This window comes from Nicotiana tomentosiformis, chromosome 12 (genome assembly GCF_000390325.3).
Source record: "Nicotiana tomentosiformis chromosome 12, ASM39032v3, whole genome shotgun sequence".
Lineage (NCBI taxonomy): Eukaryota > Viridiplantae > Streptophyta > Magnoliopsida > Solanales > Solanaceae > Nicotiana > Nicotiana tomentosiformis.
Window position 1 is genome coordinate 5,191,080 of NC_090823.1, and position 72,089 is coordinate 5,263,168.

The window sequence follows — 72,089 nt, forward strand, 5'->3', positions numbered from 1 at the left end:
GGATCCAGAGATGCTCGAACATTGCCTCAACATGTGGTTCCGACTGAAGATGCAGACGTATTGAGAGATCACCCAGTAAATCATGTGGGGGTGCAACGGACCTTGGCATCTGGTTGATTTATACGAGCTGTAAAGGTTAATATTGTGGATAATCGTACGTGGTGAACTATGACTTTGCGTCGAGTGGGGGAGTCCACTATCAATGGATGGATTGCGGGGTTATGTGTTATATATATTTTCGCCTGAAGTGTATATATGTGGTACTGAAAGGTTCCTCAAAAATTTACACATGTTTAAGGTCTGAGATTTTGTAAAGGATATAGTTGGGACTTACGGTATGTTTGCCTCCTTAATAATCCTATACTTCAATACCAAAGGAGTTATAAAAACAACTTTAAATTTATAGAAGATCTACTCAGCATGGACGTCACGGTTGTAGACTTTGGGATGCTTTAGAGGAATTACAGTGGTTGACGAGGTTCTGGACTATGTGGTTCGTGCCAAGATTTGTCTGTATAGAGATCTACTTATGTGTTCGTTGTGTATAAATAGTGGTAAGGGTTACCCCAAAGAAGAATCGAAGAGTATGTTAAGAAATGAGTCAGCTCAACAGTTTTGAGTCAGCATAACAAAAAAATAAATTGGCCTTGGGAGAGATAATTTTCCATCGGTGTTCGTGGCAAGCCTATGAAGAGGGCAGACCAGCCAATGCAACACCGCCCGCTTGGATCAGTTCTCAGAAATTATTTTGAAAGAGTTTGTTTCCCGGACTCTCCGTAATGCGTGGCGTATAAGGTTTGAACGGTTGCGTCAGGTCACCATGACAGTGGCAGAATATGCCAACAGATTCAATAAGTTAGCCCATCATACTCCTACTTTGGTTCCTACATCCATAGAACGAGTCCATAGACTCATTAAAGGACTCAATTATGATCCTAAAGTTTTATACGACTTGGGAGCTACAGGTTGATATTTCATTCCCGCTAGTGGTAGAAACTGCCAAGATATTAGAACGTGTTCGGGGTGAGGAAAGAGAAAGCTAAGAAGACCAAGAGGTCTCGAGGTTCTGAAGGATTCAGTGGATTCTACTCTGCAAGTATAAATTGTTATGGAGGGGGCTCGGGCAGTCGGCCAGCCCAGTCCGCACATCGGATTACTCGGGGTGCTTCAGTAAGTTCTTTTAATGTACCACCGACACGAGTTTCCTACAATGGTTATTCCAGTTATCTGGCACAGACTCAGTATGAGCAGCCAAACCAGCAAAGGGGTTGTTATGAATGGGTGATACTAGGAACATCATGAGAACATTGTCCCAGACTTGGGTGAGACATATTTCATCAAAGCACTCAGGCTACGTGCCATTTTGCAGTTACTACACCACCTACACGGCCAGTTAGGGGTAGAGGCCGTCCTAGAGGTGGAGGCCAGCCGTTGATATATATTTAATTTTTGGTATAGTTGAGGTCGCTACATCACATGGTGTCGTTACAAGTACGACCTCGATTTAATATAAAGGAATAATTTCTTAACTTGATTCGGTTCTCAGTATCGAGACGAGTCATCTTATTTTGCTCCACTTATGAGTGAGCTTCGTAATTCTATAATCTACTAATGTGTTTACTCCTGTTGGGAGATTCTATGGAGATAACTACGCATATCATACTGTGTTGGTCACTAATAAGAGTTGTGAGGCTAAATGTGGCTTTATGGTACTCATTTTGGGAAGTTTTGATGTAATTTCCGGATAATTAATTACAAATTGCGGATTACATGCCCTACCGGTGTGGGGTTCATTATGTGTTGTGATTTTGTGTAACCGAAATTATTTAAAAGGAAAAAATGGAAATTTTCGATTGGCACAATATGCATATTACTTGTGATTCAGAACTGAGGACGAGATCCTCGCATTTTAATATAAATTGATATGTTTAAAGCGGACTACGAGCTGCGGTGGAAGTTATATAAGGACGAGATCCTTGTGAGGAAAATTCTTGTGTTTAAGTTCTACCTTGTGAAATTAATTTTGCACTATAGGAATAATAGGGAGTCATGCCTGTTAGGCTTATTTGAAAATTCTTGTATGAAATTCTCTGTGCATACTTGCCAAATTCGTGTTGTAATTATTGAGTTTTAGCCTACGAGGTAGGTGCCCGCCCAGGTGGCGTAAAATGTGACTCATTAATTCGAGTAAATAATTATGAGGTCTCCATGCCTTGCATCTCATTATCAGTATTGTGAATGTTTGAAACGACATTTTTTGTTAACATGAAGTTAATTGACGATTATGTAATTGATTATGAATAACTATTAATACCAGATTGACCCAAAAGGGTGCCCTATTTAGATGGTCAGACGAGTGTGAGTTGAGCTTTCAGAAGCTCAAGACCGCTTTGACTACAACGCCAATGTTGGTATTACCCACAAGTTCAAGATCTTATACAGTGTATTGTAATGCATCTCGCGTTGGGCTTAGTACAATATTGATGCAAGATGGCAGGGTGATTGCATATGCGTCACGACAATTGAACTTTCACGAGAAGAATTATCATGTTCATGACTTAGAGGCAGCCATTATTCATGCGCTGAAAATTTGGAGGCACTACCTTTACGGTGTCTCGTGTGAGGTATTTACGGATCATCGTAGCCTACAGTATCTGTTCAAACAAAAATATCTCAATTTGAGGCAAAGAAGATGGTTGGAGTTGTTGAAAGACTATGATATCACCATTTTGTATCACCCCGGAAAGGCCAATGTGGTGGTCGATGCTTTGAGTAGAAAGGTTGTGAGTATGGGCAGCCTTGCGTATATTCCGGTTGGTGAGAGACCATTAGCTGCAGATGTTCAGACTTTGGCCAATAAGTTCGTGAGGTTAGATGTTTCAGAATCCAGTCGGGTTCTAGCCTACACAGTCGCTCGATCTTCTTTATATGAGCGCATCAGAGAGCGGCAGTATGATGATCCCCATTTGCTTGTCCTTAAGGACACGGTGGTGACAAGCAGGTTGATGTGGGAGATGATGGAGTTCTGCAGATGCAGGGTCGTATTTGTGTTCCTGATGTGGATAGGCTTCGTGAATTAATTTTTGAAGAGGCCCACAGTTCCTGGCATTCTATTCATCCGGGTGTCGCCAAAATGTATCAAGATTTGCAGCAACATTATTGGTGGAGGAGAATGCAAAAGGATATAGTTGCATATGTAGATCTGATTTGTCAGCAAGTTAAGTACGAGCATCAAAAACCTGGTGGTTTGCTTCAGAAGTTAGAAATTCTTGAGTGGAAGTGGGAGCATATCACTATGGATTTTGTTGTTGGGCTTCCACGAACTCAGAGAAAATTTGACGCAGTTTGGGTCATTGTGGACAGGTTGACCAAGTCAGCACATTTCATTCCAGTGGAAGTTACCTATTCTTCAGAGCGGTTAGCTGAAATTTACATTCGTGAGATTGTCCGCCTTCACGGTGTGCCTGTATCTATTATTTCATATCGAGGTACGTAGTTTACCTCACACTTCTGGAGGACTGTATAACGTGAGTTAGGCACGCGGGTTGAGTTGAGTACAACATTTCATCCACAGACAGACGGATAGCCAGAGCGCACTATTCAGATATTGGAAGATATGCTTTGTGTTTGTGTTATAGACTTTGGAGGTTCTTGGGATCAGTTTTTTTCACTTGCGGAGTTTGCTTATAATAATAACTACCAGTTGAGCATTCAGATGGCTCCATATGAAGCATTGTACGGAAGGCGATGTCAATCGCCAGTTGGCTGGTTTGAACCGGGAGAGGCTCGGTTGTTGGGTACCGATTTGGTACAGGATGCCTTGGATAAGGTCAAAATTATTCAGGATCGACTTCGCACAACTCAGGCTAGGCAAAAGAGTTATGTCGACCGTAAAGTTCGAGATATTGCATTCATGGTTGGAGAAAGAGTATTGCTACGGATTTCACCTATGAAATGTGTAATGAGGTTCGGAAATAAGGGCAAGTTGAGCCCTAGGTATATAGGACCCTTCGAAATTCTTGAAAGCCTGGGGGAAGTAGCCTACATGCTTGCATTACCACCTAGTTTATCAGCGGTTCATCTGGTGTTCCATGTGTCTATGCTCCAAAAATATCATGGTGATTCGTCCCATGTGTTATATTTCAGCTCAGTCCAATTGGACAAGGATTTGACCTATGAGGAGGAGTCGGTAGCTATTCTAGCCCGACAGGTCTGACAGCTGAGGTCTAAGAGTTATCCTTCAGTTCGGGTGCAATGGAGAGGTCAGCCAGTAGAGGCATCAACCTAGGAGTCAGAGTCGTACATGCGGAGTAAATATCCACACCTTTTCACCATCTTAGGTACTTTTTCTAACTCCGTTCGAGGACGAACATTTGCTTTAGAGGTGGAGAATGTGATGACCCAAAAGGTCATCTTTAAATTTAATAATTAATTCTATGTTCTAAGACCTCGAAAAGCACTATTTATCATTCCTCGACTTCCGTGCGCAGTCCGTATAATTTTCGGAAAGTGTTCATATGAAAAATTGATTAAAATGTGAAATAGAGCTTTAAAACTACTCTGAATTGATTTTGGTCAACCTTTTGAGCAAACGAACCTGGATCAGTATTTTGACAGTTCTGGTAGGTCCGTATCATGATTTGGGACTTGGGCATATGCCCGGAATTTAATTTGGAGGTCCCTAGCTCAAGTTATGGCCATTTAACGGAAACTAGAAATTTAAAGGCTAAAGATTTCCAAAGTTGACCACGGATGTGACTTCTTGATATCGGGGTCGGATTCTAATTACAAAAATTGGAATAGCTCTGTTATGTCATTTATGACTTGTGTGCAAAATTTTAAATCATTCCGGATTGATTTGATGTGTTTCGGCAAAAGATATAAAATTTAAAAGTTCAAAGTTCATAGATTTTGATTTGAGATGTGATTCGTCGTTTTGATGTTGTTTGATGTGATTTGAGGCCTCGAGTAGGTCCGTGTTATATTATGGAACTTGTTGGTATATTTCAACGAGATCCCGAGTGGCTCGGTGAGTTTCGGGGTGAGTTTTGAGCGATGTCCGGGCATTTCGGCACTCTAATGTTGTTCTGGAACTTTTGGAAAGGTGCGGACCGCAGAGGAAAAGTTTGGACCGCACAATTTTGAGTGCGGCCACACTTCAGAGGAAAAGTGAGGCCCGCAGAGGACAAGCGCGGACTGCACAAATTTGTGTGCGGCCGCATTTCAAGGGTTCTGCAGGTTCGATAGTCCGACTTCGGAGGCTTATATCGTTTAATCCACAACGAATTTGGAGATGATTCAAAAACAAAAGTTGTAGCCCTTTGAATCTAGTTTCCAGAAAGGTTTAGCACGAATCATTTGGACATTTGTACAAAAAGTTATGGGCATTTTAGTGAAGTTTAGTATTGGAAAAGCTGTGAAGTGCGGCCGCATAATTTTTGTGTGACCGCAAAAGCTAGGATGTGCGACCGCACTTGAAATTCTGCGGACCGCACATTGTGAGGTCAGATTGGGTACTATATAACTGAGGGTTTAGGTATTATTTCACATTTTGGACTTTGGGAACTCGGTTTGTAAAGATTTTTCGTGAGTTTTCAAGAAATTTATTGGGGGTAAGTGTTTTTTATCCTATATTGATTATATTTCATGATTCCATACTCATTTACATCATGAATCCGTGAATTTATGGAAGAAAAATCAGATTTTTAAAAAATATTCCAAAAATATAAAATTAACATTTGAAGGTCAATATAATGTCGGAATTCGATAATTTTTGTATGGTTAAACTCGTATCGAAACGGGTGTTCCGATTTTGTGAATTTTTTCGGGATTTGAGACGTGGGTCCCACTGTTGATTTTTTAAAATATATTTCGTATTTTAATTCAAAAAATTAGTAAATTCATATGGAATTAATTCCTACGATTTGTATTGAGTATATTGAATTTTTTATGACTAGATTTGAGGATTTCGGACACGAATCCGTGAGGCAAGGGTTTATTGGATTCTTGAAATTTGGTAGCAAAGCGAGGTAAGTGTCGTGGTTAACCTTGACTTGAGGGAATAGAACCCTTAAATTATTTGTTATATGAAATGCATGCAAAAGACGTATAGGCGAGGTGACGAGTGTCTATACATCGTCAAATTAATTGTTTACATAATTACTTGAAAAATCATAAATCGTTTTAAATCATGACTTAATTATTATATTAATTATTTCTCTCGTGTTCTTTGTTCAATATCATGCCTTGAATCCATGTTATAATTGCTACATGCTTATTTGATTTATGTGACTTAATTGCCACTTGACGTTTAGCATATTAATTATTAAAATGCCTATTACATCCTTAATTTCTATAATTAATTGCTACTTGTCATCACTTATTTCTAATAAATTATAATTATTGTATGCTTGTTGTCTTATAATTTCATATTAATTGTTGCATTTATTGGAGTAATTTATTTTATAAGAATTGGTAAATGAATATAATGGAGGAGCGGGTTGCACGCCGCAACGGAAATAAAAATGAATATATTGGAGGAACGGGTTGCACGCCGTAACAGAATTGATTGAAATGAATATATTGGAGGAGCGGGTTGCACGCCACAACAGAATTAATTGAAATGAATATATTGGAGGAACGGGTTTCACGCCGCAACATAATTGATTGAAATTGAATATATTGGAAGAATGTGTTGCACGCCGCAACAGAATTGATTGAAATGAATATATTGGAGGAACAGGTTGCACGCCGCAATAGAATTGATTGAAATGAATATGTTGGAGGAGCGGGTTGCACGCCGCAACAGAATTGATTGAAAAGATATATTGGGATCGGGTTGCACGCCGCAACAGAATTGAATATGAATATATTGTGGGATCGGGTTGCACGCCGCAACGAAAACTGATTGAAATAATAATTGGTTATTACTGCCGAGTTGGCTTCAACTGTTGAAAAGAGATACTTATTTTATTTCTATTATTGTTGTTATTATTGTTATTGCGTACAGGTTAATGTATGTGACCTGCCTTAGCCTTGTCACTACTTCATCGATGTTAGGCTCGGCACTTACCAGTACATGGGGTCGGTTGTAATGATACTATAATCTGCACTTCTTGTGCAGATTTCGGAGTTGGTCTCAGCGGCGTACTATAGATTTGCCCTGATACAGCTACCAGTGGAGACTTGAGGTATAACTGCACATCGTTTGCAGTTCTGAAGTCCCCTTCTATCTTATTTCAGTTGTGTATTATATTTCAAACATCTTGAACTTTATTCTGACCTTTATTTGTATTATTCTAGAAGCTCGTGCACTTGTGACTCCAGTTCTGGGATGGTATTTAGATATCGCGTTTATTATGGATTATTCACTTTATTTCAGACTTTATTTCCGTATTTATTTCTTTGTTATTAATTAATTTAAAATTGTGTTAAAATGACTAATTATATTCTAACGTTGGCTTGCCTAGCAAGTGAAATGTTAGGCGCTATCACGGTCCCGAAGGTGGGAATTTTGGATCGTGACACTTCGCTCTGTTATTTCAGCCTGATTTGAACATATTGATACTTATACAAAATTTTAGGAGAAAAAGTTAAAATTTAAAGAGAAATCAGCATCGTCGCTCTGTTTTTCAGGCTTGCGATCTTCAAATCTGGTTGGCGATCTTCAAATTTTCAACAACGATTTTGTGATGCTGGCGGAAATCTTAATTTTTGTGCGCTAATTTTTGTGCAATTCTGCCAAATTTGAGCAGCTTTTTCCGTTTTTATAGGAAGGGCATTAGCGAGCGTGGGTAGTTATTTTGAGATACTCGCTTGTTTATTAAATGGGTAGGGGATTATAATTATTTAATAGGTAGAATTCTTTTATGGGTAGAGCAGTGTAAATATTTTAACTTTTATAGGTACTTTTGTCTTTTCCCCAAAAATTATCTAACAAATGTGTAGATTTTAGATGAACTCTTTGTTTAGATATATACCTATCTATCTATATTATTATAAAAGTACAAATGTTGGTATGCTAAATATTGAACGACAAAAATATCTCTGAAATATTGACCGACTTTTATACCTTTCAAAATTGAATTATTTCTTCAAAAAAATCTATATGAGTTTGAAACCAACTAATACTAGAAAAGTTTAGAACCATAAAATAACGTGAATAAGTCATAGTACCTAAAATATAGGAGTTTGTTACCAATTAATAATAGAACTTCTAAAAGCCACCTGTCATTGGAAAGAAAAGAAGAAAAAATTGGCCATAACATAACGTAATATTTCAATGCCATTCTAACTTCTTGTTTAAACGCATGAAAGAATACCTAGAAGAAACAAAAAAAATTAGAGTAAGTTTAAACGTGTAGAACATATAATTAGCAACATGTCTTGTTTCGACTTCGAAATCAGAGGTAGTCTTTAATTAGAATTTTATTTTCTATTGTTTATACCAAAATAGTCTATAAATTTATGTAGGATTAAAAAAGTATGGGTAAATTATTATTAGTTTCTTTTTTCCCAAAGACGTGTCCTTTCAATTCAAATATTGACCGACTTTTATACCCTTCAAAATTGAATTATTTCTTCAAAAAAATATAATATGGGATATAACTTTTGATTGGGCAGGTATGATGATCTTTTAATATATACACTAATTTGCAACTCAGAAATACTAAATCTCAATTGATTACTACTCACAATAAATTATTTTCAAAAATAGATATACTAAATTACATCTCAAAGTTCTCCGTGAAGATTGATTTGGACATACTAAACAATTAAAAAATTTAGACATAAAAATGTGAAATAATTGAAATAGAATAACGTCCAACTGAAAAAAGTTATATGAAACACAGTAATGACTAAATGACTTTTAACTTTAGTTTCTCCATTGTCAGACAATATATCTTTATGTTGAGACATATAATAGACTTCATATACCGTAAGGCTTAACTAAAGTTAAACATAACTTCACATAAAATAGTAAATAATAGTGCATTCTTTAAGTTATTTTACAACTTTAAACACATAACTTTGCGATTCCAGAATATTTTGTTTCAATTTGTCATCCCATATTATGTCAAAACATTATTCATGACTTGGGTTTGTATAATATAATATATTGTATTTTTTTATTTATTTTAAGGAACTATTTTCGTATTGTGTACAAATTTAATAGTATATGCAATTGAAAGTTTATTATTGTCGGTATGCATTTATCGTGCAACTCACAAAGAGACTAGTAGTATATATTTAAGTGACATGGTTATGTTAACATATACACTATCAATACATAGAAATTGAACAAAGAAAGTGTTTCTAGATTCTTTCACTGTATTAATGCTTTTATGCAACAAATATAGCCACTTTTTGTGATAGAATGGAATGTGATGTTAATGGTTGAAAATTCGACTTCTTCCTATACTTTTTTTGCTCGCATTTCACCGTCTAATTATTTATTGCCATATATAATTGGCATCATTATACCGAAGGGGACATATAAAAAAAATGTAATCATACAATTCTTGCTAAATTCATTATTGCTTAGCACACTTCTTTTCCCATTCCTAGCTATACAAAGAAGTCCGACAAAAAACAATACCGATATGGCACTTCATATTAACAACAATTGTTGTGTTTAACCCTCCAATATATGAAGTTCATTCGTTCGATTACATCGAATTCGCATTAGGCTATTAAGGGATAAAGTTTTTCCTACCGAGAAGTTCTTCGTTACTAAAGTTTAAACTCGAAAACTCTGGTTAAGTGGAAGGGCGGATTTAGGGGCGAAAAGGTGTTCATCTGAACCCCCTTCGTCGGAAAATTACACTGTTTATATAGGGTTAATTTTCGTATTTATGTATATATATAATATCTTGAACATCCTTGAAACAAGCCAAAAGTGTGGCCCAGTGGTCAAGGGGGTTCAGATTTTGTACAAGGTCGTGGGTTCCATTCCTGTTAAATGCAATTTTACCCTTTTCACATCAGTGTTTTTCAATTTTAAAACCAAGTAAAACGACGTCGTTTTCCCTTTTAATTATATTTTCCCCCAAAAACGTTACCAGTGTTATAAATATATTATATTATAGATGTTCATTTAGTACTCTGTTATAAATAAAATTCCTGAAAAAGCTTATCCATATGAGACTCCGCTATAAATATGTTTATCTATTTAGTACTCTATTGGAAATAAGCCTCGTGAAGAAGTTTATCCTTTCGGTACTCCGTGATGGATAAATATTACCCATGGTAAAAGATTATCTATATCTGGCACAACAGCTTAGAGTAGCAGCTTACACAACAGCTTGCAGTAGCAGCTTACACAGCAACTTCCTTTCTTCTATAAATAGAGGAGTTTTCAGTTCATTATGTACAGAAATTTAAAATTTGAATAATATATCAGTTTCTCTCTATACTTGTCTTTACTTTACAGTCTTTATTTTATAACACGAGATTCTGCCATCTCGAGAAAATACTTTGAAAGTATCAGAGGTACGAACTTTCTTTTTCTAAATAATGTTAAATCTTTCTAAACTTGAGTTTGTAGCCCTGGATATATCAGGAAAAAGCTACATGTCTTGGGTGCTTGATGCCGAAATTCATCTTGATGTGATGGGTCTGGCAAACACCATCAAAGATAAAAATCAGGCATCAAACCAAGAACGTGCCGAAGCAATGATATTCCTACGCCATCACTTTGATGAGGGCCTGAAAATGGAATATCTTACTGTTAAAGATCCAGTCATACTGTGGAATAATTTGAAAGATAGATATGACCACCTGAAGATGGTTGTTCTTCCACAGGCACGTTATGATTGGACTCATCTAAGGCTACACGATTTTAAATCTATCAGTGAGTATAATTCTGTTATGTTCAAAATTATTTCCCAATTGAAATTATGTGGTGATAATATTACTAATCATGATATGTTGGAGAAAACTTTCACCACTTTTCATGCCTCGAATATGCTCATGTAGCAGCAATATCGAGAGATGGGATTCAAAAAGTATTCTAAACTTATCTCACATTTTCTTGTAGCCGAGCAACATAATGGGCTATTAATGAAAAACCATGAAAGTCGACCTACTGGTTCTTGTCCATTCCCTGAAGTGAATGAGACGAACTTCCACCAAGCTAAGCTTGAAAGAGGACGTGTCCCCAGTCGTGGTCATGTCCGTGGTCGGGGAGAAAACTCTAATCGTGGTAATAACAATGCACCAAATAACCCTCCTCACCACCAGCAGTGAAAAATGAAGGAACAAAAGCATGAAGCGGTACTAGCAGCAAAGCCAGAAAATGCATGTTATAGATATGGAGGAAAAGGGCACTGGTCACGTACATGTCGTACGCCAAAGCACCTGGTTGAGCTGTATCAAGCCTCCCTGAAGAAGACAGAGAAAAATGTTAAAACAAATTTTATTTCTAAAGATAATTTAGACTTTATGCATTTGGATGTAGCTGATTATTTTGCACTCCCAGAAGGAGAAACAAGTCATGTGATCGGTAGTGAATCTGTAGAAATGTAAATATTTTATTTTTTGTTGTTTGTATTAGATAGTATGGTTATGTAATTGTTGTACATAAATAAAAGTTATGCTTTGAAAATGATGTTTACTATCATATTTATTTTGTTTATGTCATTTTGAAGAATATGGATAATCCTCAAATTGTGTTTGGATTAAAGACCAATCATGAAGATATTTGTGTAATTGATAGTGGAACAACTCATGCCATATTCAAAGATCAGAAATACTTTTCTTATTTGCATAAGGAAAAAGCAAATGTTTCAACAATTTCTGCTAATATAAGTTTGATTGAAGGCTCCGTAAGAGCTACTGTATTTCTGTCTAAGGGAACAAAACTTATTATCGACAATGCATTATTCTTCTCCAAGTCCCGAAGAAATTTGTTGAGTTTTATAGATATCCGCCGAAATGGGTATCATGTTGAGACAATAGATGAAATGAACGTGGAATATCTTTGTATTACAAAGAATATTTCTGGCAAGAAATGCATTGTAGAAAAGTTACCAACTTTATCTTTGGGCTTATACTATTCAAAGATTAGTACAGTTAAAACACACTCTATCGTAAACCAGAAAGTTACTAATTCAAATACTTGTGTGCTTTGGCATGGCCGTTTGGGTCATCCTGGATCAATAATGATGAGATGAATTACTGAAAATTTGAGTGGGCATCCATTTAAGAACCTGAAGATGCTTACAAATGATGAATTTTCTTGTGATGCTTGTTATCAAGGCAAAATGATCACTAGACCATCACCAATGAAGGTTGGCATTGAGTCCCCTGCCTTTTTAGAACGTATACATGGGGATATATGTGAACCTATTCACCCACCAAGTGGGTTGTTTAGATATTTTATGGTCCTAATAGATGCATCTTCAAGATGGTCTCATGTGCGCCTACTATCATCTCGCAACTTGGCGTTTGCAAAGTTATTAGCCCAAATAATTCGATTAAGGGCACAATTCCCAGATTATCCTATAAAGGTTATTCGCCTTGATAGTGCTGGAGAATTCTCATCTCAAGCTTTTGATGATTACTGTCTATCAGTTGGGATAAAAGTTGAACATCCTGTAGCTTATGTTCATACTCAAAATGGCCTTGCAGAGTCATTTATTAAACGACTGCAATTGATAGCAAGACCACTACTTATGAAAACAAAATTGCACACTACTGTTTGGGGCCATGTTATTTTGCACGCAGCATCACTTATCCGTCTCAGACCAACACATTATAATAAATATTCTCCGTCGCAATTAGTTTTTGGTCATGAACCAAATATTGCCCATCTACAAATTTTTGGATGTGTTGTATATGTGCCAATAGCACCACCACATCGCAGTAAGATGGGCCCCCAAAGAAGGTTAGAAATATATATTGGGTTTGAATCACCCTCTATTTTTCGCTATCTTGAACCATTGACGGGAGATTTATGTACTGCTCGATTTGCAAATTGTCGATTTAATGAAACAAATTTCCCACAATTAGGGGAGAGAAAAAGGAAATCAAAAGAGAAATTGTGTGAAAAGTTTCATCATTATCTCACGTTGATCCACGTACCCCTATATGTAATCAGGAGGTCCAAAAGATCATCTATTTACAGAATATAGCAAATCAAATGCCAGATGCATTTACTAATTTGAAAAGGATAACTAAGTCGCATATCCCTGTAGAGAATGTGCCTATCTGAATTGATGTCCCAGCAGGACCATCTACTAGCATGAGAGATAGTGAACCTAAAGCACGTCTGAAGCGTCGTAGACCTTTGGGTTCTAAGGATCGAAATCCTAGAAAAAGAAAATCGACAAATGATCAAAATGATATTATGAAGGGATCTCCTGAAGAGACCCAAGATCTGATTAGTTCTGAGATCCCTGAAGAAATCAATGAACCTGAGACTCAAGTGAGTGAGGAACTTTTAATAAGTTCTACTGGTGATGGGATTAATTTAAATCGATTTGAAATAGTGGTGGATAATATTTTTGCATATAATGTTGCACTTAACATTATGCAAGATAGTGAAAATCTTGAACCCCGATCTGTCGAAGAATATCGACAAAGATCTGATTGGCCAAAATGGCAAGAGTCAATTCAATCGGAATTGAAGTCACTTGCTAAAAGAGAGGTCTTTGGACCAGTAGTCCAAACACTTGCTGGTATAAAGCCAATTGGTCATAAATGGGTTTTTGTGCGAAATATATTCACCAGTTATGGATGCCATAACATTTCGATATCTCATCAGTTTAGCCTTACGTGAAAGGCTTGAAATACATCTAATGGATGTGGTTACAGCTTATCTGTACGGGTCACTTGATAATGAAATTTACATAAAAATCCCTGAAGGATTTAAAATGCCTGAAGCATATTCAAAATCCCGGAAAATGTACTCAATCAGATTACAAAGATCTTTGTACGGTTTAAAGCAATCTGGGCGCATGCGGTATAATTGCCTCAGTGAATATTTGCTGAAAGAGGGTTACATAAATGATATTATTTGTCCATGTATTTTTATAAAGAAAATGGCTTCAGAATTTATTATACTTGTTGTGTATGTTGATGACATAAATCTTGTTGGAACTTCAGAAGAGCTCCAAAAGGCAATTGAATATCTTAAGAAAGAATTTGAGATGAAAAATCTTGGAAAGACAAAACTTTGTCTTGGTCTGCAAATTGAACAACGGGATCTTTATCCATCAATCTGCCTATACATAAAGGGTCTTAAAACGCTTTTACATAGACAAAGCGCACCCATTGAGTGCAGCAATGGTTGTTCGATCACTTGATGTGAATAAAGATTTGTTCCGGCCTCCAGAAGAGGATGAGGAACTCCTTGGTCCCGAAGTACCCTATCTTAGTGCAATTGGTGCACTAATGTATCTTGCTAATACTACAAGGCCTGACATAGCATTTTCTGTTAATTTACTAGTAAGATATAGTTCTTCTCCTACACGAAGACATTGGAATGGGATTAAGCATATATTGTGATATTTAAAGGGAACTCTTGATATGGGTTTGTTTTATGCTAACAAAGATAGTGCAGATCTTGTTGGTTATGCAGATGCAGGTTATTTATCTGATCCCCATAAAGCTAGATCTCAAACCGGGTACGTTTTTACATGTGGAGGTACTATCATATCATGGCGCTCCACAAAGCAATCTATTGTTGTTACTTCTTCAAATCATGCTGAAATAATAGCTATTCATGAAGCAAGTAGGGAATGTGTATGGTTGAGATCAATAATTCATTTTATTCGAGAAAAATATGGTTTGGAATGTGAGAAAAGACCCATAATTTTATACGAAGACAATGTTGCATGCATAGCCCAATTGAAGGGAGGATTTATAAAAAGAGATAGAACGAAGCACATTTCACCAAAATTATTCTACACACACGATCTTCAGAAAAATGGTGACATTGATGTGCAACAAATCCGTTTAAGTGGCAATCCGGAAGATTTATTCACTAATGTTTTACCAACTTCAACTTTTGAGAAGATAGTATACAAGATTGGAATGCGGAGATTTAAATATTTGAAACAAGGTTTTCATCAGGGGGAGTAAAATACGCGATGTACTCTTTTTTCCTTACTAAGGTTTTTTCCCACATGGTTTTTCTTATAAGGTTTTTAATGAGGCAGCTAGCAATGCGTATTACTAAATATGTGTACTCTTTTTCCTTCACTAGGATTTTTTTTTCACGGGGTTTTTTTCTAGTAAGGTTTTAATGAGGCACATTATCTTTTAATGAATATTCAAGGGGGAGTGTTATAAATATATTATATTATGGATGTTCATTTAGTACTCCGCTATAAATAAGCTTCCTGAAGAAACTTATCCATATGAGACTCCGTCATAAATATGTTTATCTATTTAGTACTCTATTGGAAATAGGCCTCGTGAAGAAGCTTATCCTTTCGGTACTCCGTTATGGATAAATATTACCCATGGTAGAAGATTATCTATATCTGGCACAACAGCTTAGAGTAGCAGCTTCATTTCTTCTATAAATAGAGGAGTTTTCAGTTCATTATGTACAGAAGTTTGAAGTTTGAATAATATATCAGTTTCTCTCTATACTTGTCTTTACTTTACTGTCTTTATTTTATAACAACCAGCTAGGATTTGAGTTAAAAATCCCTAACTCTCTCTCTCTCTCTCTCTCTTTGTTGCCTCACTCATTTGCTACTCTCTCTCTCTCTCTCTCTTCGCCACTGCTCACGCTGCCTCAAGCCCCCAACCACTATTCTTCTCTTTGCTACCTCGACGGTCGCCAGTGTTAGCCCCAGGTAAGTTCCTTTCTCTTTTATCGCCTTTTCAGAATTTTATTAGTCTTTTATTAAAGAATATTATTTTTTAATTTAGGTTAATGACTCTTGTTTGTTGTTTGTTAATTTTTGATTCTGTAGAATTTAGTATTGTAGTCCGTAGATTATTGAGTTTTCTAGTGCATTTGCTTTGATAAACTTATGAAAAATAATTGTTGATTTTCTTTTTTGGAATTGAGATTCTTTTTTGTGTTTAATATTCAGAATGTGGGTATATTCAATTGCTTTTTAAGCACCAATAAGTAGGTTGTTCAACACTTCAGGAATAAAGTCATTGTTTTAGCTCCAAAATAAATTTTAATTTATCTTTAGGTTCTTAATTAACTCAATATGTATTGACTTAAACTCAATCTTAATAGTACTGTAGCAGGGGTGGATTTAGGGAGGCGGAAAGGAGTTCGTCGGAAAATTGCACTGTTAAAATTTTTGAACCCCCTTCGCAAATGTTCTGGCTCCGCCACTGTTAAGTGGTGGAGGAATTCCAACTATCTTGCGAGGCCTCTTGGCGGTAATCAGATACCATTATATTCACTCCGGCACCAATGGCTGAAACTTAACATAAGTATATATTTTATATGCATAGTTGAATGTAAATTAAGCCAATGAATGCAAGTACATATGCTATATAGAGAGATCTAGTTTTTGTGCAATGAGTTCAAATGAATCCAGTATTTTCTATATAGAGCATAGAATATATATGTAAAAAACAATATTAATTCAGAATGCATAACTTCAAAAAGTATAATTATTCAGTAATAAAAACTTAAATGTTGAATCTATCAAATTTAAATTCTAAATCCGCTTTTATTTGTCTTATTCCTACTCATTTGTTCCATTTGGTTTGTGGGTTGATCTTCTTCTTTTTTTTCAATCCAATTATTATGTTGGATAGCACAAGAAAATCGTTGTAGTATTGGTTGCATCTCCTTGTTATAAATCGCATCTATAAATGGAGAAAGAATAGTATAAAGCAAAGTTTCTTTTTGTTTTCCTTTGTTTATTTTTTTTTTATTTTGCACCGGGTGTCCGAGTCTCTTTTGAGCCCCGACTAATCCCGGGGATGCACAGGCCCTCGGCAAAGAGTTTCCCGCAAGTGCACCACGGTTAATTCAGGTTTTACTTGGTCCGATGGCCCTCAAAAATTGTTTGCACCCAGTGGATTTCGAACTTGAGACCTTGAAAGGGAGCAAACCCCAAGGCTCAAGTCAATTGACACCGGGCCAACCCTTTGTTTATAAAAAAAGGGAAAGAATGATAGGATAAAAAGAGACAAAGTTAAAAGAACCAAAGGGAAGTTCAAATACCAAGTCATCAACCAAAACTTGACACTTTTTTCTTGGCGTGAAATATGTGGGAAAACTAATGAAAGAAATGAGACATGTGACAATTAGTATTACTAATATAGCATCCGCGTGGATGCGCGAAAAATATAAATCGTGTTGTATAATTTAATTTATTTGATCATATTATATCATATTGCTTGAATTAAATTTTAATTTCCTTTTTTAAGTAAAACATACCCAATAAGAAAATCTTATAAAATTAGAAAAAGATTCATATGATCATCGAATAACTTTTCAGTTTCTCACTTTTTTTTAATTACATAATCTACTATATTCAGTATTATTTCATTTGCTATTATGGCACTTTATTAGCTTATTACTTGTGCTATCCAATATATATATATATATATATATATATATATATATATATATTTATTTATTTATTTTCCTTACTACTAACAACACAATAGGCCACTTGGCTTAATGTAGAGGTTTTTTCCTCTCTTTTTAATAATAATAGGAGTACTATTTTTTTCCAATTGTTATTTTTTTTCAATACAAGTAACATTAGTATTATTCTTGTATATTCTTATTCTTAGAATTCTTTCATTCCATGTTGTTTCTTGTGCTTTAGTTATCATATTGCTTCGTTGTGATCATGCTTTCCATGAGACGCTGGGTCTATCAGAAACATTCTCTATAACTTTACAAGAGGTATCAGGTAACTCTATCCACCAAGACTTGGATAGATGGGAAGAAATCACATAATATTTGCCTCCGCTTGGATTTGAACCTGAGACGTCATGGTTCTCACTCACTTCATTGACCACTAGGCCACACCCTTGGATGCTATATCATTCTTTTTTTAATGGACTAATAAAGAAAGTATGTCATATAAATTGAAGCGGAGGGAGTATATGTTTTAAAATTATGTTACTAATCAAAATGACCAGTAGAATTAGCATTTTTATTGATATTGGTATCTTAATTACTCAAATTAACAAAGTGCCAGTACAAATGCCAAAAGAATGGGACCCCTTTGGCAATTCCAAAACCCAAGTTCTCGTAATTTTTAATTTAAATGTTCATCTCAGACTTTTACTTTCTTATTTTGTTAAAGAACTTGAGTAATTCAAGCCAAGGAAAAGTACTACTAACCAGTGCAGATTCTCTCCCTTGAACATGTATGCTTCAGAGTAACCCTCCTTTTGCTTGAATAGAACTTCATAATCTACTTTATCCAGCAGGAAATGGTACATTGTCCATTGCATGACAAATTTAAAGAGGTTAACCAATAGAGATTATTGATACAAGTTTAAAATTCAAATTCAATGAGACCTATCTATCAAGAAACTACAATCATGTGATGAAACTTAAGAAATCAAATTTAACCAGCAAAAAATTTAAGGAATTTCCTACTGGCACCAACTTTGTGAGAACGGGGTCAGTTTAAGCACTGCTACAGTTGACAATAAATGGTTTGACAAACTTGATAAATTCTGATGTTCTCATCCCCAGTTTAAGATCAATATCACCACCTCCTAACCAGAAGAAGTCAGGGTTGAGCTTTGTGATTGCTTCATCCAAAATCACCTGGTAAAATTAGTATGAGTTACAATGCAAGTAGTACCACAATGAACATGATAGTAGCACTGTCTAGGAAAAAAATATCTAGGCAGCCTTGCGAGAAAAATTTCTAAAAGCAGCAGCGAGAGTGAATACCGGGACATCTGTTTTCATGCCAATACACGTAACTCCATTGTGTTCGTAACCAGTCAGCTTCACTGATATCTCCTCGGGAGCAAGCCTCACTGCAAAAAGCAACCAATAGATAATACTACTATTATTCTACATGAAGCGGACAACTTAATCTGACACCAGATATGGGCAGAACTCATAAACTTGGAGCATATGTCTGTACATCAACAACCAAAAGATAGAGTAATAATAAGCAACAAGGCACATAAATCATGTCTCTCAACCTCATAAGTCATAACTTCAGTTCTTTGCTGGATGTTCTCTGAGCGGATAATTTGTTCCAGTTTTCTTAGTCTTGTATCCGGTGGCTGAATCATTTCATTGTGATTATAAATAATCTACTTTACAGTTGCTGAGAGAGCATTACTGGGATGAGATAACAGAATTTCATGCTAGTTTATCTAAGCTGGTTAAAGTAAAATGATCATATAAAGAAGCGCACCAGAACTTTCCATTAAGAGATCCTTTAAGCATATCATCCAAACATTAGAATAACAATTTATTCCTGAATTTCATGCTTCCACGAAAGAATCAGTCAACAAGCTGTAATTTGTGAGAGACAATTATGCTGCCCGGCAATTCCTACTTCCATCACTTGGGCTACCCAATATGCTGAAGTCCATAGTAAAACCGTATAACAAGACAACATATATGACAAAAATATTGCTAAAGTCATCACTCACGAAACAAGCACACGAAGTCTGACACACGTACACTTGGCAGTGGCCAACTCTCTTTTCATTTTTTACCATTAAATACACAGAAGTGGACATTCAAATAAAGGATCTCAATTCTGGAAATATTTCTCAATCTTTTCTCTTAAGCTGTAAGGTTAAAGTGGAATTGCAAAAGCTTCTAAAGTATGTGACTGGTCCGAGGAAGACAAAAAGATTACTTCTTTATACTCAATACGACATAAACATATACTTTAATCAACAAATTTATGCAATATAAACATGCACATTCATTTATGGCTATTGATTGCTTCTTTATACTCAATAAGACAAACATATACTTTAATCAACAAACTTATGCAATATATGCAGATTCATTTGTGGTTTTTGATTTTGTTTATATATACATCAAAAGCTGACTAACTAGAGGAGAATGGATATAGTGGATTCCCATAGCCGACCTCAATTAATTTGGGCTTGAGGCAGAGTTGACTCACGGGTTGATACATCAAAAGCTTGCACAGCTAATATCCACCTTTCAGCGAAATTTTTTCTCACTATAATCAAATTAATTACTTCGAATTCGACATTTTCAGACATGGTGAAGATTCTCAAAGCTGCATATTTCTCTATTTAATTCTCATGCTGATCACTTTAACTGCTAGACCTGATGAAAGTATTGAGTAACTTAGAGATGGAACTTACTGTTGAATTTCTTTTTGGCTATCTTGCCATCGTTGAGAGTGTACAGAAAATTCTTCACAGTCTCAGCATTGAATCGAGCAGTATACTGCAATCAAGAATATATAAGAAGCACATTATGTTAGTGGTAGATACTGTTTCTAGCACCCCAAAACCCAAATCAAGTGGTATAATAGTTACCTGTACGACAACAACGTAGTACTTTGAATTGTTACGATCACTACAATCAGTAATATTAGATGGGGCTTGAGTATTTACCTGCATTTGAGCAGACAGGATTTGACTAAGATAGAAAAGAACCTCATGCATAGAGACACTGAGATGATTCAAAGTTAAGGAGCATCCATTATCTACTTATCCCCCCATCCCACCCCCACACATATACACACCAATTCACAAAAGAAAAAACGGAAAAAAATGAGCACCCGATATCATAAGCATTTTCAACACCACAATTTCATGCATAGATCTGCAAAGGTACAATGAGGTTTTGTTTGAGATCTGTGTGGCTGTTTCTCACAAGTTTACAAGGAAACAGAAATACAAGAGGACCATCACCAATATACCCCAAAATGATCACATTTTGAAAAGGGGATAATGACTTCTCTGATCTTTGGCCATTCAGTTCAAACTTAATTCAAATTTTACAGATATTGATAATAATTGTGGCCAAGTATAAGCTTCCTAAACATAGGCTCATTGTTATGACTTGAAAAGTTACACAGTTCTTTGGAATTAAACTGAAAGAGGAAAAGGATAAAAAGATCAAATTCAACTCAACAAGGCCATAATCCTAGGAACAACTCCAAGAAAATTATCTAAAAATACTTACTACAGAATTATCCAATCTCTTTTAGTGATAATGTCATGAATAATAACTTTTACACTCACTGCACAAATATCTGAAGCACGTCACCCCATGCTGAAGCAAAGTTGGATTTTTCATAGCCACATGAAGCCGTATAAGGTTTTTCTTTATCTGTTTGTTCATACCTGCAATCTCATGGTCATGTTTTTATTCTTGCTCTTAGGGGTGGTAACATTATAAGGCCTTTTTGGTCCTCAATCAGTATTTCCTACTGTCGTTTATGTTTCTCATAGAAGTGAGAGGAAATATTCGCATATGTTGCTTCATCAGAAGTACATTAACTTTACATATCAAAAAACATAAATCAAATATCATACTTCTCTAAATTTAGTCACTTACGTTCTCAAGTACCATTGTTATACATCGTGAGAGGTTTCATAATTACTGTTACGCGGCGCCTTCTTGATGTTCCTTGGAAGGGCGACGTAAGGCTAAGCAACCGATGTCAGTGCGATTGTTGTCCGCCAACTGAGGTCCCCTCCGTACGCTAGACTAGATTGTCAGTGCCGTACGGGAAAACCAATGTCGTAATCAATTGAAAGAGAGAGCAGAAAAGAGAATTGAGAATGAAAGAAAGTTTGATTGCATTGAATGAAAGCTATTACAGAAAAACAACACGGTGTCGGGGGGGAAAGACACCAGTACAGAGAATTGTTTGCTTGCTTGAAAGTTTGATTGCTTGGTCCCCCTTAATAATGCTTAAAAAAAATAAACCAAAGTTACATCACTACACCTATAAAAGCTGAAAAATCACACTTAAAGAAAATGCAGTAAAACTACTCTATATTTACAATGAAAAGGACTTAGTCTTATACAAAGCAGAAACAAGTCCGTTGGCAGCAACTTTGTCTTTAGCATCAGGGTCTGCGCGCGCGGCGCTGTTGGCATCTGCCTGTGGCTGGGCGCTGGCGATGGCTATCGGTGGGGCGACAGAGGCACATGCGCGCCTGTCACTCGGAGCTGCCGAGACCACGGGGCCAACCGTGGCGACAGGCGTTGGGAAGCTGGCCAGGACGCCACGGGGCGCATCCAAGGGGTCATAGGGCATGGTTGGAAAGCCGCCCATGACATTCTCCCCCACCTGAGTTGGCGACGTCCTCGGCGCCTTCCTAATCAATCAGGCTCTTGTAGGTTTTGAGGTTTGTTCCCCTCTCCCAAGTATTCTCCCCTGCATCACATCCCTGCCATTTCACCAAGAACTCCTGGTGATCTTTTCTTGAGGCGTGAATCACTCGATCATCCAGAATAGCTTCAACACGCCTTTTCCCGGTTGAATTGGGACCTCGAATACTTGGTATTGTGAGTTGGCTTCGTGAAGGATCCTCCATATCTTCCCGAAAAGGTTTCAGGAGACTGACATGGAAAACAGGATGGATTTTCCACCAAGCTGGGGTATCCACCCGGTATGCAACTTTCCCAATGCGCCTTTCAATGGACAAGGGTCCAATATATTTTTGCAATAGGCGAGGGTCATGGACCCCTGCAAACAAGTACCGCTTTGGGATTTTGACCATCACTTTGTCTCCCACTTGGTATTCAACAAAGCGGCGATTCTGATCATCATGCCTCTTCATCCGCTTTTGGGCTTTGACAAGATAGCTCCGCACTATCTCCAAATTTTGCTTCCATTCTTTTGAGAAGCTAGCAGTTCGAGGAGATTTTGACATGTTTGGGGCGTTCACTGTGTGGGGGAGTAGCGGTTGTTGTCCAGTAACAATTTCAAAAGCGCTTTTGTTGGTACTTGAGCTCTTTTGTGAATTGAAACACAGTTGAGCAGCATCCAGAAGCTTCACCCAGTTCTTTTGCGATCCGGTCACAAAGTGCCGGAGATATTCCTCTAGCATGCCATTGAATCGCTCCGTCTGGCCATCAGATTACGGATGAAAACTTGAGCTAAGACTCAATTTTGACCCGAGGCACTTAAAGAGTTGGGTCCAAAAGTTGCTAGTGAAGCGTGAGTCGCGATCACTAACAATGTCTTTAGGTAGGCCCCAATATTTGACAACATGAGAGAAGAATAGTCGAGCTGTATCTTCTGCTGATATATATTGTGGGGCTGCTATAAAGGTAGCATACTTGGAAAACTGATCCACCACAACCAAGATAGTTGTGAGATCTCCGACCTTGGGCAATCCAGTGATGAAGTCCAGGGAAACGCTTTCCCAAGGTCTTTTTGGGTCAGCTAGTGGTTCCAAGAGCCCTGCCTGCGTCAAGTGGTCTGACTTATCCTTTTGGCATACTAGACAAGTTTTCACATACTGAGCGATGTCATCGACCATTTGAGGCCAATAATATACACGGCGAAGCAATGCCATGGTGCATTCCTCACCGGGATGACCGGCCCACAAAGTATCGTGGCATTCCGCCAGAAGAGCCCTTCGCAGATCTCCTCCTTTAGGAACATAAAGTCGGTTCCCTTTCACTTTCATGAAACCATCTTCGGTGTAGAACTCGCGAGTTTTGCCCTGTCCTACCAAATCAACCAAATACTGTGCAGCAGGATCCTTGATGAGTAGATCCTGTATCTGGTCTTTTATGGTGGTGGTTACTTCGCTTCCCTTTAGGGCTGCGAGTAGACACACCGATGCTAGATCAGCTCTCTGGCTGAGTGCATCAGCAACATGATTGGTCTTCCCACTTCGGTACTCCAGGTTGAAGTGAAATTTCGCTAGGAGTTCCTGCCACCTAGCCTGTCGACCATTCAGCTTTGGTTGGGTCATGAAATGGCTAACGGTTGTGTTGTCTGTCTTGACCACGAATGGGGCTCCCAGTAGATAATGCCTCCAAAGGCGTAAGCAATGAACGACAGCCAATAATTCTTTCTCATGGGCGGCATAGCGCCGCTCTGCATCCTTCAGCTTCCGGCTCTCGTATGCTACGGGATGCCCTTCTTGTAGCAATACTCCACCAAGTGCATAGTCAGAGGCATCCGTTTGCACTTCGAATGGCTTGGCCAAGTCAGGAAGGGCCAAGACTGGGCTACTAGACATAGCCATCTTCAATGCGTCGAAGGCCTCTGCCCGCTTGGGGCCCCGATCCCACGGTGTGACCTTCTTGAGAAGTTCTGTCAGCGGCACTGCAATGAGGGAGTAACTTTTCACAAACCGCCGATAGAAGTTGCATAGGCCAAGGAACGACCTCAAGGCGTGGATATCCTTAGGAGGCGGCCATTCTGTGATGGCCTGAATCTTCTGCTGGTCCATCTTGATCCGCCCTTCCTCGATGACATATCCGAGGAAGTCAATTTGTTTCTGAGCAAAGGAGCACTTGGATAGCTTTGCATATAATTCGTGCTCCCGCAATCGGGCTAGGACCTTTCGCAAATGCTCCAGGTGTTCTTCCAGTGTTTGGCTATATACCACAATGTCATCCAAATAAACCACGACGAATTCATAAATGTATTCTCGGAAGACTTGGTTCATCAAGGTGCAAAATGTGGCTGGCGCGTTAGTCAAGCCAAAGGGCATAACCAGGAAGTCGTACGACCCATATCTTGTCACACAGGTCGTCTTGTGCTCATCACCCTCTGCAATCTGAACTTGCCAATAACCTGTCCTCGGGTCTATTTTGGTGAATACCATCGCACCACCCAGTCTATCAAACAAGTCTGTCATTAGCGGGATACGGTACTTGTTTTTCACGGTGATTTTGTTTAGAGCCCGGTAATCCACGCAGAGTCGTAAACTACCATCATGTTTCTTTTGGAATAGCACAGGGGACCCGTATGGGGACTTAGAGGGCACGATGATCCCTATGTCTAGCATTTCCGTCAATTGTCTCCGAAGCTCGGTGAGTTCGGGTTGTGACATTCTGTACGGCGCCCGGGCAGGTGGCTTCGCACCCGGCACCAACTCAATCTCATGGTCCACAGTTCGCCTAGGCGGAAGACGCTTTGGCATGTCTTGTGGCATGATGTCTTCAAATTCCAGAAGCAACACCTTCACGGGTGCAGGAATGGGACCCGAGGAGCGTTCTATATCTTCCATGCAGAGGGTAGCCAGGAACGTGGGTTCATGTCTTTTTACCCCCCTTCTTCAACTGCAAGGCCGAGATGTTCTCAGCGGCCATCTTCATGGGAATGCACAGAATAATGCAGGGCTTAGCTCCGTTTTCTCCATCATCAGTAGCAAGTCTGCATACGGTGCGGGCATGATATTGGTATGTCTCAGGAATTCCATCCCCACTATCAACTCGAAGTCATCTATAATCACCACGCGCAGGTTGAACTTTCCTTCATAAGGGCCAAGTTTCACCGGTACTTCTTTGGCTATTCCACCCACTGGCTGAGGTGGTGAGTTGATAGCCTTGACACGACTTTTGCCCTTTCCTACAACTAGGCCAAGGCACTCCACCTGAGTCGAGGCTAAGTAGTTGTGGGTAGCACCCGTGTCTATCATCGCCCGAATGGGCTTGCCATTTACCTTCATGTCAACGAACATTAAGGTCCTCTCTTGATGAGGAGGAGTCATTTCGTTCGCCTTCTTTTTCCCTTTCTTGGCGATTGGACAGGGGTCCTTCTTCTTACGGATACCAGCATTGGTTCCCGCTAGAGGCTCAGAAATAGAGCCAACAATGGCATTGAATGCACCAACTGGTTCGGTCTGGTCCGCATTATCGGCATCGTCATCCGTCCCATCCTCAAAAGCTTGATGGGCGTTCATTTGTGCATGTGGGCATTCATTGTTCCAATGTGGTCCACCGCAATGACGGCATCCTGAGGGGGGTTTCCTCCCCCGATCATTGTTGTTAGATGCAGCGCTAGTACTGCTTGAGGAGGGAGCCTTAGATTTGGTTGCACTCCGGTCTCCTCCACTTCTGCTAAGGCCACCAGTGTTTGGCTGGCCTCCTTTGTATCCTCCTCGGACAGGCTGTTGAGGCCTGTCCTTCCGGGCTTCCACTTGATAATCTCCAAGGCACTTTGCTGCTTGGATTGCCTTAGGTAACGTGTCTACCCTTTGTCTTTGCAACTCCATGCGGGAATAAGGTTTCAACCCTTCCAGGAAGGTGAAAAGTTTGTCTTTGTCCCCCATGTCGCGGATGTTCAGCATGAGCGCAGAGAATTCCCGCACGTAATCCCGTACTGATTTGGTCTGGCAGAGCTCCCGTAGCTTTTTCCTAGCATTGTACTCAACATTTTCGGGGAAGAACTGTAGGCGTATGGCTGCCTTCAGTTCTGCCCATGTCTCGAGAGTATCTTCACCAGCCTTGATGGCTTCACCCGCCACCAGAGTTTGGCATCACCCTGAAGATACATGGCAGCAGTTGCTACCTTCTTAGCTTCTTCTAGGCCCCCCACGGCATCGAAGTATTGTTCGATGTCGAAGATGAAGTTTTCCACTTCTTTGGCATTTCAAGCTCCACTGTATGGCTTTGGCTCAGGAATTTTCAGTTTTTGGGCCACAGGGGCGAGGTTCACAATACCCCCGATTTGGTTTCCACCTCCTCGAAGCAGGCCTTGTAAAGCAGTGTTGACAACGTTGAGCTGGCCTGTCAAGTTGTCTATAGTTTGTTGCATGGCAGTCACCTTGTCTACCTCTTGTGCCCTGTTGGCTAAATCCTCGGCGCGCTCCTGTTGGAGAACCTCAAATTTACCAAAAATTTCGGTTGCCTCTGTGGCTGCCGTTTGCCGGTCTCCTTCAGAGTCGCGACTGATGTTTTCTATGTCAACTTCGGCCTGGATCAGTTTGCGGTCCAAGTCGTCCAACCTTTGCACTAGGCTGGTCTTTAAGTCGGGCACCATTTACACGATGGGTCGTAATGCGTCAACCGTTCCCTCAAGGGTCGCAATGCGATCCCCATAATTCACCATGGTCAGAAATAGTGGTAATTGCAATGTAATCCCTCGTCCGATGTCGAGCCTAGGCTCTGATACCAACTGTTACGCGGCGCCTTCCTGATGTTCCTTGGAAGGGCGACGTAAGGCTAAGCAACCGATGTCAGTGCGATTGTTGTCCGCCAACTGAGGTCCCCTTCATACGCTAGACTAGATTGTCAGTGCCGTACAGGAAAACCAATGTCGTGATCAATTGAAAGAGAGCAAAAAAGAGAATTGAGAATGAAAGAAAGCTTGATTGCATTGAATGAAAGCTATTACAGAAAAACAATACGGTGTCGGGGGGGAGAGACACCAGTACAGAGAATTGTTTGCTTGCTTAAAAGTTTGATTGCTTAGTCCCCTTAATAATGCTTAAAAAAAAATAAACCAAAGTTACATCACTAGGCCTATAAAAGCTGGAAAATTACACTTAAAGAAAATGCAGTAAAACTACTCTACATTTACAATGAAAAGGACTTAGTCTTCTACAAAGCAGAAACAACTCTGTTGGTAGCAACTTTGTCTTTAGCATCAGGGTCTGCGCGCGCGGCGTTGTTGGCATCTGCCTGTGGCTGGGCGCTGGCGATGGCTATCGGTGGGGAGACAGAGGCACATGCGCGCTTGTCACTTGGAGTTGCCGAGACCACAGGGCCGACCGTGGCGACGGGCGTTGGGAAGCTGGCCAGGACGCCACGGGGCGCGTCCAAGGGGTAATGGGGCATGGTTGGAAAGCCGCACATGACAGTACATTCGTCAACAGATTTCACTCTATTGTGTATTAACACCTTTTTAAAAAAATTCCCTCATCCAACATCACATCATCTAGAACAAGGTTAAGCTAAACCGTCTCAATCTTATAATAACATGTCATCAAAACCAGAGAATTGAAGCCTCATGCTTTTGCTATTCAACTTATAGAAAAGTTGTTTAGATTAAGTATATTAAAAGTACTCTCTCTGCTTCAATTTATATGACATTGTTTTCATTTTGGGACGTTATAAATATTTGACAACATTTCTTTCTCTCCAACTTTCACAACTTTAAAGATTCAAATCCATTAAGTTGCTCAAATAATAAATTTTGATGTACTTTTTTCTTGACAAGCTAACTTTTCAACTATTACATACTATCAAAAAGAGCCAACAAAATGCATAATCCCTCCTCTCCTTTCCGGTTTATATGACACTATTTTCATATAAGTGAATTCCAAAAAGAATGACACGTTTTTATATTTGGAAACAATTAACTTCACACTTTCCATTTGACCCTTAACAAGAAGCTTTTATAGCAACAAAAATCGCGAATTGTATACCATGTTTAATACTAACAACAACAACAACAACAACAACAACAACAACAATCCAGTGAAATCCCACTAGTGGGGTCTGGGGAGGGTAGTGTGTACGCAGACCTTACCCCTACCCCGAAGATTGCAGTGATTAAAAAAGCGTTCGCTTCCTCGCTTTAAGCGAGAAGCGATGCGAAGCGACTCAGTGCCCGCTTCACATGGGTGAAGCGACTCAGGTATAAAAAAGCGACCGCGTCCCACTAAAAAGCTAGAAGCGACCAAGCGATGCGAAGGAAGCGACCGCTTCTTTGTTTTTAAACAGACCCAGGCTATTTAATTAAAAACGAAGTTGTTCTGTCTTTTATTCTTCAACTTCAAGTAAGTCTTCAACAGCAATAGGTATGTTCTGATTTTCCTCCTTCTTCTTCTTCTTCTTCTTCTTCCTCTTCTTTTTCTTTCACTGTTTCAACGTCCAAATAGCAGCGAAATGCTGGCGAAATTTTTTTTTACCTTCAATTCTTTCTCAGAATTGATGCCAATCCTTGGGTTCTTCTTTCTCTGCCCAGTTTTTAACAGAGAAAAACTGTTCTTCCTCTAATTTTTATATCCTTTACATTGAAGTATTGAACATTTGCTTACAATTACATGTGTTGTATATGCTGTATTTATTTTAATTTTTTTTTTAAAATTCCGCTTCACTTCAAAAAAGCGAGCGCTTCGCTTCTCGCTTCCCACTTTAAGTGAAATGGGGGTTGTCGCTTTTCCTCGCTTCACGCTCTTCACAACACTGCCGAAGAGGTAGAGAGGCTGTTTCCGAAAGACCTTCGGCTCAAGAGGACAAAAAGACGAAAGGAGACAATATCAGTATCACCATATAAATCATAGGAAAAATAGGAACAACATAAAATACAGAAGAAAGATGCATGTTTAATACCATACATTTCAAAAAATTTATATCCACACAACTGTTAAGACATGTCTAAGAACACAAATTTCTAAAGTCACTATGTCACATAAATTGAATAGGGGGAATAAGTTAAAATGAATTTCTTAAACTACGTGCTCACTCAAAGACCTTATATAAAGTTTAAATCAGTGTTATCAAAAGCACCAAAAAGTGCTAAGGTCCATAGGAGCTTTAAGTTCAAAATGAAAATAAATCATGGGCTTTAATAAAGAAATGCGCAAATGGAAAAAAGAAATACAAATATGTATGTGTAGTCCAAGACTAATATTTATAAGCATAACTAACAAATACTATATGGACAAAGAAATTGGAAAAAAAATATGATAAAGTGAAATATAAGTTGTTTAGTGTCGCCTCTTCCGGATTACGCTCATTTGCAGGGAAAAGTACGCCTTAGGGAATTAATGACGACATTGACCCGCCCGTTAAGCAAGGCGAACCGCTCAACATGTTTTGTGCCTCGCTTCAGGGCTGAAGTGCGCTTTAAGCGCGCCTTTGAACACAATGGTTTAAATTCCATGCACTAACAATCTAAAAAGTATTTACAGGGCATTTGAGAGGAATTATAGGTGACTATTTCTAAGTAACACGATATAATAGGATAAATTACACTTGACAGTATAAACAATTTCATTACTCTGTTAGTGCATATATAACTAAAGTCCTAATTACAATTGCAAAATTAATCATCTAAAAAAACATAAAAGCAAAAGTGGTACCAGAACGATGCTTTTGCAGAGATGATGAATGGATGCAGCACCGAGAACATCACGACGAGCTTCGAGAGGCCAATCATAGTAATCAGAGGGAACGCGCTTGAAGCTGAACTCTCTAACGCCATTGACGACGAGAATGCTTGAAAGGTGGTCTTCGGTGGCGGAAGCGGTGGTGCCGGAGGCGGAGAGAAAAGGATCGGCGGCGGTGGAGGACTTGTTGGAAGTTTCTAGAGAGAGATTTGGAGAGAAATTGGAAGGAATAAGAGAGTGCTCCAGGATTTTTATCCGTTCGAGGATTCGGGTCTGAATTTTTTCCAGCACCACCAATGCTTCCATTGCTATAATTTTTTCAGTCCTTTTCTATTTTCAGTTCTGTACAATGGCGTCTGGATTAGATAATTTTTCATTTTATTCCTTTTAGTTACACAGATTTGTATTATTTAACTGCTTTTATAACTTGTTGAAAAAAGAAAAAAAATGCTTTTTATAACTTGAAAATAATTTTTCCGACTGCTCCACATGTTCTGTCCCATTTTTACATGGCATAATATTATTTTTTTTGTTTGTCTCAAAAAAAAAAAAATATATTTAAAATAAAATTAATTCTAATTTTAAAATTTTTTATTTTATTTTTAATGAGATGGTTTATACTTGCATAACTGTCTATCATTGATTTTAACTTATAAGTTCTTAAAGTCTTTTATTTTTTTCTTAACATCTTGTTTGGATAGTTGTTACTTATTGTATTGTATCGTATTACTACTTTAAATACAATGTTTATTTTGGTTGTTACTTGAATTTTATTGTATCGTATCATTAAATTCGTCGTTACGTAACGACAAAATGTGTCACTTTATGCAACAACCGATTTGGTGTGGTTGCGTCGTTATCTTCTCTTTTTCTCTCATCTCACCCTTTATTATTATTAAATAATTTTATTTTATCATTTACCCTACCTTTTTATATAATAAATTTACCCCGTATCACAATTTTTCTTTATAATATTGCAAGTTTATTTTTCATATTGCTGGTGCGTGATATTATGAAACAACATCAAACGATACAATCTATCCAAAGTTCTAAACATTATATTCATCAAACGATACAGTACAATACGATACATTATCAAACGATACGTAACTATCATCCAAACAAGTTGTAAAACTCGCATAATCAAACATTACCACATAAATCATGTTCAAATTTCACAAGAGTATTCTTTTTTCTTCTCCTGTAACGATCCAACCGGTCGTTTTGACTTTTAAAACCCTGTTCCCTTAAATAAAACTTTTCGTATGTGATTTAATGATTTATGACTTGTGGGGATGGTTGGTTCGGGATTTGGAAGTGTTTGGGTTGAAATCGGAACACTTGGTTCCTTAAATGGCTTTAAAAGGCCAAGTTTGACTTTGGTCAATATTTTAGGCAAACGGACTCAGATCAGTATTTTGACAGTTTTGGTAGGTCCGTATCGTGATTTGGGACTTGGGCGTATGCACGGAATCAAATTCCGAGGTCCCTAGCCCGAGATATGGAATTTTGATGAAACAATTAAAAAAACTTTAAATTCAAATAGTGACCGGATGTCGAATTATGTGCAAACGACCCCGGAATAGAATTTTGATGATTCCAACAGCTCCGTATGGTGATTTTAGATTTAGAAGCGTGATCAGAATTTTATTTGGAAGTCCGTAGTGAAATTAGGCTTGAAATGGCTAAAACAAGAATTTAAGTTTGGAAGTTTGACCGGGGAGTTGACCTTTTGATACCGTAGCCGGAATATAGTTCCGAATTTTTTCATAGCTCTGTTATGTCATTTATGACTTGTGTGCAAATTTTGTGGTCAATCGGAGTTGATTTGATAGGTTTCGACATCGAATGTAGAAGTTAAAAAATTTAAGTTTCATTAAGCTTGAATTGGAGCATAATTCGTGGCTTTAGCATCGTTTTATGTGATTTGAGGTTTAAAATAAATTCGTATGATATTGTAGGACTTGTTGGTATATTTGGCTGAGGTCCCGAGGGTCTCGGGTGGATTTCGGGTGGTTAACAGATCGAATTTGGAATTTGAAGAAGAGTTGAGGCAGCTGATATCTGGTGTTTCTTGGCAGCAGTTGCAGGTCTTGCAAATGCGAGAAATTGCTCGCAAATGCGAACCTCGCATTTGCGAGAAGGGCTTCGTAATTGCGAAGAAGCCCGACCTAGGCAGTGTTCGCATTTGCGACACATTTGATGCATTTGCGATCCCAGCAGAGTTCGCATTTGCGACTCTTTGGTCGCATTTGCGACCCCAGCAGCTGAAGGCCCAGCTTCGAATTTGCGAGAGTTGTGTCACATTTGCGACCCTCGCATTTGCGAACATGGTGTCGCAAATGCGACATCAAAGGCCTATGCCCAGCTCATTTAATGTGCGACTTAGGCCATATATCTCACTTTTCTTTCCTCTCTTGGGCGATTCTTGGAGCTTTTGGAAGAGGGTTTTCACCTAGCACTTTGAGGTAAGTAATTCCTACATAACATGAGTTACATACATAGATTATTGGTAGATTATAACATGTAAATTAGTGAAAACCATGGATTTAGGTGATAACCTAAGTGTTTGACAAAAATGAGATTTAACCACGAAATTTGTTATGGAACTTAGTAAAAATCATATATTTATGTTCCTAAGATTATGGGTAACGTTTCCATCCAAAAATTTCCAGAATTCGAGCACGTGGGCCCTGGGTGAATTTTAGAAATTTTACTATTTTGGATAAGGTAATTTATTTAATAGATAAATTTCGAATTATTTAGCATATATTAATTATTGTGTATAATATTTGGATAGTTTCGGATATTTCGGCGTCGAATCAAGAATTCAACGCGACGTGGTAATCGGAAAGTGGACTTCGAGACGAGGTAGGTCTCTTGTCTAATCTTGTGAGGGGAAAATGATCACATAGGAATTAAATTGAATAATTATTGCTAATTGCAGGGGTTACGTACACACGATGTGACGAGAGTCCATGCGTAACTACTATAAATGCTAAAGTTCGGGTAGTTTAGGACTCAAAGCATGAATTAATGTGTAAATTGTATTCCTTGACTAATTAATATTAATTGATATATATGAATATATTGTGAATTGTTAGATAAAGATATTAAAGGATGAAAATATCATATGCTTGATTTTCTGTGTTAAATTAATTAATTGTTAAAAGAAATTATTCTCCTCCCGAATTTATCTTATAATAAATATACTCTCCTTCCGGAGGTACATAAAAAATGTCCTCCTTTCTTGTGGAGCGGGCCGAACGCCTCGGCAGGATAGATGCATCTATGGATCGCGTCGCACGTCCCTCGGCAGTGTACACGACACTCTGGATCGGGTCGTACGTCCTCGGCAGAAATCGTGCTTAATAATAATAATCACACGATACCTTAATAGTTTATTGAAACTTGTGAAGCTAATTGATAAATTGAAAATCTTTGGAATTTAATGAATTGTTATTCCTGCTTGTTAAGGAATTATTGTTATTCCTGCAAATGAGACTAATTGATAAATTTGGAAATTTATTGGAATTGAAGAAATTTAATTAATATATTGAGAATTACTGTATTTGAAGGAATTTAATTATTTATACTGGTCAATAAAATTATTGTTAACTCTGTGAATCACGTTGATATAAATATTTTTATTTCATGATTATTTAATATTATTGACCCATAGTGAGTGTCAAAGTCGGCCATCTCGTCTCTACCTCTTCGAGATTAGGTTTGATACTTATTGGGTACACATTGTTTTCGTACTCATACTGTACTTGCTGCACATTTTATTGTGCAGATACATATATGTCTAGTGGCCTTGTGGGCGCAGAGGTGTGGTTAATAATTGTGGGGACATATGTGAGTTGCATTCTGTATTACGATCCACAGCCAACAGAGTCTCCTTCAGAGTTATTATATTTTTCCTGTCTAATTTATATTCTTGATAGATGTTGTATTTTATTTTTAATTCCCTAGTAAATGCTCATGCACTTGTGATACCGGATTTTGGGAATGGTTGTGAATTGTTTAAAAATTTAGTTGCTAAAAATATTTATCATTTACTCTATGGGTTTTATCTTTATTATTTCATTGAAAAAATTTTAATTTCAAAAATAATAAAATGGACAATTAAGTGAAGTTTGTATTATTGGCTTGCCTGACAGCGGTGTCCAACACTATCACGACCTTAATAGATTTTAGGGCGTGACATCTCCGATCCCTTAATGTAATAGAAAATCTATCTAAACAAAATCCCTTCATTAGGAAAGTGTTAAGTAAGACCAGTTCCACTGTCTGATAGTAGATTTTTTAGTAGCGCAGTCTTTTGTTGATTTAAAATTTCGAGTCTAGTTGTATTTAATTTATGCTACAAGCTAAGAAATAATTAGTAGCAGAAAATAAAAAAGACCTAGTGTGTTAGTTATCTATTCTATTGGATTCGTAACTTTGAATTAAATTTTGTATTTATATCAAAAAGTTTATTAAATATATACAAACTATTAATTTAAAATTCAATAATTTAAAAGATTTAAGATCCGAACTTTTATACTTTAAATCTTGGCTCGGGAACATCAAATGAAAACGGAGAAAAGACATTCAGATTTGGTTTTCACAAACCATGGAAGTTTTGCACCGCCCCTAGAAACAAATTAGTACTGTGAAAAATGAGGAGACGGCATTTTCCGTACACAAAGTCAAAAACAATTCCTTCCTCTTTTTCGTGGTTGCATGTGCTTGGAAAGAGCTACACCCCTTTTGAGAGGACACCCATGAAACTCTGTAGATGATAGATTAACAGGATCACAGTTATTCCAATTTTGCATATCTATTACCAATTATTTCATGTGAAAATTATTTTTCCTCCCTTTTATTTAGTGGGGTGCCCTAATTAAGAATATACCTTGTTTATTTAATGTTTTTTCAACTCTTGTTAAGTGCCTCCTAAAGAACCAAACGTTTTCATTGCAAGAGCTTCCAAAGTATGGTAAGAGTTCTCCTTTTTTTTTTTTTTTTTACTCACCATTAACATGCTTTACTTAATTGTTCTCCCATGTTTCTTTGTCTTGTTTCCTGAAATTATCATGATTTTGTGTTTTCTTAAAAAATCAAGAAAAACTTTAATTTTTCAAATAAGATTAAGTCCATGAACCCTAAAGTAGTGACATTGTCAGATATTTGTGGATGCTTTGGATTATTATGTTACATTGTTGTATCAGTAACATATAACTAAGTTGTCCGTTTTATACTAGACATTGTTGTTCAATTTTCTTAAAAGATCAAACTCAGTTAATCAATTGTTATTATTTCAACGATGTTTTTCACCTTAACAATACATTGTATTGGTAATTACTATCGAGTCTTTAATGTGGATGGCAATCGCTATGGATTACTAGATCTATTGGAAGATGCTCACAATGTTGTAACAGGAGGTCCATCTACTTGGTTAGGGAAAACTACTTTCATAGAAGATATTCATCTGACTAGTGGTGTTACAATAAAAGTGGTCGATGATAATGATTTAACGACATTATTTAATATGTACAAAGATTTGGGTAAGAGAGAGGTTAATATAAATTTAAGCATAATAGATGAAAAACTTGATGAAGTTGAGGGTGAAAATTTCTCATGGAATAATGGCGACGAGGAGGAAAATATTGTTGAGAATACACAAGTTCACTTAGATTACGAACATGATTGTTTATCTTATTATGAATATGATGATAATAGGCTATTAGATGGTGTCAGCGATGATGCTAAAGATGATAAAGCAATTGATCACCCAATTGATAAAGTAAGTTTATTACTTTTTAATTTTCAAATTCAAAATTCCTAAAGTAGAAAATGTTATAAAATAAAAACTGTAAAGTAAAGACAAGTATAGAGAGAAATTGATATATTATTCAAACTTTAAACTTATGTATATAATGAACTGAAACTCCTCTATTTATAGAAGAAATGAAGCAGCTGCAAGGCTTTTCTTTAGCTGTTTGTAAGCTGTCTGCATGAGCTGCTTGCAACCTGCCTGTTTAATAAGAAGCTGCTGCAAATCATTTCATCGAGCTGCTTGCAACCTTCCTGCATCAGCTACTTGTAGATAAACATCAACAGAGTACTAAATGGATAATCTTCTTCAGGAAGATTATCTATAGCGGAGTAATATATGAACATCCACAATATAATTATTTTCATAACACTCCCCCTTGTATGTTCATTAAAAGGTATTGTGCCTCGTTAAAACCTTACTAGAAAAAATCCAGTGGAAAAATCCTAGTGAAGGAAAAAGAGTACACATATTTAGTAATACGCATTTCTAGCTGCCTCATTAAAACCTTATAAGGAAAACCCTGTGGGAAAAAATCTTAGTAAGGAAAAAAGAGTACATAGCGTATTTTACTACCCCTAATGAAAACCTTGTTTCAAATATTTGAGTCTCTGTATTCCAATCTTGTATACCATCTTCTCAAAAGTTGAAGTTGGCAAAGATTTAGTGAATAAATATGCCGGATTGTCACTTGAACGGATTTGGTGCACATCGATGTCACTATTTTTCTGAAGATCATGTATGTAGAATAATTTTGGTGAAATGTGCTTCGTTCTATCTCCTTTTATAAATCCTCCCTTCAATTGGGCTATGCATGCAGCATTGTCTTCGTATAAAATTGTGAATCTTTTATCACACTCCAAATCACATTTTTCTTGAATAAAATGAATCACTGATCTCAACCATACGCATTGCCTACTTGCTTCATGAATAACTACTATCTCAGCATGATTTGAAAAAGTAGTAACAATTGACTGTTTTGAGTACCTCCACACGCAAACGCGTACCCGGTTTGAGAATCGAGCTTTATGGGATCAGATAACTAACCTGCATCCGCATAACCAATAAGATCCGCACTACCTTTGTTACCATAAAACAAACCCATATCAAGAGTTTCCTTTAAATATCGCAAAATATGCTTAATCCCTTTCCAATGTCTCCGAGTAGGAGAAGAGCTATATCTTACTAGTAAATTAACAGAAAATGTTATGTCAGGCCTTGTAGCATTAGCAAGATACATAAGTGCACCAATTGTACTGAGATAGGGTGTTTCAGTACCAAGGAGTTCCTCATCCTCTTCTGGAGGTCGGAACGGGTCCTTATTCACTTCAAGTGATCAAAAAACCTTTGGTGTACTCAATGGGTGCACTTTGTCCATGTAAAAGCGTTTTAAGACCCTTTCTGTATAGGCAGATTGATACATAAAGATCCCGTTTGCTAAATGTTCAATTTGCAATCCAAGATAAAGTTTTGTTTTTTCAAGATCTTTCATCTCAAATTCTTTTTTAAGATATTCAATTGCATTTTGGAGCTCTTCTAGAGCTCCAACAAGATTTATGTCATCAACATAAACAGCAAGTATAACAAATTCAGATGACATTTTCTTTATAAAAATACATGGACAAATAACATCATTTATGCAACCCTCTTTCAGTAAATATTTACTAAGGCGATTATACCACATGCGCTCAGATTGCTTTAAACAGTACAAAGATCGTTGTAATCTGATTGAATACATTTCCCGAGATTTCGAATATGCTTCAGGCATTTTAAATCCTTCGGGGATTTTCATGTAAATCTCATTATCAAGTGATCCGTAGAGATAAGCTGTAACCACATCCATCATATGTATTTCAAGTCTTTCACGTAAGGCTAAACTGATGAGATATCGAAATGTTATGGCATCCATAACTGGTGAATATGTTTCTTCATAATCGACTCCAGGTCGTTGTGAGAATCCTCGTGCGACAAGGCGAGCCTTCCTTGTATCTTTCAACTTCATTTTGGTCATTCCTTTTTCGCACAAAAACTCATTTATGACCAACTGGTTTTACACCGGCAAGTGTTTGGACTACTGGTCCAAAGACCTCTCTTTTAGCAAGTGCGTTCAATTCTGATTGAATTGCCCCTTGCCATTTTGGCCAATCAGATCTTTGTTGACATTCTTCGACAAATCGGGGTTCACAATCCTCATTATCTTGCATAATGTTAAGTGCAACATTATATGCAAAAATATTATCCACCACTATTTCAGATCAATTTAAATTAATCTCATCACTAGTATAACTTATTAAAAGTTTCTCACTCACTTGAGTCTCGGGTTCATTGATTTCTTCAGGAATCTCATAACTAATCAGATATTGGGTCTCTTCAGGATATCCCTTCATAATATCATTTTGATCATGTGTCGATTTTCTTTTTCTAGGATTTCGATCCTTAGAACCCAAAGGCCTTCCACGCTTCAGATGTGCTTTAGGTTCACTAGTTCTTATGCTAGTAGATGGTCCTGCTGGGACATCAATTCATATAGGCACATTCTCTGCAGGGATATATGACTTAGTTATTTTTTTCAAATCAGTAAACGCGTCTGGCATTTTATTTGCTATATTTTGTAAATGGATGATCTTCTTGACCTCCTGATTACATATAGGGGTACGTGGATCAAAATGAGATAATGATGAAACTTTTCACACAATTTCTCTTTTGATTTTCGATCCACACATAATAATCTAAAGAAAACACACATTGAGCTGTAACGCGTATACTCACGAAATTATCCATATTATTCAAAATGACATAAACAAAATAAATATGATAGTAAATATTATTATCAAAGCATAACTTTTATTTATGTACAACAATTACATAACCATACTATCTACTACAAACAACAAAAATTAAAATATTTACATTTCTACATATTCACTACTGATCGCATGACTTGTTTCTCCTTCTGGGAGTGCAAAATAATCAGCTACATCCAAATGCATGAAGTCTAAATTATTTTCAGAAATACAATTTGCTTCAGCATTTTTCTCTGTCTTCTTCAGGGAGGCTTGATACAACTCAACCAGGTGTTTTGGCGTACGACATGTACGTGACCAGTGCCCTTTTCCTCCACATCTATAGCATGCATTTTCTGGCTTTGTTGCTTGCACCACTTCATGCTTTTGTTCCTTCCTTTTCCACTGCTGGTGGTGAAGAGGGTTCTTTGGTGCATTGTTATTACCACGATTAGAGTTTCCTCCCCGACCACGGCCATGACTGGGGCCACATCCTCTTCCACACTTAGCTTGGTGGAAGTTTGTCTCATTCACTTCAGGGAATGGACAAAAACCAGTAGGTCGGCTTTATAATTTTTTATTAATAGCCCATTATGTTGCTCGGCTACAAGAAGATGTGAAATAAGTTAAGAATACTTTTTAAATCCCATCTCTGCATGAGCATATTCGAGGCATGAAAAGTGGTGAAAGTTTTCTCCAACATATCATGATCAGTAATATTATCACCACATAGTTTCAATTGGGAAATAATTCTGAACATAGCTGAATTATACTCACTGATAGATTTAAAATCTTGTAGCCTTAGATGAGTCCAATCATAACGTGCCTGTGGAAGAACGACCATCTTCAGGTGGTCATAACTATCTTTCAAATTATTCCACAGTATGACTGGATCTTTAACAGTAAGATATTCCATTTTCAGGCCCTTATCAAGGTGATGGCGTAGGAATATCATTGCTTTGGCACGGTCCTGGTTTGATGCCTGATTTTTATCTTTGATGGTATCTGCCAGACCCATCGCATCAAGATAAATTTCGGCATCAAGCACCCAAGACATGTAGCTTTTTTCCGATATATCCAGGGCTACAAACTCAAGTTTAGAGAGATTTGACATTATTTAAAAAAAGAAAGTTCGTACCTCTGATACTTTCAAAGTATTTTCTCGAGATGGCAGAGTCTCGTGCTGATAGCATGTTATAAAATAAAAACTGTAAAGTAAAGACAAGTATAGAGAGAAATTGATATATTATTCAAACTTCAAACTTATGTACATAATGAACTGAAAACTCCTCTATTTATAGAAGAAAGGAAGCAACTACAAGACTTTTCTTTAGCTGCTTGTAAGCTGTCTGCATGAGCTGCTTGCAACCTGCATGTTTAATAAGAAGCTGCTGCAAATCATTTCATTGAGCTGCTTGCAACCTGCCTGCATCAGCTGCTTGTAGATAAACTTCAACAAAGTACTAAATGGATAATCTTCTTCAAGAAGATTATTTATAGCGGAGTAATAAATGAACATCCACAATATAATTATTTTCATAACAGAAAATAGTTTCTTTTTCATGTTTTTAAGTTTGGTTTGCAAAAGTCTTTCTGTTTTTTCTATTTAGCATGGCAAGGAAGTGACGAAAACTTTTCATTCAAATAAGTATTAAATATTTTTACGTTTCTAAATTTTCAAGTTTCATTCTGTTCTTGGATATATGAAGTGAAAGATCAATTTACTGAGATAATGCATGACTAGCTTATTGACTAAACAGAAGACTTCATCACCTTTTTTTAAATTTTTTCCCACTCATTTGACCTTAATTTTTAATTATCTTGTTCCTTTAAGTGAGTATGAAAAAATTATTTGGAACTTAAATCTTGTTGTTTGATTGGTTGATTGTATAAACCAAGTGCCTTCTCTAGTTTGTAATCTCAATATATAGTATCTTATTACAATCTAGATGCACAATAATATTCAGTTTAAAAGTTGTGTTGTCTTTGTTAAAAGATCGGCCATGTTACATGATACGCTTTGCTATATCGGTTATTTTATAACTTATTTCTTTAGATGTTGTATAAGCAGGGGCGGATCTAGGATTGAGATTCTATGGGTTCAGCTTTAAAATTTTTAACAAGAAACCCAATATATTTTTAAAGTTATGGGTTAAGACCTACTGTTTGTTGCGATTTTAATGAATTTTTATATATAAATTTATGTTATGCATCACAAATACTGGACTGAAATGAACCCGGCGATCAAACTCTACATCCTTCCCTGTTTATAAGACCAGAATAATAATAATAATAATAATAAAAAATAAAAATAAAAAAATAATAATGAAGATTATTGTAACAAAGTTTCAACTATTTTGTTAGCTTTATAAAAAAGACAGAAATCGAGTAACCGAAAAAAAAAACCCAATAAGCTTGAAGTATCACAAACAACAGATAATTCTATAGATAACAAAGGCATATAATTAATTAGAGCACCCCACTAAATAAATAAGAAGCGAATTACGATTTGCTCCTATAGAAACTGGTCAAGTATTTCACAGCTGACGGTCAATGGCCGGATATTGATGTAAAGGGGGGGGGGGGGGGGAGATGCCTAATATTGAAAGTTAGGGGGAGGTTGATTTTTAAGCCAAACTTCGAGAAAAATGAATTTCACCCATTATTTCATCGAACATTTGTTACCTTCATCCAGAGGCGGACCCAAGAAATTTTAACGCAACGGAGGCCATGGGGCGTATGTAGTGTGATAATAACAGATTCAATTGAACTCGTAACTTTCGACGCAAAGTAAAAATTAGTTAAGATTGCAAAAATAGTAGATATGAACCCATAACGTTAAAAATATAATGTGTTCAATGTTAAAAAAACTTAAAAGGTTAAACCAAAGAATTCAAATTCTAGATCCCACCTCTGATGGAGACATCAATGTTCTGCTCTACTAGTGTCCCTTTAAAGCTTTATAGTGTTTAGCGTGCCAAGTGATTTAAATTAATCATTTTCAAAGTATACACTTATACATATATAGGATTTCTGCCTAAGTTTACGGAATCTGATGAACCCTCAAGGTTACACTACACATATGTTCGCTTCTGCCTCCACCAGCATAGGTATCGATAAGTTTATCAACTGAGGCTTAATACAAATGAGAAAAAATTATTTAGAGCCGGTTTGGACATAATTTTTTTTTTACTTTTTTCGAATTTGTTTTTACTTTTTTCGAAATCAGCGTTTGGTCATAAATTTTTTAATTTTCACTTGAAGATGCATTTTGGATTTTTTCGAAAATTTGAAAAACTCCAAAAAGCTGTTTTTCAAAATTTTCACTTAGATCGCTCACAAACTTAAAAAACAACCTAAAATTATATCATGTCCAAACACAACTCTAATTTTCAAATAGGCCAAATATATAGACGGCCCCTTAAAGTTGGTTCCAAATTCTATTTTAACACCTTAACTTAGTCTATTTCCTATTAAACACTTAATCTTAACAAGAATTGTGCCTATTAGACACAAATGCTGAGGTGGCAAAGTAAGTATATCACACTTCTTTTTGAGAGCGTGGATACAAAATATTGAGAGCCAATTGAAGATTAGGCTATAATTTTTCTTCCATCTCCTTTATCTGGCTTCTCTGCAGATATCACCTTACCACGCCACCTCCATAGCCATTGTCTTCATCACCACCTCATTCCCACCTCTACCGTTTTGGCCAATTCCTCCACATGTACTTTAACAGCATAAGCACCTCCATCTCCCACCGAATTATCACTGTGAAAATCACTTTGAGCTCTACCAACCTCTCCACCATTACAAACAAAATTTCGCATCATAATTTCAAAATTCCACAGCTTCTTCAAACAATTCCAGACCAGATACACCCAAATTCGCAATTTCAAGCTGGTAATTTATAAATTTCTCATTAAAGAAGAAATCAAAACACCAATATAATAATACCCAGATGAAATTGAAAAGGAAAAATAAAAATAACGGAGGATAAAGAATTGAAATAAATACAGGTGTTGTTATTTAATTTTTTTTTCCACGTCATCGCGCTTGACTTCACGCGGTTACTTTTGTTTACTGGTGGTTAGACGATGGCCTAATAGGCACAGTTTATGTTGGGATTAAGTGTTTAATAGGAAATAGTTTAAGTTGAGGTGTCAAAATAGAATTTGGAGCCAACTTTAAGGGGCTCTCTATGTATTTTGCCTTTCAAATACCATTTTCACTTAAATTTTTTTTCCACTTTTATTTGGAATTTTACAATTCTTATGTCCAAACGGCCACTTAATTCTTTTCTTTGCTGGATTTTTTGGACTTTAGTTTCTAAGTGGGCGTTTGGACATAAGAATTGTAAAATTCCGAAAAAAGTGATTTTGTTTTCTAAGTGAAAATGATATTTGGAAATTAGAATTGTGTTTGGACATGAATATAATTTTGGGTTGTTTTTGAATTTTTGTGTGTGATCCAGTGAAAATTTTGAAAATAATTTTTTGGAGTTTTTCAAATTTTCGAAAAATTCCAAAGTTCATATTCAACCGAAAATTAAAAATTTTATGAAACAAATTTTGAAAAAATTGAAAAGGTTTTCATGGCCATACGGCTTTAAATATAAATATGGAGTAAGTTTCTAACTTCAACCTCAATACTCATTTCTCAAAATTCAACCAGAAAAAGTCTTCCTCACTCTTCCGAGACCATGGACTGTTCAAAAATCCAACAATACCATACTGCCATACTTTATTCCCTTTAAATATTCACCGATTCACGGAAAAATTCACCTTATTCATTCTCGACGCATCAATTTGCCCGATCAATATTATATGTCTATGTTAAATTTAGTGATCTATTTTTGTTGTTCTAATTCAATCGCCCTACCAAAAAAATAAGGCGAGGGATCGACCCCACAGAGAACCCAACCTTTGAAAGTAGGGTCTCAAAGAAATCAATTTCACCAATTTTTGTTAACTTAGATCCAGATTAATTGAGCTAATAAATTTCGAACATCAAATAATTAAACAAAAAAAGAAAACCAAAAAAAAAAAGCCTTCACCAAATTATGGACCGTTGAAAAATCCACAATGCCATATTGCAAAGTGCCAAATTCCCTTTACTTTATTCCCTTTACCTAGTCAGTGACTCATCAATCTCTCCCATGCTTTTATATAGGAGTAAACATTTACTTTCTTTACCAAAAACCTCCATTTCTAAAGATTCAAAATCAAACAATTTTTCTTGATCAACAATGCATAACAGTACATCATCATCATCACTTGGCCCAGGAGGTTTAGATCTAAGCCAAGTTTTCTTCAAATCCATTTCCAACACTCATCCACCATCGCCCACAAAACGCCACACGAAAATCTCCGTGATTGGCGTTGGCAATGTGGGGATGGCCATTGCTCAAACCATCTTGACTCAGGATCTCGTCGACGAGCTAGCTCTCGTCGACGCGAAACCTGATAAGTTACGCGGCGAGATGCTGGATCTCCAGCATGCCGCCGCGTTCCTTCCCCGAACTCGCTTCTGTCAATTATTCTGTTACGTCCGGGTCGGATCTTTGTATTGTCACTGCGGGTGCCCGACAGAACCCGGGTGAAAGCAGACTGAATTTGCTGCAGAGGAATTTGACTATGTATAAAGGTATTGTTCCGGAGTTGGTGAAGTACTCGCCGGAGTGTATACTGTTGATTGTGTCGAATCCGGTGGATGTTTTGACTTATGTCGCGTGGAAGTTATCCGGGTTTCCGGCGAATCGAGTTATCGGGTCGGGTACTAATCTGGATTCGTCTAGGTTTCGGTTTTTGATTGCTGATCATCTTGATGTTAATGCCCAGGATGTGCAGGTCAGTTCATTATTTTCTATTCCTTTTCTTCAAATTTCTTTGATTATGAATTTTCCAATTTTTTTCTAATCATTTAATTATAAAGTTTGTCCTTTATACAATATTTATGTTTTAATTCAAATTACAAAAGGAGATGCTTTGATCATTGTACTCTGAATTTAGTCACTCCCAGAAGTATTATTTATGTTCAGTGGACAAATTAGGATGTAATTTGTCATTATTATTTGGTTGCGCCGCCCCACTATGCAAAATATTATATCATGGGAATTCTGTCATTAATTTTGTTCTTTCCTTCTCATGCTGTAGAAACATTGTTAAAGTAAAGGCTAAATATCTACTAAGACACTTAAATTTGGTATGATATTTTGTTTAGATAACTTAAGTAGGTTTTATTCCGATTAATCACTCTTAGTAAGCTTAAAGTCTACCAATCACATGCATTTTTCCGGGGCAGAGCTAGTCTATCGGCTACGGGAGCGGCCGAACCTAACAGCGTTGATCCAAACTCTATATTCTTAAAAAATCCATTAAATATGTACACATTATTAATTTATAACTTACTAACTTAAAAGTATTAGATTGATAACCCATAAGTTTCAAATCATGGCTACGCTTAGAGGCGGATCCAGGATTTCAAGATGATGGGTTCACTAGTAGATCTAGAATTTAATTTGACAGGTTTAACTTTAGTCTCTTACCATAAAGTCACCGCACTTTTGATATTGTAGGTTCCAAACTATATACCTTTTGTCATTTTAGTGATTTTCACATATATATCGATACTCCATGCCAAAAATAAGACCGTTCAAAGTGAGATTTGAGCTGTCAATTTCACTTGTAGAGGTGGACCTAATAATTATTGCATCATAGGAGCCTTTAAGCATGTGTGTACACATATAGTTAAGTAATTTTAAAGAAATATAACATTATTATACATAATTTAAGGAGAGCAGTATGGATTCACGTGATCACCCATACCCCTTAACATAGATACGGCCCTGTCTCTGCTTTTGCATGACTTACACTGTGTAGAATGCTTATTGTTTATTATGTTATTATATAAATAATTTTTTTTTTGAGAAGTATGCAATATATTAATGAATTCCCTCTAACTACAGTAAAAAAGGGTTAATTGTTATGGTTCTTGTAATCTTTATAGCTCCATATAGCTGGTATATTATGGTCGAACGTATTAAATATGCTTCCTCAGTGAAGCACAAATGTTGTAAAAACCAAAAGATTCTTTTTGTGGTAGTAAACTTGCCATAAGAATGCAAGTTGCAACTTCTGCAGTGCCTCCGGAATTATATAGTCGATTCCAACTAGTTTGTAGTTGAAGTGCAGTTGTTGTAGTACAGCTTACCACTAGGTTTGGACTTGGAACAAAATTAAGGCTATACTATGATACTGAACCCCATTTTGCGGTTGAATTCAACATGGAGTAAACCTTGAAAGCCAGTGGCGGAACCATCTTATAGGAAGGGATGTCAAATACATTGTCTAGGTAGGTAAAAAAAATTATATGCATATATATATATTATGTGTTGACTCTTGATTTTCTCGTATGTTTACTTTTATATATTTTGACACCCTTTAATGAAAATTCTGGCTCTGCCACTGTTGAAAGTTATGCACTATCTAACAGCTGCAATCCTCTGTTTGATTTGAATGGAATCTTTGATGTCTATACTAGGCATACATTGTTGGGGAGCATGGTGACAGCTCCGTGGCACTTTGGTCGAGCATTAGCGTTGGAGGTGTTCCTGTACTTAGCTTTCTGGAGAGGCAACAAATTGCTTTTGAGAAGGAGACACTAGAAAAGATCCATAAACAAGTTGTGGAGAGTGCATATGAAGTGATTAGTCTGAAAGGTTACACGTCGTGGGCGATCGGGTACTCTGTAGCTAACTTGGCTCGATCAATTATCCGAGACCAGAGAAGGATTCACCCTGTCTCAGTCCTCGCGAAGGGATTCTATGGTATTGACGGCGGTGATGTGTTCTTGAGCTTGCCTGCACAGCTTGGTAGAAGTGGAGTTTTGGGTGTGACAAATGTGCATCTTACTGATGAGGAAATTCAGCAACTTAGGAACTCTGCTAAGACCATTTTAGATGTGCAAAACCAGTTGGGAATTTGACTTGGTTAAAGTTAATACTAATAGTTTCCCTTTGTTTACCACAACTTACTGTTGTTTTTTACCATCCCGTAATTGAATTTTGCATTCTTGCAAAATCTTTTCTGAGAAGGAAAATTGTGGGAAATTCGTGTTATAGTAGTACATGTTGGCTGCCTACTTGTGTGTGGTTCTTACTTTGAAATATATAGTGAACTTTGATTCATACTCTTCTATAAATAGAGTTTCATACTACTTATGTGTTACGGTCATTGGCGGAGACATAGTTTTCGCTAAGGGGTTTCAAAAAGAAAGAAAAAGTTAAAAGAGATTGTGGCCAATGAGAATTGTACCAGCAAGCTTGTAAAAGTTTTGACCCTCCTTAACCACTTAGCTATGCTTTTGAGTTGAGGGAAGGAGATTCAAAATATAATATATAGAGAAGTACAAATCATATTTGCCTTATATGTACAGTGTAATCTGATGAAGGGGTTCAGGTGAACCCCACTTCCGCCCCTCTAAATCCGCTCCTGGTTACAACACAACATGTTGGCTACCTACTTATTATCTTTGGTACTGACAATGAAATCCGTATTATGAGGATTTATCATGAATTGACTAGTTTTCCGTTGGCTACCAGCGTACCGCAACCCTCCTCCTTTATCCGAGCTTGGTATGACAATAATATATGTTGAGCTTAAAGAAAAAGGCGAGGATTCATATAGCCAACCCCAACTTATTTGAGATTAAGACATAGTTATTTTATTGACTTTGAAATCTAATATTATTGCTTCTGAACTTGTTTTGAAACAGTGTTTTTGAAGGGAACAAGAATTTTGAGAAACCATATATTGCTTGCTGAATGTGGCCAGGGGCAGAGTTATATGGTCCCTGAAAGGGTTTTAATTGAATTCCCCTATCAGAAAACTATATCGTGCAAATAGCATAAAAACAAAATATTTTTGTATATATGAAAATTGTATGAATCCACTTAACTACTGGTTTCAAGAACTGGTACACCATTTGTATGCAGCATCAGCAATCCATCCTTTTATTTTTTTTCCTAAATGATGAATATATTAGCACCTATCAATGTCAAGAAAAGAATACAAATGAAAGGAAGCTCTAGTTTCCGTACAAACCATCGTTATTTTATACGTATTTTTTTTTTCACTTTTAGCATGCATCAGAAATTATTTACATTTTGTAGGCGAAAAAGTGTATAAAATTTGTATAATTTTTTTACACTTTATATATATATATATATATATATATATATATATATATATGCAAAACATATATATTTTTCGACTATTATTTTGAGAGGAAATATATAGTGTCATTTTTCCTATTTTATATATGTGAATAAATTGAGTCTAGTTATGAAATATGTTAGTGGATTAAGGAGAAAAAGAATTATACCCTATCTAAACGTATATAACAATTTTCAATATTATTATCACCAAGTCCTTTTAACTTCGTCTATGTGAGCTTGTTCACATTGTCGATCCCAAGCTCAGAGAAGGTAGGAGAGTTACCAAATTGTATAAACTTAGTCAATTTATGATGAATCCTAATAAAATATACTCCATAAAATAACATGAAAATTCCCGCTCTTAGCTCTTCACATAGGAGAAATAGAAAGAAAAAAAGAACAAATGATAAATAGACTTTCAATTACATGAAAACTAAATACAGGAAGCTCAAAATCAAATGTCACATACACCACTTCGTGTACAAAATACAATAACAAACTTAAAATTTCAAACTACATCCATCAAATTACACAACCATAGCATAAACAATGGGAGCAAAAAGTTAACACAAACTATAATATATCCCTCAAAAAATAAGAAAAAGTGAAAGCAAAATATTGAATTTTTCAAGGGCAAATAAAGCCAGATGGAACCTTTTTCCCACAGACATTAAGTAAAAGACTTAGTGAAAGAGGGACATTGAGATTAATCCCAAGAACATTTGCTTTAATTGCAGTGCAAAGGCAAAGGGCAGCTTCAACATCAGCAAGTCCTTTTATGAGAGTACAACAAGGTTTCTTTGGAATATTACCAATTTTAAGGCCAAGTAAATTTCCAAGAATATTAGCACAAACACCTAATTTTAGGGTGTTTTTAGGACACTTGCCTTTATAATTAGGGCTACGGGTTGGCTTTGGTTTTGGTTTTGGACTAGGACAAGTGCCACATGCACTAACAAGAGAGAAAAATAGAAGGTTGACAAGAAGAAAAAGGGCAAGAGAAGTAGTTCTTTTTGAAGCCATTTTCTCTCAAAGTTTAATACTTCTCTTAATCACTATTAGTTGAGAAGAGAAGGTTTTGGTTGATGGAAATGGAATTGTAAGGGGTGGGTTTTTATAGCATGCAAAAAGAAGATGAATGTGAAGAAATATAATTAAAATAGAAATAAAAAAAACATGTTGAATTATTTCTGCTTGCCCAAGAGATTTAAATTAGCTGGCAACACAAGCAAAGATTTCTAAAATATTTTGGATGCATTTGAATAATATGGCGTCTCGTAAATTATCATGTTCCTTGCCCAAGTCGCGATTATATATATATATATATATATATATATATATATATAGTCGGTGGCTGCGGTTGAAAATTGAATTAACAACCTTACAAAGATTTTGAACCTTCTTAATAGGGGTTGACATCGGTCGGTTCGGTTCGGTTTTTGTAGAATTTCGGTTCGGTTAATTCGATTTTCGATTTGTGATTTTAATAATCAAAACCGAACCATAATAACTTTAGTTCGGTTCGGTTTAATCGGTTCGATTTTCGGTTTCAAGCCATGACAAAAATAGTACGAAACAACGAAAATATATTACTTTTTGCAGTAGATGCAAGTGCTTCTACTGTCTTCAACTAAACCATTTACGTATATATATCTTTTAAAAAATATACATAAAATAAGAAACATATATTTTTCTGTTTATGGTGTTGTATCAAAGTTTATGTTGCGGTGTTGATGATAGTACAGTTTGATACGGAAGAGAGAGCTAAAGCTAATGCCATAGGTGATGAAATCCGCCGTTGTTATGCTTGTTTCTGTCACTACCCAAGGTTAATTGTTTTGACCAATGAAGCAATTAATAAATCAGCAAGCACAATAAAAATTCATAAAATATTTTTTTTAAGAAATTAAAATGAAATGAAGCAAAAATTACCTGACAGAAGAGAGAAGCAGAAGCTTAAAGTAAGAAGAATGGCTGCGAAGAGCTATGCTTAGATAATTGAAACCCCTCATCTTCTTTCCTTTTCCTCTTACCAAATTGTTTAAGATTTAACACTTCCTCAGTATTTTCTAGCAAATCAGCTTTAAGCTATGGATCAAGTGAAGTGAGTAGTGAAAACAAGGAATGTGAAAATCGAGTAGAAAATTCGGTTTTTCGATTTAATCGAAAACCAAACCATTAAAACACCACTGAATCGAACTTTTTAAAACTATAAATTACAAACCGACCGAATAAACCGTAAAACCGAAATTTTCGGTTCGGCCGGTTTTTTCTATTCGGTTGGTATTATGCCCACCCCTACTTCTTGACCACTGAGCTATACTTTTGGGTTGTGTCAAAATGAGTCAAAATATAAAATATAAAAGTGGGTTCGCCCCCTAAATCCGCCACTAGTTATAGCAAATTAGCATTATTTTGATTTAATATATATGCGTTGACGATGTAAGATTTTTTTAATATTATCTATGTAATTTAACATGCATGTAATTGTAGGTTAATTAGTACCATTTTTATCAACTTACAAATTCATTCATATACCAGATTTACCTGAAATTATCTTATAAATAACCTGATAAGAACCGATAGTTTGTCGGAGAAGATGTCAATTTTCATCGTTTTTTAACTTTAGCCTAGATGAGAGTGCATTATTGCATAAAATAACACGGGCTTCGTCAATTTCTTTTGTTATTCTTTGGATAAATTATTGCTCTGTCTTAAATCTTAATAGGATGTCATCATTTACCTAAAACAAAATAGATATTAGTGGTCTAATCATGTTTTAATAATGTCTTTACTTGATCAAGATCAACAAATGTGAGTCACGGGCATAATTAGAATGTACTAAGGGCTCCACTTACGAAAGAAAACAAGGTATTATATGCCAAAACAAATTATTATAGGATTTAATTGTTTTAATTGTTTGATATAATTATTTCTTGTAAGCCCTGAATTTTAGCAGGCACGAGCATATTTTGTAGATCTCGGAAGCATGTGAAGAAGGAATATAAGTTGTCATGATCTAGCTGGGAATTGTTATCTTGTTTACTAATTAATTATAATGTAACTTAGTTATATACACTCTTCACTAACAACTTATGTTAAAACGTCGATTTTGCTTTTTTCCGAGTCATAAAGCCACTCGTATTTTTAAAGTAATTTAATAGTGGATTTAAATTTTTATATACTATTACGTATGTTATGTATACTTAGAGTTATTTAATTTATGTCTGACCATTTGTTTTCACTTAATGGAGACTAACATTTGATTCATTCATATCTTAACACATTAAGTGTATTCATTTTCTTTCTTATTTCAACACTCCCTTGCTCTGAATCATCGAATTTCATTCTTATTTTGTAAAAAAATAAATAAAAAATTCTTGAAATCATTAATATATTGTTCACTTAATTTTTATTTTCGTGAATGTGACTACTTATCACTACTATGTCCTGTAGTACCACACGAGTGCCACCGCCACTGCATACCACCATTGCCAATATCAACCGTTGACCATCTCCACAACTAGCCAATATACAATCAGCTACAACCAGACGTTCATCACCCTTGGCCTCGTCACGCACAAGCACCACTAACCATCACTGTACTATGTACCACTTCCTCCACCGTAGGCGGATTCAGGATTTGAAATTTATTAATTTCTATTGTAATCTCAAATTAATATACAATAATAACTAGGTTCACATTTCTATATTTATAGATATTTAATGGATTTTTTAATAAAAATATAGGGTCTCCGCAAAAGTTTCCGGGTTCCCGGTAACTATCTTCTACATCCGCCACTATCCTCCACCAACCACGACTTTTGCCAGCTATCACCTCACTACTATCCCCATCGACCACCAACATATTATTGCATAGGGTAAAATCAGTTAATACTAAATACTCGCATAATAGAGCGACACGTGGAACCATAGACAGACGGAAAGTGAGACAGGAGGAAACCAAGACCGGAGGCAGCAACTTCGGTTAGTACCGAAGAGCCCACGAAGGGAATATTGCTAATAAAGACAAACGAATGCATGCCACCCGATATCATTCAGTGAAGAATATTCTGCAATATTAAATACACCGTCCGTTATAGAGAATTATGGGATTCATAGCCTGCCGTTACACATTCTTCAATGACTCCCATAATTATCATTTAAGAGAGGCTTGATCCTAGGACCTTGTTCCCTAGGTGCAACTATAAATAGTGATTTCAACAGTCATTGTAAGGACACGAATTGTCTGACAAACTTATGCTATATAATATTCAAACGCTCAATAATACTTTATTTCTTGCCTATTAATACTTGTGTTACTACCTTCGGAAGCTCTGCCCCGGAACCAAAGCTATTTGCTGATTTACCTCAATTTCAATGCCAAGTCTTGTATTTTTATTTAATTTAATTATTATTTTGGGATCAAATCGATTCGCTTGTCTATAAACCACGTACAAATTTAACTGTACTGTTTTACGGGTAAACAGTATGGCGCCCACCATGGGGCTTAGACAGTTGCGTAATTGGGTTGATCCTTGCATCTATTACTAACCTGTGTAATTCTTTGTTTCTTAGCGAAAACTCATAAAAAATGGCAGATAACGATGTCAACATCATGCACAACGTTGAGGCCCAAGAAAATCAGCCTCAACACGAAGATTCGATCAGCGATACTCGCAACGAGGAGGGCGTAGCCACGCTGATCCATGGTGGACAATATCCACAGCACGTTCGAGAGGCAACACCTGATGATGCTGAATACAAGCACGTTGTGGAAACAGTGAGAATCTTAAGGGAGTAATAAAGGGCTATTATGGGCCATCTCTCGCGACAAGACCAGGTCATGACGGAGTTGAAGAAAGTGTTGTAGGGTGCCTCCAACAATGCAAATGGTAGAGGTCCAGTTCATCCCGGTGCTTCCGCAAACCAAACAACACAAAGGGTTGATAACAACATTCCCATGGGTGAGGTCGGCTTCGACAGGGCCGGAGGGAATGACGAAGGATCCGGTAACAATAACGAGAATGATCCCTTAAAATCAAACTCATGCGGTTTTTGACGGAAATAAACGCCCGAATGGATCAAATCCCGGGTGCACTGCCGGTGCTGAAAGGACCAGACTTAAAGAAATACACCTTAGTTGCCGTTCAAACTAAGCGCGTCACCGGAGTTGATCTCGAAGTAGTTCAAAATGCCAGACGTGCCAAAAGATGATGGGACTCCAGATCTTCAGGAGCACATCACCACCTATACAATGACGGTGAAAGGAATCGACTTAGCTCCGCACAAGATTAATCAGTCTTGTTCAATAAGTTCGGGGAGACCCTCACTAAAGGGCCCCTGACATGGTATTCACTTTTACCTTGGCACTCAATAGATTCCTTCGAGATGCTCGCAGATTCTTTTATCAAGGCCTATGAACTCCCGCAGCAATTCAAACTCTCCTCGTGTAATTCTTAATATGTCGGCCTATCGTAAGGAAATGATGCTGCTACCGGCCGTGTTGGATGAATGGGCAGCTGAGGCATTTACTAAAGGGATGAATCCGAGGAGTTCAGACGCTTCTCGAAAACTGAAAGAAAGTATGCTTGAGTTCCAAGCAACAACATAGGTGGATGTCCACAACCGCTACGAGTCGAAAATAAGAATAGAGGATGACCAGCTCGATTTTCCGGCATCAACCAAGGTTCAGGATCGGGAAAAGAATAAGGAAAAGTAGAAGGATGATCTCGACGCAGAACGACGGTCTTCTAGAGGTCGGTTTTTGCCCTACGAAAGGGCCGAAGGACGCGACAGAGGTTTTCGATTAGCGAATTGATTCGCTACCGATAGGAGAGCTGATCGCGGCTGGAAAAATAGATCGTTATAGGACAAAGAGGTATCGGGCTCCCAGGATTCCACCTACCCCATATTGTCTGAATATAACTTCAGTGTCAGTGTAGTGGAACTGATATCGTCAATGAGGAACATTAAGGAAGCACGATTCCCGAGGTCGATAAGATATGACCTCAGTTAGAGGGATCCTAATCTATGGTGTGAGTGCCATGGGACCAACGACCACCGGACTGAGGACTGGCGACATCTGCGCGAAGAGGTGGTGACGTTGCTGAAAAATGGCCATATCAGAGAATTCTTAAGCGACCGGGCTAAGAACAACTATGGCTGCAACTACAATAACACGGAACCCTCAAAAGCAAGGGAAGATCCTCCTCGTCTAATGATCAACATGATTTTAGGGGGAAACGAGATTAATGGTGTAACCTTTTCGGCAGCGAAAAAGACAAAGGTATCAGTGACCCATAGCAAGAGACTCAGGGAAGTCGCTGAGGACGACATCACCTTCACGGAGGAGGACACATATGGACTCCTACTACCACACAATGATGCCCTGGTAATTTCGGGCTTAAGAACGTTGGAGCCAGTTACTAGAGGCTTGTAAACAAAATATTTGAAAAACAATGGAAGTTTATATAGATGATATGCTGGTTAAGTCTTTGAACGCAAGTGATCATCTTAAACATCTCCAAGAAACCTTTAACATCCTAAAGAAGCACAACATGAAGCTTAACCCCGAAAAGTATGCATTCAGAGTCAGCTCCGGCAAGTTCTTGGGGTTCCTGGTGTCAAAAAGGGGAATCGCAGTCAATCCCGATAAAATTAGAGCCATCAAGGAATCCCCGACCTGCTATCAAATGTGAAAGAGGTTCAAAGGTTAATAGGAAGACTAGCCGCTTTGAGTAGGTTCAATTATCGGACTTTAGAAAAGTGTCATCACTTCTTTTCACTTTTGAAGAAGAAGAACAACTTTGAATGGACTCCGGAATGCCAGCAGGCTCTGAAAGATTTGAAAGGGTATTTATCGAGCCCTCAATTACTATCAAAACCGGAGGAAGACGAACAATTGCTGATTAACTTTGCAGTCTTAGAGGTAGCGGTAAGTCCCGCTTTGGCCTCTTTCAAGGATTTTCTCCTCATGCTATACATAGAATATGTTTTTTCAATAATGAGGGAAGCCTCTCGGTGCTGAAGCTCTTCCTTAAGCTAGTCAACCTCGATCGAAAGGTTATTCCACTCGGATCTAGTGGCTTGAAGGTTGATGTCAAGGTCATGGATAGTGGAGTTATAAGCTTTATTGTGCTACATGACCTTCCTATACTTCTTTTCCATCCAGGCATTCTTCTCCTCAGCAACAACATCCTCTTCAGCTTTGGAGTTCAAGCCTGCCTCCAAATTATTTAATATTTCAGTAGAGGCAGTTCGTGAAGATGAATGTACGCAATCTCCGATCTATTATGTTAGTAAAATTTTAACGGGAGCAGAAAATCGCTACCCACACCTCTAAAAATTAGCCTTAGGTCCCGTAGTCGCCGCTCGAAAGTTTAGGCCTTAATTTCAATGGCACCAGATAACCGTGGTGACAACCTTTCCCCTATGGAATATCCTTCACAGACTTGAACTTTCAGGTCAACTGGCCAAATGAGCAATCGAAATGAGTAAATTTGACCTAGAGTATAAACCTAGGACTGCGATCAAGTCACAAGTTTTGGCTGACTTTATGGCTAATTTCAGTCCTGCACTGCTGCCTTTGACCACCAAAGAAGCGGTGATAGTGTCAGAATCGATATCGGGAGTCTGGACCTTATTCACGGACGGAGCTTCCAATGTGAAAGGGTCTATGCCCGGGGTAGTATTAATCACGCCTTTTGGAGAAACCCTGAGGCAAGCCATGAGAACTGTTCCCTTGACTAACAATGAAGCAGAGTATGGGGCCTTTATTGCAGGACTCGAGCGGGAGCAGGGACTAGACTAATGTGATTCTCAATTGGTAGTAAATCAGGTCTACGGGATCTTCGACACCAAAGAGGAACACATGTAACAATATGTAGTAAAAGTCCAGACTCTACTCGCATGGTTCAGGGAATGGTTAATCACCCACATCCCGGGGAAGAAAAAGCGAAAGCAGACACACTAGCCAATTTGGGTTCTTCCACGGAAATAAAGAGATCAGATTCCGGCACGGTCGTGCAGCTTATGCATTCGATATTAGATGTGGACGGCTATTATGAAGTAAACATGGCCAATTTGGTCTGGGAATGGAGGAATGAGATCATTGACTATCTTGAGCATGGAAAACTACCCGAATATCCCAAGGCATCCTGGGCGCTACGCACTAAAGTAGCCCGTTACTACTTCAGGGGAGGTCAATTATATAGAAAATCTTTCCAAGGCCCGTTGGCCCGAAGTTTAGGAGCCTCTGAAGCTAATTACGTCATGAGAGAAGTTCACAAAGGAATTTGTGGAAATCACTCGGGTGAGGACTCCTTGGTATTAAAGCTAAATGTTAACACCACGCACCGTTGGTGCTTCAACCAGTAGAACTATTGCACTCGATTTTGTCACCTTGGCCATTCATGAAATGGGGGATGGATATAGTCAGTTTACTGCTGCCGACTCCCGGTAAGGTAAGATTTCTTTTGATTTTAACTGATTACTTTTCTAAGTGGTTTGAAGTAGGCCCTTACTAGAAAATCGGCGAGCGCGAAGTAGTCTATTTCCTATGGAACAATATAATTTGCAGGTTCGGGATACCAAAATAGATGGCCTGCGACAACATGCCTCAATTTATAGGTGCAAAGGTCACAAAATTCCTTGAAGACCGGAAAATCAAAAGAATCACATCATCAACATACCACCTGAGCGCAAACAACCAGGTGGAATTGACGAACAAAGTAATTATTCAGAATCTCAAAAAGAGATTGGATGTAGCCAACGGCAAATGGCCTGAAAAGTTATCACGAGTGCTATGGGCGTACCTAACAACGAGCAAATCAAGCATGGGATAGATGCATTTCTCTCTCGTATACGGATCAGAAGCCCTGATCCCGGTGGAAGTGGGAGAACCTACCATGAGATACTTCCGGGCGGACGAAGAAGCAAGCAACGAAGCATTATTGGTCAGATTGGAGCTGCTCGACGAACGCAGGGACTTGGCATATATAAGGATGGCGGCCCAAAAATAAAAAATGGAAAGATATTACAATCGAAGAGCTAATCTCCGTTATTTCAAAGTGGGAGACTTGATTTTATGGAAAGTGACTCAATATACCCGAGAGCTCGACGCAGGAAAGCTGGGTCCAATGTGGGAAGGCCCCTACCGAGTTTTAGCTGTCACCGAAAAAGGATAATACGAATTGGAAAATCAAGACGGAGTAAAATTGCCGAACAACTGGAATGTGGCACACCTTAAAAGATATTATTGTTGATGAGCACCGCATATACTGAACGTATATGCTGCACTCTTTTTTCCATCGTCCAGGTTTTGTCCCAATTAAGTTTTTCTGGCAAGGTTTTTAATTAGGCAACAACGAAAAGCATAATACGGAGAACCACTATGGGACAGTTAGATAATATTTTGCTCGGTAGCCCGGGAAATAAGGTTTGCTATCGGGACAAAGGTTACCCTACCGCTCACGAGTGCAAGCCACTGGGGTGGTTAGATAGTCTTTGGCTCTATAACAAAGTTCCTAACGGGAAATGAAGCTTGTTATCGGACCAAAGATTATCCAACTATTCACTAGTGGGATCTTCAAAGGGGCAAGACTTCCAGTATTCAAATTCGTATTCTTCACAGTCGAACATTGGGGGTGGTAATAATATAAGAATGCGGCAACATGACTGTCACATAAACCGGGACTACAAAATCTGGGAACAAAATTATATCCTTAGGGACTGAGGACTGCGCGGCTAGTCCCGTAGAAACAAGTTGTACAAATTAGCCACAAGTAATGGTAATTTCTTTTCAGTACAACGAATACTTATGTAATTTTGAAAATAGAAAGAATAAAGTAAAGTCCTTTTATTTTTATCTTGTTTCTTGTCCGAACGATGAATTAATTTTATCATTTGAAAGTTAATCAAGTACTTCAAATGCTAGTGCCGGAATGAACATGAGACGTCCTCTTCAAGAGCAGTATAAACATAAGAGGGCCCTCTCCTTATCTTATGAAACCCTCACAGTAAAGGGTTGGTTCTGGAAGAATTTATGCCCGGAATCCAAATGCCATCGGGGAAAAATGCACCCGAAACCTTGCATAACGCGACGCAAAAAAGTAAATATTTGCGCAATGCTTAAATGAAAAAGCACTTTTATATAACAAACGTACCAAGCGGCACAAGTACAAAAGTATTAAATGAAAAACAAAAAGGAAAGAAAGCAAAAAATTAAACTACTGCATCCCTAGAACCCAGGGGATGAGAAGCGTCTGCGCCCATAGGAGAAGTAGTGGATCTGCCTCCGGCTCGTGATCTTGACCTTCATTATCATCTCATTCAAGTTCTTCCTCGGTTCCCGAGAACCCGGAATCAGAAACAGAAGAGTCAGTCACATCAGGTTGGACCAGGAGACCCCTTCGGGTTTAGCGTTGAAGCTCTTCCTTAAGCTAGTCAACCTCGGTCGAAAGGTTATTCCGCTCGGATCTAGTGGCTTGAAGGATGACGTCAAGGTCATGGATAGTGGAGTTATAAACTTTATTACGCTACATGACCTTCTTATACTTCTCTTCCATCCGGGCATGCTTTTCCTCAGCAGTAACATCCTCTTCAGCTTTGGAGTTCAAGCCTGCCTCCAAATTATTTAGTCTTTCAGTAGAGGCAGCCTCGCGATCGGCAGCAGCAAGAACAACATTTTGGACCTCGGACCACTTTGCCTTGGCCTCTTGAAATTGTACCCTTAACAGGGCGGCCTCTTGGCTGAGAGTCACTCCTTCTTGCTCACTCTGCTGCAACTGAGCCTCCAACTCAACGGCTTTAACAGCTTGTGCTTCCAGTGTCGGGTGGCGAGCAGTAATTTGCTTTCTCTCGGCCAACAGTTAATCCCGCTCGGATGTGAGTTCCTCTTTATCAATGATCAACTTTGGAAGGCCCTCGGAAGCAAGGAAGTTAGCCTGCAAAGCAAAAGTTCAAATCAAAAATCATGTCATAGCTAAGCTAGAAGAAATAGTAAAGGGAACAAATATCGTACCATTGTTGCGTTGTGCATGACATTGTTTATCATACACTCCCCCGAGAGAATGTATTTTATTCTTATCCTTTTCTGAAGCTAGAGGCTTTAAGTAATTGGCGAGTTCCACTGACCGGGACATCAGATGGTACCTGGTAAAGACCGAGAGGGAGACGCTCCTCCTCCTTTAAGGATCTTCGAAGATGGGCGAATAGTTATGCCCCTAATTCCCATGGACTAGGGACTGGGGATGAAGGACATCCTCCTCTCGGGTGTCTGCGGCCGATGGAGATGATGTAGCAGTTGCTGGTGGATAAGGCATGATTGGCGAAGAAGGAGATGAAGCTGATGCCGTTGTGGGTTGAGAAGCAGTTGCGTCAAAAGCAGTGCAAGTTATTGGTTGCTCATTAACCGGAGATAGAAGAGGACCGGTACATAACCTCACAGTACCAAGAGCAATGACTGGGGCTCGAAAGCGAGAATTGGTATCCTCAACTATAACACACTCTACCCATAGCACTTGGACGTCATCATCGATTGGTTTTATTAGCTCGGCAAATTGAGCATCATGTTGAGATGATGAAGGTTGTCGTCTCCTCTGTAGGGAATCCCCTTCATTACTGGCTCCCCCATCATCATCGATCACCACAGTGGCCGTGGATGGCTCGGGCACGACGTTCTTCACCTTTTTATTTTTACCCTCGACCATAGAGAAATGCCGCCTTTTTTATTGCTTGTTCTCCTGCCGGGGACTCTGAGAAAACGTACCTGCCCCGCAATCATGTCTGATGACACCCGTTCGGGCGAAGGCCTCCTGTAGCAACCTCGCCGCATTTGCGGGATCAACCAAAACATCCTCCTCAGGGACAGTAACACAGCCATACGGAAGACCTAAATTCAACAAAAAGAGAAGTTAGTCAGTTTTCTTATATGCGAGATAAAAACAAGATTAGTTCTAGAATAAACAAACCATGATTCTTGGCCTTTTACCCGTATTTTAGGGCCCATTATTTCCATCGGCGGGTTTCAGGCGTAGTAACATCCAAAATCTTCTGGACCCACTGGTCCAAGCCTTCAACCTTTGGTGGTGTCTGCCGAGTTGCTGAAATAATAAAAAAAGAAGGATCATTGACAACATGAAACAATCTTTAATCAGAGAAAAGACAGACGTCGAACATACGTGTACTAGTCCATCAATCAGGAAAGGATGGAGTTATGGCCGGGATGATATCCCTAGTGACAACTATAATGAACTGCTCTATCCATCCACGGTCATTGTCTTCATCCATACTGGTGAGCAAAGCATGGTGTCCACATTTGCTAAAATTTATCATCCCCATACGAAAAATCTTGGGGGAATATAGGTTCATCATTCGAGCAAGGTAGAGCTCTTTCCCGTATCTTGGCATAGATGCCAAATACTGGCTACCGTCTACCATACAGAAGGGCTCACCTGTGCCAAACATACTTGATAGCGGAAGCAAAACTCCAAGATTACGGAGTCAAGTCCCCCGCTCAATGAGAAAGGGTCCAAAGTGAAGGAGTACGTGTAAACGTACGTAAAACCATTCTTAGGGAAGGTTACCCACTCTGACAGATCGGGAGCGATGATGTTCAAATCATAGAAACAACAGTATTCCTTCATAGAAGGAATGTTAGAAGGACGGATGGAAGAAGGGTATACACCAACAGCCCATGTGCGGGAGTTAGCAAAATAGAACTTCTCATCAAAGTCCTTGGTTGTATTAAGCCTCATGGGAATAATAGTGCTCACCGTATGAGGGGAAACATCATCAGGGCTTTCTCTATTTTTTGAAGAGCTTGAGTTCTTGGAATAGGAGGCCGTGATTAGCAAATGGAAATAAGAGTTCTTTGAAGAAAAAGATTAAAGAGGAATGAAAGCCAGGAAAAGTTAGATGCAAAGAAGTTGAGAGAGCTTTGAAAAACTGTGAAGAGTAAAAGAAGAGGGATGAGGCGTATAAGTAAAGGAATAGGCGGCTAAAATCGTGGCCATGATTACCTCGAGAACCGACAAAAGTATTGTTGAATTGTGGAATAATTCATGTACGGGGCATTAGATGTGGAGAGACGTACGTCTAATCAAGCGTCAGAAACATTTCAGAGGGGGTCAGAAAATTTCCTGCCAAGAAAGGTATCTTCACCAACTTCCCGATGACCATGGATTTTGTAGTTGGGCTCCTACGAACTTCGAGGAAGTTTGATGTTATTTGGGTCATTGTGGATCGGATGACCAAGTTCGCGTACTTCATCCAGTTGGACTACTTATTCTTTAGAGCGATTGGCTGAGATTTACATCCACGAGATTGTTCGCCTTCATGGTGTGCCGGTGTCTATCATTTCAGATCGTGGCACACAGTTTACATCGCAGTTTTGGAGGGCAGTACAATGAGAGTTGGCACCTAGGTTGAATTGAGCACATCATTTCAAACTCAGACAGACGAAAAGTGAGAGCGCACTATTAAGATATTTGAGGATATGTTATGCGCTTGTGTCATAGATTTTGGGGGTTCTTGGGATCAGTTTCTGCCGCTCGCGGAGTTTGCCTACAATAATAGCTACTAGTCGAGCATTCATATGGCTCCATATGAGGCTTTGTATGGGAAAAAAGGTCGGTCTCTAGTGGGTTGGTTCGAGCCGGGGGAGGCTAGGCTATTAGGTACTGACTTGGTTCAAGATGCTTTGGACAAGGTTAAATTGATTCAGGATCAGCTTCGCACGACGCAGTCTAGACAGAAAGGTTACACAAATAGGAAGGTTCGTGATGTTTCTTTTATGGTTGGGGAAAGTCACTGCTCAAGGTGTCACCCATGAAGGGTGTTGTGAGGTTCGGAAATAAGGGAAAGTTGAGCCCTCGGTATATTGGGCCGTTTGAGGTGCTTCAAAGGATCAGAGATGTGTCTTACCAGCTTGCCTTGCCACCTAGTTTGTCGAGTGTGTATCCAGTATTTCATGTTTCTATGCTCCGGAAGTATGTCAGTGATCCGTCACATGTTTTGGATTTCATCATGGTTCAGTTGGACAGTAATTTGACTTATGATGTGGAACCGGTGGCTATCTTGGATCGGCAGGTTCGAAAGTTGAGGTCAAAGGACATAGAATTAGTGAAGGTGCAGTGGAGAGGTCAGCCAGTTGAGGAGGCCACTTAGGAGACCGAGCGGTAGATGCGGAACAGATATCCATGCCTTTTTGAGACTCCAGGTATATTTCTAGACCCGTTCGAGGACGAACGTTTGTTTAAGAGGGGGAGGATTTAATGACCCGGCCGGTCGTTTTGAGAGTTTTATCCTCGTTTCTCCATTTACTGCTCATTCCCCCTTAATTATTGTTATGTGACTTGCCGGAATAGTTGGTTCGAGTTCGGGAAGGTCTCAGAATGGATTAAGATACTTAGTCTCAAGGTTAGAAGCTTAAGTTGAAAAGGTTGCCTGGATGTTGGCTTATATGTAGACGACTCCGGAATGGAGTTTTGATGGTTCTGATAGCTCCGTTGGGTGATTTTGAACTTAAGAGTGTGTCCGGATGGTGAATTGGAGGTTCGTAGGTTAATTAGGTTTGAAATGATAAAAGTTAAAAATTTAGAAGTTTGACCAAGAGTGGACTTTATGGTTACCGGACTCAGATTAGAGTTCCGGGAGTTGGAGTAGGTCCGTAGTGTCACTTGTGACTTGTGTGCAAAATTTAAGGTTAATCGGACGTGATTTGATAGGTTTCGGCAACGCTTGTAGAATTTGAAATTTCTTTGTTTTCATTAGGCATGAATTGGGGTGCGATTTGTGTTTTTGATATGATTTGAGGGCTCGACTAAGTTCGTATCATGTTTTAGGACATGTTGGTATATTTGGTTGAGGTCTTGGGAGCCTCGGGTAGAGTTCGGATGGTTAACGGATCAAGATTGGAAGTTGAGGGGTTGCTGAAGCACACCAGTTTTAGTGCAATCGTACCTGCGTAGTGGTAATCGCAGGTGCGAGCAGGGGAAACACAAATGTGGTCTGGAGATGGGCGTGCATGGGTCGCATGTGAGAGGGAATTGCCGCACCTGCGTGGCCACAGATGCGGCGACTGGAGCGCAGAGGCAAAGTTTGGATTGGAGTTTTGGAGCACGAATGCGGATGGATTTTTGCAGGTGTGGACTCACACCTGCGCATGGAGGATCGCAGAAGCGGAGGAAGTGGAGCCTTGGCAAATCGCAGAAGCGGGAGATTCCTCGCACCCACGAGGCCGCAGGTGCGACTAAATGAGCCGCAGGTGCGAGGGCATTGGGCAGAATATTAAATCGAGGGTTCCGCGAGTTTTCTTCATTTTTGAACATTGCAAGCTCGGGATTAGGCGATTTTGAGAGGGATTTCGTAAAGATTCTTGAGGTAAGTCACTTGTGGTTAAATTTTACTCAATATTTATGTTTCCCCATTGATTTTCCCACCTGGATTGTGTGGTTTTGAGGTGTAATTTTGGGAGTTGAGGCTAGGGATTTGGAGAGTTTAAATTGGGGATCTGGGTATTGATTTGGTGTTGGATTTTGGTAAATTTGGTATGGTTTGACTCGTGGTTGAATGGGCTTCCGAATTTTGTGACTTTTGTTAGGTTTCGAGACATGTGCCCGGGGGCTAGTTTTTGAATGAACTTTTGACTTTTTAATTAAGAACTTAGTAATTTCATGCAAGATTGATTCCTTTAGCTCGTGTTGATTGTATCAAACTTTTTGTGATTAGATTCGAGGCATTTGGAGGCCGTTTCGCGAGGCAAGGGCTAGTTGGAGTAGAGTTTTGCATAATTTTAGGTAAGTAACACTTCTAAGCTTGGTTCTGAGGGTATGGAACCCCGAATTTCGTGCTATGTGATTATGTTGAGGTGACACATATGCTAGGTGACGGCGTGTGGGTATGCATCGTAAAAATTGTGATTTAGTCTATTTACTGGAACTGCGTAGCTATTTTATCTGAATATTTTATTATACTTTACGTGTTAGAGCACTTGAGCGGTGATTCATGCTAGAAATCATATTTAGGCTATATGCTGGTACTATTGGGACCCACATTGGCCGTTCTTTGCTGTTGAGTTATCTGTTTAATTGCAGTTATGTACTCAGTTAGATTCATCATTACATATCATATATCAGTCTTTGTTATCGTATATTGTCACATCTTCGTATCACTGATTAGGGCTGCTTAGCATGAGTGTTGTGATCCCGAGAGACTAGAGAGGTTGGTGACTGAGTTGGGGCGTGCTGTGAGTGATATCTATATATATGTGGATAGGGTTGCGTGCCAAAACGGGCCTTATGGCTATATGTGGATCGGGCTGCACGCCGCAACAGGTATCGTACTGTGCTGAGTGACTGAGCGTGACGAGCGAGAATTGAGACGGGCAGATTGAGTGCTCAGAGAGTGTGAGTACTTGGGATTTCACTGTGTTGCATCACATACAGTTCTCACATTGACATGTAGTTATAGAGATGTCATACTATTCTTATTAGTCACACTTGGCATATTTCTTCTTTGCTAAATCTAATTGTTGAGCCTAGAAGCATGCCTACTTTTCTATATTGTTAAACTCTGTATCTTTACTGTATTGTTTGAGCTCGTCACTGTCTTCAGACCACATGTTAGATTTGTTACTTATTGAGTTGGTTGTACTCACGCTACACCCTGCACCTCGTGTGCAGATCCAGGTGCTTCCGGTCACGGCGGTTGCTAATTTACAGAGTACAGACCTTCGGAGATCATCAAGGTAGATGCTTGGCGTTCACAGACCTTGACTCTCCTCCCTTATCTTTCAGTTTATTTATTCAGTTTTACTTTCTAGACAGTGTACCGGACTTTGTCATTTCGTAGATGCTCATGTGCTCAGTGACACCTCGGTTTTGGGAAGGAATTATGTATTGAATTATGATTTCCTATCCGGGTTTTAAGAGATTTTTTGCTTTATTTAAAGTATTGGAAATGTCTGAATAGTCGGCTTGCCTAGTACCATGATAGGCGCCATCACAACGGATTGGTTTTGGGCCGTGACAATAAATAGTGATTTCAATAGCCATTGTAAGGATGCAAATTTTCTGACAAACTTATGCTATATACTATACAAAAGCTCAATAATACTTTATGTCTTGCCTATTAATACTTGTGTTACTCCCTTCGGAAGCTCTGCTCCTAGAACGAAAGTTATTGCTACTTTAATTCGATTTCAACGCCAAGTCTTGTATTTTTATTTAATTTATTTGTCATTTGGGATCAAATCGATTCGCTTGCCTATAAACGACGTACAAATTCAACCGTACCTTTATATATATATATATATATATATATATATATATAAGTGGGTCATTGGACCCCGAAAGGCAAACGAAGCCTTAAAGTTAGCATATTAAATGGCTGCTATACTTTAACACTATATATCCAAATATAACTAGAGGGATATATATGTCCAAGTAATAGTACGTGGGATAAGCATAAAGCATTTCATATTTTTTCTTAGAATAACATGAAAATAGCTCAATATTAAGATAGACCTAAAGTTTGTTCAAAAAAAGAATTGTTTACACATTCTGTGTAATTTAAATAGATAGATAGCCAATATTTTTCTGTGTTGTCAACCATACACATGAATTAGTTTATCTACAATTAGTTTTCACATGATCTGATTATGTATAATAATTTTTGCACTGTCACTAGATAAAACTTAAGCTCAATAAAAATCGTTGTATGACTTGAGTAGAGTAGGACCCGTTTGGATTGGTTAAAAAAATGGCTTTTTAGCAGAAATATTACCCAACTTATTGCTTCTGGCTTGTTTTAAGTAGTTTTTAACTTATTTTAAGCATTTTTTTAATTTTGTCAAATACCGAAAAAAAAAATTAAAATGAGCTTAAAATCTGATTTGACCAGCTTAAAAACCAATCCAAACACCCTCTAGGTTGAGACTTCATGATCACGAGATCGTAGGTTTAAATCTATCATTTGAATCCTAAAGCATATTGTCTTGAAATTACTAATATGCTTAGCAAGACATAAGTCTTATCAAAGCATATATAAATCACATCCCAAACGAAGACAAAATTTAACGAGAAACAATGACCATTGACCATAGTAAAGGGTCTTGTTTTTTGGTTAGATTTGATGAAAACGACAGCAAAATTATACCAATGAGCATATATAGACTATAGTATAGGACATAAATTAGGTTCTTGTGTTTTTGAGTAAATTTTGAAAAGGGCAGCCAAGAAGTTTGTTGAAAGAAGTCATCATTTGCTCAATTCTGAAATTTATAAAGTATGGTATGAGATATTTATACCAAGTCAATAGATTTAATATATATATATATATATATATATATATATATATATATATATATTTATTACTTTACTATAGTTAACTCATGTGTATTTTTCCTTTAAGTGTTAACTATTAAATTCCTTTAAGTGTTAACTATTAAAATTAAATTATGTAAATAGTATAACTAAATTGCTTTGTGCATCTATTGGTCGTTCATGTGAATTGTGATATCCAAAACCATTAAAACTAAGTAGGCGTTTGGACATAAAAGTTGTAATTTTTGAAGAAAAAAAATATTAATAGTATTTGGAGTTAAGTTGAAAAATGGTATTTGAAATTTGAAAGTATGATTGAATATGCATTTCACTTGAAAAAATGTTGCAATTTTATGAGTGGGGAAAAAATTGTAAAAATTTTGATTTTGAAAAACTCATTTTGGATTTTTTTTCAAAAACTTGCAAATCATGGACAAACACATTTTTTTAAAACAAATTGAAAAAAATGATTTTTTTTTAATGGACAAATGAGACCTAAATCCACGCAAGCCATTCATTCCATGCCAACTTTGTTGACAAATCCTTCTCTCTTTTTTTGTTTTATATCTGTTACCAAACTAGTCAACACATTTCTACATTTACGAATCATTTAATTTTACATTCTCATTTTAATTTTATTGACATACTCTTATAGTTTAGCAAGAATAATAACTATACTCTAATTATATGCCAACTTATAATTCCAGACTACCTACTCTTTATTCACATGATCACTGCATTCATACCAAATTCCAATTTCACTCCATTTATTGCCTATAAATACCCATCATAATCTCTAAGTGCTAAAAAAACTCATCTAGTAATAGAGAAACCAAAATTATTTGCTTGCTATAAGGCTACAAATTAACCTACGGACTCAAAGATATCCTCTTTTGCTACTATCTTTCTATCCTTTAACCTTTTTTTCTTTACCCTTGTTAATAGCTATTGGCATCATAATAATCCACTCGGAACACTATATGTTCCAACTCCGAAACCAAAGACAAATCCTAACATGAATCGGAACTTGAACCTGAAGCTGAACATGAACCCAAACCCAAACCTGAACCCGAATGCGAATCCGAGCCCGAGCCTATCAGAAGAATCTTGCCCTAAAATTTGGGGTATGTGCCAAGTTGCTAAATGGGACTGTGGGAACAGTTATAGGAAATCCACCAAATACACCTTGTTGTTCAGTATTAGGTGGACTTTTGGAGATTGAAGCTGCAGTTTGCCTTTGCACAGCTATGAAAGCAAACATTCTTGGAAATAATATTAACATTCCAATTTCATTGAGCTTGCTTATGAATATTTGTGGGAAGAACCTCCCCTCTGGCTTCATCTGTTCGTACCTGACGTTTTTTTATTTAATCATCTGGTATTCGATGCCGACTAAATGGCAAGGTCAGTAAAGCCTTGACTTTAGGCACCAGAACTTTTATGTATTATATATAAAATATAAAAACAACAACTAATCATTACGCTTGCTTATCAATTCTTTCTAATTGTTACATTTGACTTATTCATAAATCAAAGAGCAAGTTCTATAACGTTGGTCTTACCTAATCTCAGCACCACCCTTTATTTATTTCTTATTTTCTCTCACTTTATTACTACGATTAATTGGGAAGTGAGAACATTAATTAGTTTTAACTTTTTTAATAGTAAGGGTAAAGTTAAAAAATAATAATAATTCTATCTTGCTTTTCCAAAAGCGACAAATACATTCAAACCTTTTTTTCTGAGCTAAAATGACACTTAAAAACTTGAGGGAGTACTATTTAAAAGAGGATGATTTATAAGTTACCTATCATAGAGTTGTTAATTAATAGCCAGTTATGATGCCGAAAAATGAGAACAAGTGAACGTTGAGAGGCTAGTTGGAATGGGAGTTCTTAAGAAGAAAATGAATTTCCGCCCACCCTCCTAAAGAGAAAGAACCAAGAAAATAAAGGCAGATACTTTTGAGTGTGTTCAATTGGTTTATGCGCTTATAATATCGCCGGGGCGCAGGCTCCCGAAGAGAATAGCCCAACGAATGTCCTAATGGAAACTTAGGGTTCGCGAACCTAGTTCACAATCAGTTCTCACAGAACACACACAATAAGAGATAAATAAATAACACAACAAAGTTTTACGTGAAAAATTCCAAGCTCACGGAATTAAAAACCACCACATACACTTATAAGATTTCAACTTCACTAACCGAAAAACTTTTAGATTACAACATATTGTAACATAGGAATTAAACTCTTAATCCCTCACTCACTTGTAATAACTCTATTACAAGCCTCTTTGTAATAACTCTATTACAAAGCTCACAACTCGACTAACTCTAGCCAAGACATAAACACAAGGTTTATGATTTTACAAATGGTTTCCTACACAATGCTTCTAGATAAGCTAAGTAGGAATTACAAGTAGTTCATTCTAACAAAAGTACAATACAACTAAGGACATCTTGATAATACAGAGCTGGAAACTGGTCCTTCATTTCGTTGTTCTTTGTTCTTGAAGCCTGAAAGTCATTTGCAAGATGGCAACACACTTGAGAGAAAACTTGATCGATTTTCAGATGTGCAGGTGTGTATTTTCTTCATTGATTCATGTTAATAATAATCAAGTGATGTCACTTGGATGATGCAAGTAAATATCCGGTACAAGGCATTCCTCATAAAGTGACTGTTGCACTATTTGCATTGTTGCGTGTGTGCAGAGGAACAGTTGCAGCGACTTTACAGCTGTGAGGAGTTGAGTGGCATAGTCATCAAGGGAACTGATGTCTCTCTTTGACTCTAGATGTTAGAACTTGTGCTCGACTTGAGATTTGTTGTGCTTTGGAACCTTGAGGATGTGTAACAGGTTTCCAATCTGGTTCCTATCATAAAGTTTGTTTGATTATCAAAATATAAAAAGACACTCATAACTTATCAATTTCCTCCTTTTTGATGATGACAAACTTATAATTGAAGTTCTTCCTGAGAACCAGATTGCCATACATATTTCATGTACTTCCCCCTGAACATGTTCCCCCTCTCGATTAATTTTCCCCCTTTTGGCATCATAAAAGGATTATTTACAAATACTAAGTAAAAAGAAGTCCAACATAGTTAACTCATGCCACATGTGTGCACACAAATATGGCTAAAAACAGAGCACAAGAGTATATCATGCATAGTAAAAGGACGGAATGCTCAGTATGTTTAAGAAAAGAGAACAAAAATAGTAGTACCATTGTTACACAACCATTCACAAATCAAAAGTACCAACCACAAAAAACAAAAAAAAACAAAAAGGGACCAAGGTAGGACAGACAACTTTTCACTTGACACTCGGAAGGGAACTATTTTAAGGAGCACTAGAAGGGGGAGGTAGGGATGAAGAGGCAAGTATTCTGTCACGACCCAAAATCCACTATGGGTCATGATGGCACCTAATTCCGCCGTCAGGCAAGCCAACATTGATTTATCAATTTATTTACTCATTTTAGTATTTTTAAAATCGTGACTTTTCCTTAATTTAACAGCATATCACATAATTTATAAAATGAATAAAAATATTAACATGAACCACAATAATGATTAACCCGAAGAAAACCCCTAAAACCTGGTGTCACAAGTGCATGAGCATCAACTAGAAAATATGATAAAATACAACCTCTGTCTGGAGTACAAATTAGATAAAGAAATAACTTTGATGGAGACTCTGTATGCTGCGGATTCGTAACATGGAATGAAGCTCACCATAAATCCCCGCAATAGCCATGCCTCTGTGCCCAAAAGACCACTAGATATATATGTACCTGCACAAAAATATGCATCAAGTGTAGTATGAGTACATAAATCAACGTGTACCCAGTAAGTATCAAGTCTAACCTTGAAGAAGTAGTGACGAGAGGTCGACATCGACACTTACTAAAGGTCCAATAGAGCAATATAATAAAAGCATGAGCAGATATGAATTTCACAGCAATAGTGGGGTAAATTTGTAAGGTTTATAATCTTCCAATTATTTCTTTTAAAGCATAAGTTTCTCGAGCTTGTATTCTACATTAATATCTTAGTAAAATGCCAAGTAGCAATACCAATTAAGTAGGAAATACCACAAAATGCCGGGCTTCATTCGAAGATTTATCTTGTGAATATTCGAACTACTAGTGATAACGCACGATTCTTCCGAGGTCGTTCGGCCCGATCCGGAATAACGTGTACACTGCTGAGGGACGTAGGGCACGATCCATAAATGCATTTATACTACTGAGGTGTTTGGCCCTCTCCACAAGAAAGGAGGACATTTTGTGAACCTCCGGGATGTGAAGCTATCACAAGGCAAACACATAAGAATGTACAATTTTCTATTAACGGTCGAGTAATTTGCACAAAAATACAAGTATGTGAAATTTTGATCTTTTACTATTTCCTCTAACAATTTTCAATATGATTCAAGTATTTCAATTAATAAAGGATGCAAACGTTACAAGTAATTCATGATTTGGGTCCTAAACTACCCGGACATAGCATAATTAGTAACTACGCACGGACTCTCGTCACATCGTGCGTATGTAGCCCCTACAATTAGCAGCAAATACTAATTTGCATCACCTATGGGATTAATTTCCTCTTACAAGATTAGACAAGAGACTTACCTCGCTCCAAAATTCCATAGCCGGCTCCAACGCCACTCGAACACCTCAAACTTATGCTTGTCGATCCAAAACTATGCAAACAATATGAAAACCAATCAAAATGTATACTCCAATGCCTGAAATTTAACTATTTATAAAAATTCTCAACTCCACTCGAAACGTTAGCAGTGGGGCCCATGTCTCGGAGTCCGATGAAACTCACAAAATCTGACGACCCATTCAATTATGAGTTTAACCATACTAATTTCATTCAAATCCAACTCCGAATCGGTATTCAAAACTCGAAAATTTATTTTGTGAAATTATAGAAATTTCTTCTGATTTCTTCTTGAAAAATCAATAATCTAACGCAGGAAATGAAGATTAATCCATGAAATATAATCACAAATGAGTTAAGAATGTTTACCCCAAGTTTTGTGGTAAAATTCCTCTCCAAAATCGCTAAATCCCGAGGTTCCCAACTAAAATATGAAATAATGGCTCAAAGGTCCTAAATAGAGGACTTATAACACTGCCTCGACTTCCTTCTTCGCGTTCGCGAGCCCCCCCCTCCCCATAGTGTTCGCGATGAACACAATTCTCAATATCTATTTTCAAATTATTCTTAGATAACCTCTAGTATAATGGTCATAATATTTTGAACAAAGCTCCAAATCACAAATGGTTTGACTTTATGAAAACTAGACATCAAGGGCTATAACTTTCATATGTTGATCATCTCCCAATTCCTTGTAGATTGCGAGATATAAGCTTCCAAAATCAACCCTGTGCAACAGAGATTTCCAATTTCTTCCCGGACAGCATGTAGTATATCCACCATAATTCTTTGTAAACAACTCCAAATGACAAATGGTTTATCTTTCTGAAAACTAGACACCAAGGCTACGACTTTTATATTTGGATCATCTCCAGATTCATTATGGATTGTGAGATATAAGCTTCCAAAATCAGACAATGGACAGTGGAAATTCCTTCTTCGCGAATGCGAGAGCCTCTTCGTGAACACGAAGAACAAATTCCCAGCAGCAAAATCCTTCTTCGCGAACACGAGAGGCTCCTCGCAAACATGAAGAATAACACCAGCAACCAGCAGCATCAAAACACCCAAATTTGGTCCGAAACCACCCCGAATAACATCCGAGTCCCCCGGGACCCTGTCCAATCGTACCAACCAGTCCCAATATATAACACGAACCTGCTCTAGGCCTCAAATCACATCAAACAGTATCAAAACCATGAATCGCACCCTAATTCAAGCTTTATGGACTTTAGAACTTCAAACTTCTACATTCGACACCGAAACCAATCAAATCAAATTCGATTGACCTCGACTTTTGCACACAAGTCA

The 72,089-nt window shown here is 37.7% G+C and overlaps 2 protein-coding genes and 1 pseudogene across 2 annotated transcripts; 1 reads left to right on the forward strand and 2 right to left on the reverse strand.

Annotated features, from left to right (window-relative positions):
* Positions 1-18,396: 18,396 nt before the first annotated feature.
* On the reverse strand, positions 18,397-30,311 carry LOC104105728 (uncharacterized). Its single transcript, XM_070191973.1, has 5 exons — positions 29,923-30,311; positions 20,446-20,523; positions 20,269-20,353; positions 18,854-18,942; positions 18,397-18,724 (listed from the first exon to the last, which is right to left on the reverse strand). The coding sequence occupies exons 1-5, from the start codon at positions 30,253-30,255 to the stop codon at positions 18,581-18,583; spliced, it is 729 nt and encodes a 242-aa protein (XP_070048074.1). The 5' UTR covers positions 30,256-30,311; the 3' UTR covers positions 18,397-18,580.
* A 13,364-nt stretch (positions 30,312-43,675) lies between these two features.
* Positions 43,676-46,695, forward strand: LOC104094615 (L-lactate dehydrogenase A-like; annotated as a pseudogene).
* A 1,479-nt stretch (positions 46,696-48,174) lies between these two features.
* On the reverse strand, positions 48,175-48,867 carry LOC104094616 (14 kDa proline-rich protein DC2.15-like). Its single transcript, XM_009600581.3, has one exon. It carries the CDS (start codon positions 48,791-48,793, stop codon positions 48,398-48,400), a length of 396 nt encoding a protein of 131 aa, XP_009598876.2. The 5' UTR covers positions 48,794-48,867; the 3' UTR covers positions 48,175-48,397.
* Positions 48,868-72,089: the final 23,222 nt, after the last annotated feature.

What these genes read in the sequence shown, in the direction of transcription:
- LOC104094616 (XM_009600581.3), bottom strand. Translation starts at nt 48,793, where the DNA reads ATGGCTTCAAAAAGAACTACTTCTCTTGCCCTTTTTCTTCTTGTCAAC.
- LOC104105728 (XM_070191973.1), bottom strand. Translation starts at nt 30,255, where the DNA reads ATGGAAGCATTGGTGGTGCTGGAAAAAATTCAGACCCGAATCCTCGAA. An exon ending in ACTACGTTGTTGTCGTACAG is followed by an intron (nt 20,354 to 20,445) that starts GTAACTATTATA and finishes TCTTGATTGCAG; the next exon opens with TATACTGCTCGATTCAATGC. An exon ending in AGCCAAAAAGAAATTCAACA is followed by an intron (nt 18,943 to 20,268) that starts GTAAGTTCCATC and finishes TGCTTTTTGCAG; the next exon opens with TGAGGCTTGCTCCCGAGGAG.